The sequence below is a fragment of the Podarcis gaigeae genome (assembly GCF_964106915.1).
Source record: "Podarcis gaigeae genome assembly, chromosome: W".
Taxonomy (NCBI): Eukaryota; Metazoa; Chordata; class Lepidosauria; order Squamata; family Lacertidae; genus Podarcis; species Podarcis gaigeae.
This window is the reverse complement of record NC_139695.1, coordinates 1,073,148-1,142,626: the sequence shown is the minus strand read 5'-3', so window position 1 is coordinate 1,142,626 and position 69,479 is coordinate 1,073,148.

Here is a 69,479-nt window from a genome sequence, read left to right as displayed (position 1 = left end):
ACTCACTCAGGGGAGTCTCCCGGGCAGCAAGCAGCAAGCAGTCCTTGTGAGGTTTCAGGCCCCGCCCCAGGCCAGATGGTAAGTGGCAGGAAGGAGCAGGCCCCTCAGGCTCTCACTCACTCAGAGGAGTCCTCCCGGGCAGGAGGCAGCAAGCAGCAAGCAGTCCTTGTGAGGCTTCAGGCCCCGCCCCAGGCCAGATGGTAAGTGGCAGGAGCAGGGCCCTCAGGCACTCACTCAGAGGAGTCCTCCCGGGCAGGAGGCAGCAAGCAGCAAGCAGTCCTTGTGAGGCTTCAGGCCCCGCCCCAGGCCAGATGGTAAGTCGCAAGAGCAGGGCCCTAAGGCACTCACTCAGAGGTGTCCTCCCGGGCAGGAGGCAGCAAGCAGCAAGCAGTCCTTGTGAGGCTTCAGGCCCCGCCCCAGGCCAGATGGTAAGTGGCAGGAAGGAGCAGGGCCCTCAGGCACTCACTCAGAGGAATCCTCCCGGGCAGGAGGTAGCAAGCAGCAAGCAGTCCTTGTGAGGCTTCAGGCCCTGCCCCAGGACAGATGGTAAGTGGCAGGAAGGAGCAGGGCCCTCAGGCACTCACTCAGAGGAGTCCTCCCGGGCAGGAGGCAGCAAGCAGCAAGCAGTCCTTGTGAGGCTTCAGGCCCCGCCCCAGGCCAGATGGTAAGTGGCAGGAAGGAGCAGGGCTCTCAGGCACTCACTCACGGGAGTCCTTATGGGCAGGAGGCAGCAAGCTGCAAGCAGTCCTTGTGAGGCTTCAGACCCGGCCCCAGGCCAGATGGTAAGTGACAAGAGCAGGGCCCTCAGGCACTCACTCAGAGGAGTCCTCCCGGGCAGGAGGCAGCAAGCAGTCCTTGTGAGGCTTCAGGCCCTGCCCGAGGCCAGATGGTAAGTGGCAAGAGCAGGGCCCTCAGGCACTCACTCAGAGGAGTCCTCCCGGGCAGGAGGCAGCAAGCAGCAAGCAGTCCTTGTGAGGCTTCAGGCCCCGCCCCAGGCCAGATGGTAAGTGGCAAGAGCAGGGCCCTCAGGCACTCACTCAGAGGAGTCCTCTCGGGCAGGAGGCAGGAAGCAGCAAGCAGTCCTTGTGAGGCTTCAGGCCCCGCCCCAGGCCAGATGGTAAGTGGCAGGAAGGAGCAGGGCCCTCAGGCACTCACTCAGAGGAGTCCTCCCGGGCAGGAGGCAGCAAGCAGCAAGCAGTCCTTGTGAGGCTTCAGGCCCCGCCCCAGGCCAGATGGTAAGTGGCAAGAGCAGGGCCCTCAGGCACTCACTCAGAGGAGTCCTCCCGGGCAGGAGGCAGCAAGCAGCAAGCAGTCCTTGTGAGGCTTCAGGCCCCGCCCCAGGCCAAATGGTAAGTGGCAGGAAGGAGCAGGGCCCTCAGGCACTCACTCAGAGGAGTCCTCCCGGGCAGGAGGTAGCAAGCAGCAAGCAGTCCTTGTGAGGCTTCAGGCCCTGCCCCAGGCCAGATGGTAAGTGGCAGGAAGGAGCAGGGCTCTCAGGCACTCACTCACGGGAGTCCTTATGGGCAGGAGGCAGCAAGCTGCAAGCAGTCCTTGTGAGGCTTCAGGCCCTGCCCCAGGCCAGATGGTAAGCGGCAAGAGCAGGGCCCTCAGGCACTCACTCAGGGGAGTCCTCCTGGGCAGCAGGCAGCAAGCAGCAAGCAGTCCTTGTGAGGCTTCAGGCCCCTTCCCAGGCCAGATGGTAAGTGGCAAGAGCAGGGCCCTCAGGCACTCACTCAGGGGAGTCTCCCGGGCAGCAGTCAGCAAGCAGCAAGCAGTCCTTGTGAGGCTTCAGGCCCCGCCCCAGGCCAGATGGTAAGTGGCAAGAGCAGGGCCCTCAGGCACTCACTCAGAGGAGTCCTCCCGGGCAGGAGGCAGCAAGCAGCAAGCAGTCCTTGTGAGGCTTCAGGCCCCGCCCCAGGCCAGATGGTAAGTGGCAGGAAGGAGCAGGGCCCTCAGGCACTCACTCAGAGGAGTCCTCCCGGGCAGGAGGCAGCAAGCAGCAAGCAGTCCTTGTGAAGCTTCAGGCCCTGCCCCAGGCCAGATTGTAAGTGGCAGGAAGGAGCAGGGCCCTCAGGCACTCACTCAGGGGAGTCTCCCGGGCAGCAAGCAGCAAGCAGCAAGCAGTCCTTGTGAGGCTTCAGGCCCCGCCCCAGGCCAGATGGTAAGTGGCAGGAGCAGGGCCCTCAGGCACTCACTCAGAGGAGTCCTCCCGGGCAGGAGGCAGCAAGCAGCAAGCAGTCCTTGTGAGGCTTCAGGCCCCGCCCCAGGCCAGATGGTAAGTCGCAAGAGCAGGGCCCTAAGGCACTCACTCAGAGGTGTCCTCCCGGGCAGGAGGCAGCAAGCAGCAAGCAGTCCTTGTGAGGCTTCAGGCCCCGCCCCAGGCCAGATGGTAAGTGGCAGGAAGGAGCAGGGCCCTCAGGCACTCACTCAGAGGAATCCTCCCGGGCAGGAGGTAGCAAGCAGCAAGCAGTCCTTGTGAGGCTTCAGGCCCTGCCCCAGGACAGATGGTAAGTGGCAGGAAGGAGCAGGGCCCTCAGGCACTCACTCAGAGGAGTCCTCCCGGGCAGGAGGCAGCAAGCAGCAAGCAGTCCTTGTGAGGATTCAGGCCCTGCCCCAGGCCAGATGGTAAGTGCCAGGAAGGAGCAGGGCCCTCAGGCAATCACTCAGGGGAGTCTCCCGGGCAGCAAGCAGCAAGCAGCAAGCAGTCCTTGTGAGGCTTCAGGCCCCGCCCCAGGCCAGATGGTAAGTGCCAGGAAGGAGCAGGGCCCTCAGGCACTCACTCAGAGGAGTCCTCCCGGGCAGGAGGCAGCAAGCAGCAAGCAGTCCTTGTGAGGCTTAATGCCCCGCCCCAGGCCAAATGGTATGTGGCAGGAGCAGGGCCCTCAGGCACTCACTCAGAGGAGTCCTCCCGGGCAGGAGGCAGCAAGCAGCAAGCAGTCCTTGTGAGGCTTCAGGCCCTGCCCCAGGCCAGATGGTAAGTCGCAGGAAGGAGCAGGGCCCTCAGGCACTCACTCAGAGGAGTCCTCCCAGGCAGGAGGCAGCAAGCAGCAAGCAGTCCTTGTGAGGCTTCAGGCCCCGCCCCAGGCCAGATGGTAAGTGGCAGGAAGGAGCAGGGCCCTCAGGCACTCATTCAGGGGAGTCCTCCCGGGCAGGAGGCAGCAAGCAGCAAGCAGTCCTTGTGAGGCTTCAGGCCCCGTCCCAGGCCAGATGGTAAGTGGCAAGAGCAGGGCCCTCAGGCACTCACTCAGAGGAGTCCTCCCGGGCAGGGCGCAGCAAGCAGCAAGCAGTCCTTGTGAGGCTTCAGGCCCTGCCCCAGGCCAGATGGTAAGTGACAAGAGCAGGGCCCTCAGGCACTCACTCAGAGGAGTCCTCCCGGGCAGGAGGCAGCAAGCAGCAAGCAGTCTTTGTGAGGCTTCAGGCCCCGCCCCAGGCCAGATGGTAAGTGGCAAGAGCAGGGCCCTCAGGCACTCACTCAGAGGAGTCCTCCCGGGCAGGAGGCAGCAAGCAGCAAGCAGTCCTTGTGAGGCTTCAGGCCCTGCCCCAGGCCAGATGGTAAGTGGCAGGAAGGAGCAGGGCCCTCAGGCACTCACTCAGAGGAGTCCTCCCGGGCAGGAGGTAGCAAGCATCAAGCAGTCCTTGTGAGGCTTCAGGCCCTGCCCCAGGCCAGATGGTAAGTGGCAGGAAGGAGCAGGGCCCTCAGGCACTCACTCAGAGGAGTCCTCCCAGGCAGGACGCAGCAAGCAGCAAGCAGTCCTTGTGAGGCTTCAGGCCCCGCCCCAGGCCAGATGGTAAGTGGCAGGAAGGAGCAGGGCCCTCAGGCACTCATTCAGGGGAGTCCTCCTGGGCAGCAGGCAGCAAGCAGCAAGCAGTCCTTGTGAGGCTTCAGACCCGGCCCCAGGCCAGATGGTAAGTGACAAGAGCAGGGCCCTCAGGCACTCACTCAGAGGAGTCCTCCCGGGCAGGAGGCAGCAAGCAGCAAGCAGTCCTTGTGAGGCTTCAGGCCCTGCCCCAGGCCAGATGGTAAGCGGCAAGAGCAGGGCCCTCAGGCACTCACTCAGGGGAGTCCTCGTGGGCAGCAGGCAGCAAGCAGCAAGCAGTCCTTGTGAGGCTTCAGGCCCCGCCCCAGGCCAGATGGTAAGTGGCAAGAGCAGGGCCCTCAGGCACTCACTCAGGGGAGTCTCCCGGGCAGCAGGCAGCAGGCAGCAAGCAGTCCTTGTGAGGCTTCAGGCCCCGCCCCAGGCCAGATGGTAAGTGGCAAGAGCAGGGCCCTAAGGCACTCACTCAGAGGAGTCCTCCCGGGCAGGGGGCAGCAAGCAGCAAGCAGTCCTTGTGAGGCTTCAGGCCCCGTCCCAGGCCAGATGGTAAGTGGCAGGAAGGAGCAGGGCCCTCAGGCACTCACTCAGAGGAGTCCTCCCGGGCAGGAGGCAGCAAGCAGCAAGCAGCAAGCAGTCCTTGTGAGGCTTCAGGCCCTGCCCCAGGCCAGATGGTAAGCGGCAAGAGCAGGGACCTCAGGCACTCACTCAGGGGAGTCCTCCTGGGCAGTAGGCAGCAAGCAGCAAGCAGTCCTGTGAGGCTTCAGGCCCCGCCCCAGGCCAGATGGTAAGTGGCAAGAGCAGGGCCCTCAGGCACTCACTCAGGGGTGTCCTCCCGGGCAGGAGGCAGCAAGCAGCAAGCAGTCCTTGTGAGGATTCAGGCCCTGCCCCAGGCCAGATGGTAAGTGCCAGGAAGGAGCAGGGCCCTCAGGCAATCACTCAGGGGAGTCTCCCGGGCAGCAAGCAGCAAGCAGTCCTTGTGAGGCTTCAGGCCCCGCCCCAGGCCAGATGGTAAGTGGCAGGAAGGAGCAGGGCCCTCAGGCACTCACTCAGAGGAGTCCTCCCGGGCAGGAGGCAGCAAGCAGCAAGCAGTCCTTGTGAGGCTTCAGGCCCTGCCCCAGGCCAGATGGTAAGCGGCAAGAGCAGGGCCCTCAGGCACTCACTCAGGGGAGTCCTCCTGGGCAGCAGGCAGCAAGCAGCAAGCAATCCTTGTGAGGCTTCAGGCCCCGCCCCAGGCCAGATGGTAAGTGGCAAGATCAGGGCCCTCAGGCACTCACTCAGGGGAGTCCTCCCGGGCAGCAGGCAGCAAGCAGCAAGCAGTCCTTGTGAGGCTTCAGGCCCCGCCCCAGGCCAGATGGTAAGTGGCAAGAGCAGGGCCCTCAGGCACTTATTCAGGGGAGTCTCCCGGGCAGCAGGCAGCAAGCAGCAAGCAGTCCTTGTGAGGCTTCAGGCCCCGCCCCAGGCCAGATGGTAAGTGGCAAGAGCAGGGCCCTCAGGCACTCACTCAGAGGAGTCCTCCCGGGCAGGAGGCAGCAAGCAGCAAGCAGTCCTTGTGAGGCTTCAGGCCCCGCCCCAGGCCAGATGGTAAGTGGCAGGAAGGAGCAGGGCCCTCAGGCACTCACTCAGAGGAGTCCTCCCGGGCAGCAGGCAGCAAGCAGCAAGCAGTCCTTGTGAGGCTTTAGGCCACGCCCCAGGCCAGATGGTAAGTGGCAAGAGCAGGGCCCTCAGGCACTCACTCAGGGCCCTCCTGGGCAGCAGGCAGCAAGCAGCAAGCAGTCCTTGTGAGGCTTCAGGCCCCACCCCAGGCCAGATGGTAAGTGGCAAGAGCAGGGCCCTCAGGCACTCACTCAGGGGAGTCTCCCGGGCAGCAGGCAGCAGGCAGCAAGCAGTCCTTGTGAGGCTTCAGGCCCCGCCCCAGGCCAGATGGTAAGTGGCAAGAGCAGGGCCCTAAGGCACTCACTCAGAGGAGTCCTCCCGGGCAGGGGGCAGCAAGCAGCAAGCAGTCCTTGTGAGGCTTCAGGCCCCGTCCCAGGCCAGATGGTAAGTGGCAGGAAGGAGCAGGGCCCTCAGGCACTCACTCAGAGGAGTCCTCCCGGGCAGGAGGCAGCAAGCAGCAAGCAGCAAGCAGTCCTTGTGAGGCTTCCGGCCCTGCCCCAGGCCAGATGGTAAGTGGCAGGAAGGAGCAGGGCCCTCAGGCACTCACTCAGGGGAGTCTCCCGGGCAGCAAGCAGCAAGCAGCAAGCAGCAAGCAGTCCTTGTGAGGCTTCAGGCCCTGCCCCAGGCCAGATGGTAAGTGGCAGGAAGGAGCAGGGCCCTCAGGCACTCACTCAGAGGAGTCCTCCCAGGCAGGAGGCAGCAAGCAGCAAGCAGTCCTAGTGAGGCTTCAGGCCCTGCCCCAGGCCAGATGGTAAGTGGCAAGAGCAGGGCCCTCAGGCACTCACTCAGGGGAGTCCTCCCGGGCAGGAGGCAGCAAGCAGCAAGCAGTCCTTGTGAGGCTTCAGGCCCTGCCCCAGGCCAGATGGTAAGTGGCAGGAAGGAGCAGGGCCCTCAGGCACTCACTCACGGGAGTCTCCCGGGCAGCAAGCAGCAAGCAGCAAGCAGTCCTTGTGAGGCTTCAGGCCCCGCCCCAGGCCAGATGGTAAGTGGCAAGAGCAGGGCCCTCAGGCACTCACTCAGAGGAGTCCTCCCGGGCAGGAGGCAGCAAGCAGCAAGCAGTCCTTGTGAGGCTTCAGGCCCCGCCCCAGGTCAGATGGTAAGTGGCAGGAAGGAGCAGGGCCCTCAGGCACTCACTCAGGGGAGTCTCCCGGGCAGGAAGCAGCAAGCAGTCCTTGTGAGGCTTCAGGCCCCGCCCCCGGCCAGATGGTAAGTGGCAGGAAGGAGCAGGGCCCTCAGGCACTCACTCAGGGGAGTCCTCCCGGGCAGGAGGCAGCAAGCAGCAAGCAGTCCTTGTGAGGATTCAGGCCCTGCCCCAGGCCAGATGGTAAGTGGCAAGAGCAGGGCCCTCAGGCACTCACTCAGGGGAGTCTCCCGGGCAGCAAGCAGCAAGCAGTCCTTGTGAGGTTTCAGGCCCCGCCCCAGGCCAGATGGTAAGTGGCAGGAAGGAGCAGGCCCCTCAGGCTCTCACTCACTCAGAGGAGTCCTCCCGGGCAGGAGGCAGCAAGCAGCAAGCAGTCCTTGTGAGGCTTCAGGCCCCGCCCCAGGCCAGATGGTAAGTGGCAGGAGCAGGGCCCTCAGGCACTCACTCAGAGGAGTCCTCCCGGGCAGGAGGCAGCAAGCAGCAAGCAGTCCTTGTGAGGCTTCAGGCCCCGCCCCAGGCCAGATGGTAAGTCGCAAGAGCAGGGCCCTAAGGCACTCACTCAGAGGTGTCCTCCCGGGCAGGAGGCAGCAAGCAGCAAGCAGTCCTTGTGAGGCTTCAGGCCCCGCCCCAGGCCAGATGGTAAGTGGCAGGAAGGAGCAGGGCCCTCAGGCACTCACTCAGAGGAATCCTCCCGGGCAGGAGGTAGCAAGCAGCAAGCAGTCCTTGTGAGGCTTCAGGCCCTGCCCCAGGACAGATGGTAAGTGGCAGGAAGGAGCAGGGCCCTCAGGCACTCACTCAGAGGAGTCCTCCCGGGCAGGAGGCAGCAAGCAGCAAGCAGTCCTTGTGAGGCTTCAGGCCCCGCCCCAGGCCAGATGGTAAGTGGCAGGAAGGAGCAGGGCTCTCAGGCACTCACTCACGGGAGTCCTTATGGGCAGGAGGCAGCAAGCTGCAAGCAGTCCTTGTGAGGCTTCAGACCCGGCCCCAGGCCAGATGGTAAGTGACAAGAGCAGGGCCCTCAGGCACTCACTCAGAGGAGTCCTCCCGGGCAGGAGGCAGCAAGCAGTCCTTGTGAGGCTTCAGGCCCTGCCCGAGGCCAGATGGTAAGTGGCAAGAGCAGGGCCCTCAGGCACTCACTCAGAGGAGTCCTCCCGGGCAGGAGGCAGCAAGCAGCAAGCAGTCCTTGTGAGGCTTCAGGCCCCGCCCCAGGCCAGATGGTAAGTGGCAAGAGCAGGGCCCTCAGGCACTCACTCAGAGGAGTCCTCTCGGGCAGGAGGCAGGAAGCAGCAAGCAGTCCTTGTGAGGCTTCAGGCCCCGCCCCAGGCCAGATGGTAAGTGGCAGGAAGGAGCAGGGCCCTCAGGCACTCACTCAGAGGAGTCCTCCCGGGCAGGAGGCAGCAAGCAGCAAGCAGTCCTTGTGAGGCTTCAGGCCCCGCCCCAGGCCAGATGGTAAGTGGCAAGAGCAGGGCCCTCAGGCACTCACTCAGAGGAGTCCTCCCGGGCAGGAGGCAGCAAGCAGCAAGCAGTCCTTGTGAGGCTTCAGGCCCCGCCCCAGGCCAAATGGTAAGTGGCAGGAAGGAGCAGGGCCCTCAGGCACTCACTCAGAGGAGTCCTCCCGGGCAGGAGGTAGCAAGCAGCAAGCAGTCCTTGTGAGGCTTCAGGCCCTGCCCCAGGCCAGATGGTAAGTGGCAGGAAGGAGCAGGGCTCTCAGGCACTCACTCACGGGAGTCCTTATGGGCAGGAGGCAGCAAGCTGCAAGCAGTCCTTGTGAGGCTTCAGGCCCTGCCCCAGGCCAGATGGTAAGCGGCAAGAGCAGGGCCCTCAGGCACTCACTCAGGGGAGTCCTCCTGGGCAGCAGGCAGCAAGCAGCAAGCAGTCCTTGTGAGGCTTCAGGCCCCTTCCCAGGCCAGATGGTAAGTGGCAAGAGCAGGGCCCTCAGGCACTCACTCAGGGGAGTCTCCCGGGCAGCAGTCAGCAAGCAGCAAGCAGTCCTTGTGAGGCTTCAGGCCCCGCCCCAGGCCAGATGGTAAGTGGCAAGAGCAGGGCCCTCAGGCACTCACTCAGAGGAGTCCTCCCGGGCAGGAGGCAGCAAGCAGCAAGCAGTCCTTGTGAGGCTTCAGGCCCCGCCCCAGGCCAGATGGTAAGTGGCAGGAAGGAGCAGGGCCCTCAGGCACTCACTCAGAGGAGTCCTCCCGGGCAGGAGGCAGCAAGCAGCAAGCAGTCCTTGTGAAGCTTCAGGCCCTGCCCCAGGCCAGATTGTAAGTGGCAGGAAGGAGCAGGGCCCTCAGGCACTCACTCAGGGGAGTCTCCCGGGCAGCAAGCAGCAAGCAGCAAGCAGTCCTTGTGAGGCTTCAGGCCCCGCCCCAGGCCAGATGGTAAGTGGCAGGAGCAGGGCCCTCAGGCACTCACTCAGAGGAGTCCTCCCGGGCAGGAGGCAGCAAGCAGCAAGCAGTCCTTGTGAGGCTTCAGGCCCCGCCCCAGGCCAGATGGTAAGTCGCAAGAGCAGGGCCCTAAGGCACTCACTCAGAGGTGTCCTCCCGGGCAGGAGGCAGCAAGCAGCAAGCAGTCCTTGTGAGGCTTCAGGCCCCGCCCCAGGCCAGATGGTAAGTGGCAGGAAGGAGCAGGGCCCTCAGGCACTCACTCAGAGGAATCCTCCCGGGCAGGAGGTAGCAAGCAGCAAGCAGTCCTTGTGAGGCTTCAGGCCCTGCCCCAGGACAGATGGTAAGTGGCAGGAAGGAGCAGGGCCCTCAGGCACTCACTCAGAGGAGTCCTCCCGGGCAGGAGGCAGCAAGCAGCAAGCAGTCCTTGTGAGGCTTCAGGCCCCGCCCCAGGCCAGATGGTAAGTGGCAGGAAGGAGCAGGGCTCTCAGGCACTCACTCACGGGAGTCCTTATGGGCAGGAGGCAGCAAGCTGCAAGCAGTCCTTGTGAGGCTTCAGACCCGGCCCCAGGCCAGATGGTAAGTGACAAGAGCAGGGCCCTCAGGCACTCACTCAGAGGAGTCCTCCCGGGCAGGAGGCAGCAAGCAGTCCTTGTGAGGCTTCAGGCCCTGCCCGAGGCCAGATGGTAAGCGGCAAGAGCAGGGCCCTCAGGCACTCACTCAGAGGAGTCCTCCCGGGCAGGAGGCAGCAAGCAGCAAGCAGTCCTTGTGAGGCTTCAGGCCCCGCCCCAGGCCAGATGGTAAGTGGCAAGAGCAGGGCCCTCAGGCACTCACTCAGAGGAGTCCTCTCGGGCAGGAGGCAGGAAGCAGCAAGCAGTCCTTGTGAGGCTTCAGGCCCCGCCCCAGGCCAGATGGTAAGTGGCAGGAAGGAGCAGGGCCCTCAGGCACTCACTCAGAGGAGTCCTCCCGGGCAGGAGGCAGCAAGCAGCAAGCAGTCCTTGTGAGGCTTCAGGCCCCGCCCCAGGCCAGATGGTAAGTGGCAAGAGCAGGGCCCTCAGGCACTCACTCAGAGGAGTCCTCCCGGGCAGGAGGCAGCAAGCAGCAAGCAGTCCTTGTGAGGCTTCAGGCCCCGCCCCAGGCCAAATGGTAAGTGGCAGGAAGGAGCAGGGCCCTCAGGCACTCACTCAGAGGAGTCCTCCCGGGCAGGAGGTAGCAAGCAGCAAGCAGTCCTTGTGAGGCTTCAGGCCCTGCCCCAGGCCAGATGGTAAGTGGCAGGAAGGAGCAGGGCTCTCAGGCACTCACTCACGGGAGTCCTTATGGGCAGGAGGCAGCAAGCTGCAAGCAGTCCTTGTGAGGCTTCAGGCCCTGCCCCAGGCCAGATGGTAAGCGGCAAGAGCAGGGCCCTCAGGCACTCACTCAGGGGAGTCCTCCTGGGCAGCAGGCAGCAAGCAGCAAGCAGTCCTTGTGAGGCTTCAGGCCCCTTCCCAGGCCAGATGGTAAGTGGCAAGAGCAGGGCCCTCAGGCACTCACTCAGGGGAGTCTCCCGGGCAGCAGTCAGCAAGCAGCAAGCAGTCCTTGTGAGGCTTCAGGCCCCGCCCCAGGCCAGATGGTAAGTGGCAAGAGCAGGGCCCTCAGGCACTCACTCAGAGGAGTCCTCCCGGGCAGGAGGCAGCAAGCAGCAAGCAGTCCTTGTGAGGCTTCAGGCCCCGCCCCAGGCCAGATGGTAAGTGGCAGGAAGGAGCAGGGCCCTCAGGCACTCACTCAGAGGAGTCCTCCCGGGCAGGAGGCAGCAAGCAGCAAGCAGTCCTTGTGAAGCTTCAGGCCCTGCCCCAGGCCAGATTGTAAGTGGCAGGAAGGAGCAGGGCCCTCAGGCACTCACTCAGGGGAGTCTCCCGGGCAGCAAGCAGCAAGCAGCAAGCAGTCCTTGTGAGGCTTCAGGCCCCGCCCCAGGCCAGATGGTAAGTGGCAGGAAGGAGCAGGGCCCTCAGGCACTCACTCAGGGGAGTCCTCCCGGGCAGGAGGCAGCAAGCAGCAAGCAGTCCTTGTGAGGATTCAGGCCCTGCCCCAGGCCAGATGGTAAGTGGCAAGAGCAGGGCCCTCAGGCACTCACTCAGGGGAGTCTCCCGGGCAGCAGGCAGCAAGCAGCAAGCAGTCCTTGTGAGGCTTCAGGCCCCGCCCCAGGCCAGATGGTGAGTGGCAGGAAGGAGCAGGGCCCTCAGGCACTCACTCAGAGAAATCCTCCCGGGCAGGAGGTAGCAGGCAGCAAGCAGTCCTTGTGAGGCTTCAGGCCCTGCCCCAGGCCAGATGGTAAGTGGCAGGAAGGAGCAGGGCCCTCAGGCACTCACTCAGAGGAGTCCTCCCGGGCAGGAGGCAGCAAGCAGCAAGCAGTCCTTGTGAGGCTTCAGGCCCCGCCCCAGGCCAGATGGTAAGTGGCAGGAAGGAGCAGGGCTCTCAGGCACTCACTCACGGGAGTCCTTATGGGCAGGAGGCAGCAAGCTGCAAGCAGTCCTTGTGAGGCTTCAGACCCGGCCCCAGGCCAGATGGTAAGTGACAAGAGCAGGGCCCTCAGGCACTCACTCAGAGGAGTCCTCCCGGGCAGGAGGCAGCAAGCAGTCCTTGTGAGGCTTCAGGCCCTGCCCGAGGCCAGATGGTAAGCGGCAAGAGCAGGGCCCTCAGGCACTCACTCAGGGGAGTCTCCCGGGCAGCAAGCAGCAAGCAGCAAGCAGTCCTTGTGAGGCTTCAGGCCCCGCCCTAGGCCAGATGGTAAGTGGCAGGAAGGAGCAGGGCCCTCAGGCACTCACTCAGAGGAGTCCTCCCGGGCAGGAGGCAGCAAGCAGCAAGCAGTCCTTGTGAGGCTTCAGGCCCTGCCCCAGGCCAGATGGTAAGCGGCAAGAGCAGGGCCCTCAGGCACTCACTCAGGGGAGTCTCCCGGGCAGCAAGCAGCAAGCAGCAAGCAGCAAGCAGTCCTTGTGAGGCTTCAGGCCCTGCCCCAGGCCAGATGGTAAGTGGCAGGAAGGAGCAGGGCCCTCAGGCACTCACTCAGAGGAGTCCTCCCAGGCAGGAGGCAGCAAGCAGCAAGCAGTCCTAGTGAGGCTTCAGGCCCTGCCCCAGGCCAGATGGTAAGTGGCAAGAGCAGGGCCCTCAGGCACTCACTCAGGGGAGTCCTCCCGGGCAGGAGGCAGCAAGCAGCAAGCAGTCCTTGTGAGGCTTCAGGCCCTGCCCCAGGCCAGATGGTAAGTGGCAGGAAGGAGCAGGGCCCTCAGGCACTCACTCACGGGAGTCTCCCGGGCAGCAAGCAGCAAGCAGCAAGCAGTCCTTGTGAGGCTTCAGGCCCCGCCCCAGGCCAGATGGTAAGTGGCAAGAGCAGGGCCCTCAGGCACTCACTCAGAGGAGTCCTCCCGGGCAGGAGGCAGCAAGCAGCAAGCAGTCCTTGTGAGGCTTCAGGCCCCGCCCCAGGTCAGATGGTAAGTGGCAGGAAGGAGCAGGGCCCTCAGGCACTCACTCAGAGGAGTCCTCCCGGGCAGGAGGCAGCAAGCAGCAAGCAGTCCTTGTGAAGCTTCAGGCCCTGCCCCAGGCCAGATGGTAAGTGGCAGGAAGGAGCAGGCCCCTCAGGCACTCACTCAGGGGAGTCTCCCGGGCAGGAAGCAGCAAGCAGTCCTTGTGAGGCTTCAGGCCCCGCCCCCGGCCAGATGGTAAGTGGCAGGAAGGAGCAGGGCCCTCAGGCACTCACTCAGGGGAGTCCTCCCGGGCAGGAGGCAGCAAGCAGCAAGCAGTCCTTGTGAGGATTCAGGCCCTGCCCCAGGCCAGATGGTAAGTGGCAAGAGCAGGGCCCTCAGGCACTCACTCAGGGGAGTCTCCCGGGCAGCAAGCAGCAAGCAGTCCTTGTGAGGTTTCAGGCCCCGCCCCAGGCCAGATGGTAAGTGGCAGGAAGGAGCAGGCCCCTCAGGCTCTCACTCACTCAGAGGAGTCCTCCCGGGCAGGAGGCAGCAAGCAGCAAGCAGTCCTTGTGAGGCTTCAGGCCCCGCCCCAGGCCAGATGGTAAGTGGCAGGAGCAGGGCCCTCAGGCACTCACTCAGAGGAGTCCTCCCGGGCAGGAGGCAGCAAGCAGCAAGCAGTCCTTGTGAGGCTTCAGGCCCCGCCCCAGGCCAGATGGTAAGTCGCAAGAGCAGGGCCCTAAGGCACTCACTCAGAGGAGTCCTCCCGGGCAGGAGGCAGCAAGCAGCAAGCAGTCCTTGTGAGGCTTCAGGCCCCGCCCCAGGCCAGATGGTAAGTGGCAGGAAGGAGCAGGGCCCTCAGGCACTCACTCAGAGGAATCCTCCCGGGCAGGAGGTAGCAAGCAGCAAGCAGTCCTTGTGAGGCTTCAGGCCCTGCCCCAGGCCAGATGGTAAGTGGCAGGAAGGAGCAGGGCCCTCAGGCACTCACTCAGAGGAGTCCTCCCGGGCAGGAGGCAGCAAGCAGCAAGCAGTCCTTGTGAGGCTTCAGGCCCCGCCCCAGGCCAGATGGTAAGTGGCAGGAAGGAGCAGGGCTCTCAGGCACTCACTCACGGGAGTCCTTATGGGCAGGAGGCAGCAAGCTGCAAGCAGTCCTTGTGAGGCTTCAGACCCGGCCCCAGGCCAGATGGTAAGTGACAAGAGCAGGGCCCTCAGGCACTCACTCAGAGGAGTCCTCCCGGGCAGGAGGCAGCAAGCAGTCCTTGTGAGGCTTCAGGCCCTGCCCGAGGCCAGATGGTAAGCGGCAAGAGCAGGGCCCTCAGGCACTCACTCAGAGGAGTCCTCCCGGGCAGGAGGCAGCAAGCAGCAAGCAGTCCTTGTGAGGCTTCAGGCCCCGCCCCAGGCCAGATGGTAAGTGGCAAGAGCAGGGCCCTCAGGCACTCACTCAGAGGAGTCCTCCCGGGCAGGAGGCAGGAAGCAGCAAGCAGTCCTTGTGAGGCTTCAGGCCCCGCCCCAGGCCAGATGGTAAGTGGCAGGAAGGAGCAGGGCCCTCAGGCACTCACTCAGAGGAGTCCTCCCGGGCAGGAGGCAGCAAGCAGCAAGCAGTCCTTGTGAGGCTTCAGGCCCCGCCCCAGGCCAGATGGTAAGTGGCAGGAAGGAGCAGGGCCCTCAGGCACTCACTCAGAGGAGTCCTCCCGGGCAGGAGGCAGCAAGCAGCAAGCAGTCCTTGTGAGGCTTCAGGCCCCGCCCCAGGCCAAATGGTAAGTGGCAGGAAGGAGCAGGGCCCTCAGGCACTCACTCAGAGGAGTCCTCCCGGGCAGGAGGTAGCAAGCAGCAAGCAGTCCTTGTGAGGCTTCAGGCCCTGCCCCAGGCCAGATGGTAAGTGGCAGGAAGGAGCAGGGCTCTCAGGCACTCACTCACGGGAGTCCTTATGGGCAGGAGGCAGCAAGCTGCAAGCAGTCCTTGTGAGGCTTCAGGCCCTGCCCCAGGCCAGATGGTAAGCGGCAAGAGCAGGGCCCTCAGGCACTCACTCAGGGGAGTCCTCCTGGGCAGCAGGCAGCAAGCAGCAAGCAGTCCTTGTGAGGCTTCAGGCCCCTTCCCAGGCCAGATGGTAAGTGGCAAGAGCAGGGCCCTCAGGCACTCACTCAGGGGAGTCTCCCGGGCAGCAGGCAGCAAGCAGCAAGCAGTCCTTGTGAGGCTTCAGGCCCCGCCCCAGGCCAGATGGTAAGTGGCAAGAGCAGGGCCCTCAGGCACTCACTCAGAGGAGTCCTCCCGGGCAGGAGGCAGCAAGCAGCAAGCAGTCCTTGTGAGGCTTCAGGCCCCGCCCCAGGCCAGATGGTAAGTGGCAGGAAGGAGCAGGGCCCTCAGGCACTCACTCAGAGGAGTCCTCCCGGGCAGGAGGCAGCAAGCAGCAAGCAGTCCTTGTGAAGCTTCAGGCCCTGCCCCAGGCCAGATTGTAAGTGGCAGGAAGGAGCAGGGCCCTCAGGCACTCACTCAGGGGAGTCTCCCGGGCAGCAAGCAGCAGGCAGCAAGCAGCAAGCAGTCCTTGTGAGGCTTCAGGCCCCGCCCCAGGCCAGATGGTAAGTGGCAGGAAGGAGCAGGGCCCTCAGGCACTCACTCAGGGGAGTCCTCCCGGGCAGGAGGCAGCAAGCAGCAAGCAGTCCTTGTGAGGATTCAGGCCCTGCCCCAGGCCAGATGGTAAGTGGCAAGAGCAGGGCCCTCAGGCACTCACTCAGGGGAGTCTCCCGGGCAGCAGGCAGCAAGCAGCAAGCAGTCCTTGTGAGGCTTCAGGCCCCGCCCCAGGCCAGATGGTGAGTGGCAGGAAGGAGCAGGGCCCTCAGGCACTCACTCAGAGAAATCCTCCCGGGCAGGAGGTAGCAGGCAGCAAGCAGTCCTTGTGAGGCTTCAGGCCCTGCCCCAGGCCAGATGGTAAGTGGCAGGAAGGAGCAGGGCCCTCAGGCACTCACTCAGAGGAGTCCTCCCGGGCAGGAGGCAGCAAGCAGCAAGCAGTCCTTGTGAGGCTTCAGGCCCCGCCCCAGGCCAGATGGTAAGTGGCAGGAAGGAGCAGGGCTCTCAGGCACTCACTCACGGGAGTCCTTATGGGCAGGAGGCAGCAAGCTGCAAGCAGTCCTTGTGAGGCTTCAGACCCGGCCCCAGGCCAGATGGTAAGTGACAAGAGCAGGGCCCTCAGGCACTCACTCAGAGGAGTCCTCCCGGGCAGGAGGCAGCAAGCAGTCCTTGTGAGGCTTCAGGCCCTGCCCGAGGCCAGATGGTAAGCGGCAAGAGCAGGGCCCTCAGGCACTCACTCAGGGGAGTCTCCCGGGCAGCAAGCAGCAAGCAGCAAGCAGTCCTTGTGAGGCTTCAGGCCCCGCCCTAGGCCAGATGGTAAGTGGCAGGAAGGAGCAGGGCCCTCAGGCACTCACTCAGAGGAGTCCTCCCGGGCAGGAGGCAGCAAGCAGCAAGCAGTCCTTGTGAGGCTTCAGGCCCTGCCCCAGGCCAGATGGTAAGCGGCAAGAGCAGGGCCCTCAGGCACTCACTCAGGGGAGTCTCCCGGGCAGCAGGCAGCAAGCAGCAAGCAGTCCTTGTGAGGCTTCAGGCCCCGCCCCAGGCCAGATGGTAAGTGGCAAGAGCAGGGCCCTCAGGCACTCACTCAGGGGAGTCTCCCGGGCAGCAGGCAGCAAGCAGCAAGCAGTCCTTGTGAGGCTTCAGGCCCCGCCCCACGCCAGATGGTAAGTGGCAAGAGCAGGGCCCTCAGGCACTCACTCAGAGGAGTCCTCCCGGGCAGGAGGCAGCAAGCAGCAAGCAGTCCTTGTGAGGCTTCAGGCCCCGCCCCAGGCCAGATGGTAAGTGGCAGGAAGGAGCAGGGCCCTCAGGCACTCACTCAGAGGAGTCCTCCCGGGCAGGAGGCAGCAAGCAGCAAGCAGTCCTTGTGAAGCTTCAGGCCCTGCCCCAGGCCAGATTGTAAGTGGCAGGAAGGAGCAGGGCCCTCAGGCACTCACTCAGGGGAGTCTCCCGGGCAGCAAGCAGCAAGCAGCAAGCAGCAAGCAGTCCTTGTGAGGCTTCAGGCCCCGCCCCAGGCCAGATGGTAAGTGGCAGGAAGGAGCAGGGCCCTCAGGCACTCACTCAGGGGAGTCCTCCCGGGCAGCAGGCAGCAAGCAGCAAGCAGTCCTTGTGAGGCTTCAGGCCCCGCCCCAGGCCAGATGGTAAGTGGCAGGAAGGAGCAGGGCCCTCAGGCACTCACTCAGGGGAGTCCTCCCGGGCAGGAGGCAGCAAGCAGCAAGCAGTCCTTGTGAGGATTCAGGCCCTGCCCCAGGCCAGATGGTAAGTGGCAGGAGCAGGGCCCTCAGGCACTCACTCAGAAGAGTCCTCTCGGGCAGGAGGCAGCAAGCAGCAAGCAGTCCTTGTGAGGCTTCAGGCCCCGCCCCAGGCCAGATGGTAAGTGGCAAGAGCAGGGCCCTCAGGCACTCACTCAGGGGAGTCTCCCGGGCAGCAGGCAGCAAGCAGCAAGCAGTCCTTGTGAGGCTTCAGGCCCCGCCCCACGCCAGATGGTAAGTGGCAAGAGCAGGGCCCTCAGGCACTCACTCAGAGGAGTCCTCCCGGGCAGGAGGCAGCAAGCAGCAAGCAGTCCTTGTGAGGCTTCAGGCCCCGCCCCAGGCCAGATGGTAAGTGGCAGGAAGGAGCAGGGCCCTCAGGCACTCACTCAGAGGAGTCCTCCCGGGCAGGAGGCAGCAAGCAGCAAGCAGTCCTTGTGAAGCTTCAGGCCCTGCCCCAGGCCAGATTGTAAGTGGCAGGAAGGAGCAGGGCCCTCAGGCACTCACTCAGGGGAGTCTCCCGGGCAGCAAGCAGCAAGCAGCAAGCAGCAAGCAGTCCTTGTGAGGCTTCAGGCCCCGCCCCAGGCCAGATGGTAAGTGGCAGGAAGGAGCAGGGCCCTCAGGCACTCACTCAGGGGAGTCCTCCCGGGCAGCAGGCAGCAAGCAGCAAGCAGTCCTTGTGAGGCTTCAGGCCCCGCCCCAGGCCAGATGGTAAGTGGCAGGAAGGAGCAGGGCCCTCAGGCACTCACTCAGGGGAGTCCTCCCGGGCAGGAGGCAGCAAGCAGCAAGCAGTCCTTGTGAGGATTCAGGCCCTGCCCCAGGCCAGATGGTAAGTGGCAGGAGCAGGGCCCTCAGGCACTCACTCAGAAGAGTCCTCTCGGGCAGGAGGCAGCAAGCAGCAAGCAGTCCTTGTGAGGCTTCAGGGCCCCCCCCCAGGCCAGATGGTAAGTGGCAAGAGCAGGGCCCTCAGGAACTCACTCAGAGGAGTCCTCCCGGGCAGGAGGCAGCAAGCAGCAAGCAGTCCTTGTGAGGCTTCAGGCCCCGCCCCAGGCCAGATGGTAAGTGGCAGGAAGGAGCAGGGCCCTCAGGCACTCACTCAGAGGAGTCCTCCCGGGCAGGAGGTAGCAAGCAGCAAGCAGTCCTTGTGAGGCTTCAGGCCCTGCCCCAGGCCAGATGGTAAGTGGCAGGAAGGAGCAGGGCCCTCAGGCACTCACTCAGAGGAGTCCTCCCGGGCAGGAGGCAGCAAGCAGCAAGCAGTCCTTGTGAGGCTTCAGACCCGGCCCCAGGCCAGATGGTAAGTAACAAGAGCAGGGCCCTCAGGCACTCACTCAGAGGTGTCCTCCTGGGCAGCAGGCAGCAAGCAGCAAGCAGTCCTTGTGAGGCTTCAGGCCCCGCCCCAGGCCAGATGGTAAGTGGCAAGAGCAGGGCCCTCAGGCACTCACTCAGGGGAGTCTACCGGGCAGCAGGCAGCAAGCAGCAAGCAGTCCTTGTGAGGCTTCAGGCCCCGCCCCAGGCCAGCTGGTAAGTGGCAATAGCAGGGCCCTCAGGCACTCACTCAGAGGAGTCCTCCCGGGGAGGGGGCAGCAAGCAGCAAGCAGTCCTTGTGAGGCTTCAGGCCCCGTCCCAGGCCAGATGGTAAGTGGCAGGAAGGAGCAGGGCCCTCAGGCACTTACTCAGAGGAGTCCTCCCGGGCAGGAGGCAGCAAGCAGCAAGCAGTCCTTTGAGGCTTCAGGCCCTGCCCCAGGCCAGATGGTAAGTGGCAAGAGCAGGGCCCTCAGTCACTCACTCAGGGGAGTCCTCCCGGGCCGCGGCAGGAAGCAGTCCTTGTGAGGCTTCAGGCCCCGCCCCAGGCCAGATGGTAAGTGGCAGGTAGGAGCAGGGCCCTCAGGCACTCACTCAGGGGAGTCCTCCTGGGCAGGAGGCAGCAAGCAGCAAGCAGTCCTTTTGAGGCTTCAGGCCCCGCCCCAGGCCAGATGGTAAGTGGCAGGAAGGAGCAGGGCCCTCAGGCACTCACTCAAGGGAGTCCTCCCGGGCAGCGGCAGGAAGCAGTCCTTGTGAGGCTTCAGGCCCCGCCCCAGGCCAGATGGTAAGTGGCAGCAAGGAGCAGGGCCCTCAGGCACTCACTCAGAGGAGTCCTCCCGGGCAGGAGGCAGCAAGCAGCAAGCAGTCCTTGTGAGGCTTCAGACCCGGCCCCAGGCCAGATGGTAAGTGACAAGAGCAGGGCCCTCAGGCACTCACTCAGAGGAGTCCGCCCGGGCAGGAGGCAGTAAGCAGCAAGCAGTCCTTGTGAGGCTTCAGGCCCTGCCGCAGGCCAGATGGTAAGCGGAAAGAGCAGGGCCCTCAGGCACTCCCTCAGGGGAGTCCTCCTGGGCAGCAGGCAGCAAGCAGCAAGCAGTCCTTGTGAGGCTTCAGGCCCCGCCCCAGGCCAGATGGTAAGTGGCAAGAGCAGGGCCCTCAGGCACTCACTCAGGGGAGTCTCCCGGTCAGCAGGCAGCAGGCAGCAAGCAGTCCTTGTGAGGCTTCAGGCCCCGCCCCAGGCCAGATGGTAAGTGGCAAGAGCAGGGCCCTCAGGCACTCACTCAGAGGAGTCCTCCCGGGCAGGGGGCAGCAAGCAGCAAGCAGTCCTTGTGAGGCTTCAGGCCCCGCCCCAGGCCAGATGGTAAGTGGCAGCAAGGAGCAGGGCCCTCAGGCACTCACTCAGAGGAGTCCTCCCGGGCAGGAGGCAGCAAGCAGCAAGCAGTCCTTGTGAGGCTTCAGGCCCCGCCCCAGGCCAGATGGTAAGTGGCAGGAGCAGGGCCCTCAGGCACTCACTCAGAGGAGTCCTCCGGGGCAGGAGGCAGCAAGCAGCAAGCAGTCCTTGTGAGGCTTCAGGCCCCGCCCCAGGCCAGATGGTAAGTGGCAGGAAGGAGCAGGGCCCTCAGGCACTCACTCAGGGGAGTCCTCATGGGCAGAAGGCAGCAAGCAGCAAGCAGTCCTTGTGAGGCTTCAGGCCCCGCCCCAGGCCAGATGGTAAGTGGCAGAAAGGAGATGGGCCCTCAGGCACTCACTCAGAGGAGTCCTCCCGGGCAGGAGGCAGCAAGCAGTCCTTTTGAGGCTTCAGGCCCTGCCCCAGGCCAGATGGTAAGTGGCAGCAAGGAGCAGGGCCCTCAGGCACTCACTCAGAGGAGTCCTCCCGGGCAGGAGGCAGCAAGCAGCAAGCAGTCCTTGTGAGGCTTCAGGCCCCGCCCCAGGCCAGATGGTAAGTGGCAAGAGCAGGGCCCTCAGGCACTCACTCAGAGGAGTCCTACCGGGCAGGAGGCAGCAAACAGCAAGCAGTCCTTGTGAGGCTTCAGGCCCTGCCCCAGGCCAGATGGTAAGCGGCAAGAGCAGGGCCCTCAGGCACTCACTCAGGGGAGTCCTCCTGGGCAGCAGGCAGCAAGCAGCAAGCAGCAAGCAGTCCTTGTGAGGCCTCAGGCCTCGCTCCAGGCCAGATGGTAAGTGGCAAGAGCAGGGCCCTCAGGCACTCACTCAGGGGAGTCTACCGGGCAGCAGGCAGCAAGCAGCAAGCAGTCCTTGTGAGGCTTCAGGCCCCCCCCAGGCCAGATGGTAAGTGGCAAGAGCAGGGCCCTCAGGCACTCACTCAGAGGAGTCCTCCCGGGCAGGAGGCAGCAAGCAGCAAGCAGTCCTTGTGAGGCTTCAAGCCCCGCCCCAGGTCAGATGGTAAGTGGCAGGAACGAGCAGGGCCCTCAGGCACTCACTCAGAGGAATCTCCCGGGCAGGAGGCAGCAAGCAGCAAGCAGTCCTTGTGAAGCTTCAGGCCCTGCCCCAGGCCAGATGGTAAGTGGCAGGAAGGAGCAGGGCCCTCAGGCACTCACTCAGGGGAGTCTCCCGGGCAGCAAGCAGCAAGCAGCAAGCAGCAAGCAGTCCTTGTGAGGCTTCAGGCCCCGCCCCAGGCCAGATGGTAAGTGGCAGGAAGGAGCAGGGCCCTCAGGCACTCACTCAGGGGAGTCTCCCGGGCAGCAGGCAGCAAGCAGCAAGCAGTCCTTGTGAGGCTTCAGGCCCCGCCCCAGGCCAGATGGTAAGTGGCAAGAGCAGGGCCCTCAGGCACTCACTCAGAGGAGTCCTCCCGGGCAGGAGGCAGCAAGCAGCAAGCAGTCCTTGTGAGGCTTCAGGCCCCGCCCCAGGCCAGATGGTAAGTGGCAGGAAGGAGCAGGGCCCTCAGGCACTCACTCAGAGGAGTCCTCCCGGGCAGGAAGCAGCAAGCAGCAAGCAGTCCTTGTGAAGCTTCAGGCCCTGCCCCAGGCCAGATTGTAAGTGGCAGGAAGGAGCAGGGCCCTCAGGCACTCACTCAGGGGAGTCTCGCGGGCAGCAAGCAGCAAGCAGCAAGCAGCAAGCAGCAAGCAGCAAGCAGTCCTTGTGAGGCTTCAGGCCCCGCCCCAGGCCAGATGGTAAGTGGCAGGTAGGAGCAGGGCCCTCAGGCACTCACTCAGGGGAGTCCTCCTGGGCAGGAGGCAGCAAGCAGCAAGCAGTCCTTTTGAGGCTTCAGGCCCCGCCCCAGGCCAGATGGTAAGTGGCAGGAAGGAGCAGGGCCCTCAGGCACTCACTCAAGGGAGTCCTCCCGGGCAGCGGCAGGAAGCAGTCCTTGTGAGGCTTCAGGCCCCGCCCCAGGCCAGATGGTAAGTGGCAGCAAGGAGCAGGGCCCTCAGGCACTCACTCAGAGGAGTCCTCCCGGGCAGGAGGCAGCAAGCAGCAAGCAGTCCTTGTGAGGCTTCAGACCCGGCCCCAGGCCAGATGGTAAGTGACAAGAGCAGGGCCCTCAGGCACTCACTCAGAGGAGTCCGCCCGGGCAGGAGGCAGTAAGCAGCAAGCAGTCCTTTTGAGGCTTCAGGCCCTGCCGCAGGCCAGATGGTAAGCGGAAAGAGCAGGGCCCTCAGGCACTCCCTCAGGGGAGTCCTCCTGGGCAGCAGGCAGCAAGCAGCAAGCAGTCCTTGTGAGGCTTCAGGCCCCGCCCCAGGCCAGATGGTAAGTGGCAAGAGCAGGGCCCTCAGGCACTCACTCAGGGGAGTCTCCCGGTCAGCAGGCAGCAGGCAGCAAGCAGTCCTTGTGAGGCTTCAGGCCCCGCCCCAGGCCAGATGGTAAGTGGCAAGAGCAGGGCCCTCAGGCACTCACTCAGAGGAGTCCTCCCGGGCAGGGGGCAGCAAGCAGCAAGCAGTCCTTGTGAGGCTTCAGGCCCCGCCCCAGGCCAGATGGTAAGTGGCAGGAAGGAGCAGGGCCCTCAGGCACTCACTCAGAGGAGTCCTCCCGGGCAGGAGGCAGCAAGCAGCAAGCAGTCCTTGTGAGGCTTCAGGCCCCGCCCCAGGCCAGATGGTAAGTGGCAGGAGCAGGGCCCTCAGGCACTCACTCAGAGGAGTCCTCCGGGGCAGGAGGCAGCAAGCAGCAAGCAGTCCTTGTGAGGCTTCAGGCCCCGCCCCAGGCCAGATGGTAAGTGGCAGGAAGGAGCAGGGCCCTCAGGCACTCACTCAGGGGAGTCCTCATGGGCAGAAGGCAGCAAGCAGCAAGCAGTCCTTGTGAGGCTTCAGGCCCCGCCCCAGGCCAGATGGTAAGTGGCAGAAAGGAGATGGGCCCTCAGGCACTCACTCAGAGGAGTCCTCCCGGGCAGGAGGCAGCAAGCAGTCCTTTTGAGGCTTCAGGCCCTGCCCCAGGCCAGATGGTAAGTGGCAGCAAGGAGCAGGGCCCTCAGGCACTCACTCAGAGGAGTCCTACCGGGCAGGAGGCAGCAAACAGCAAGCAGTCCTTGTGAGGCTTCAGGCCCTGCCCCAGGCCAGATGGTAAGCGGCAAGAGCAGGGCCCTCAGGCACTCACTCAGGGGAGTCCTCCTGGGCAGGAGGCAGCAAGCAGCAAGCAGTCCTTGTGAAGCTTCAGGCCCTGCCCCAGGCCAGATTGTAAGTGGCAGGAAGGAGCAGGGCCCTCAGGCACTCACTCAGGGGAGTCTCCCGGGCAGCAAGCAGCAAGCAGCAAGCAGCAAGCAGTCCTTGTGAGGCTTCAGGCCCCGCCCCAGGCCAGATGGTAAGTGGCAGGAAGGAGCAGGGCCCTCAGGCACTCACTCAGGGGAGTCCTCCCGGGCAGCAGGCAGCAAGCAGCAAGCAGTCCTTGTGAGGCTTCAGGCCCCGCCCCAGGCCAGATGGTAAGTGGCAGGAAGGAGCAGGGCCCTCAGGCACTCACTCAGGGGAGTCCTCCCGGGCAGGAGGCAGCAAGCAGCAAGCAGTCCTTGTGAGGATTCAGGCCCTGCCCCAGGCCAGATGGTAAGTGGCAGGAGCAGGGCCCTCAGGCACTCACTCAGAAGAGTCCTCTCGGGCAGGAGGCAGCAAGCAGCAAGCAGTCCTTGTGAGGCTTCAGGGCCCCCCCCCAGGCCAGATGGTAAGTGGCAAGAGCAGGGCCCTCAGGAACTCACTCAGAGGAGTCCTCCCGGGCAGGAGGCAGCAAGCAGCAAGCAGTCCTTGTGAGGCTTCAGGCCCCGCCCCAGGCCAGATGGTAAGTGGCAGGAAGGAGCAGGGCCCTCAGGCACTCACTCAGAGGAGTCCTCCCGGGCAGGAGGTAGCAAGCAGCAAGCAGTCCTTGTGAGGCTTCAGGCCCTGCCCCAGGCCAGATGGTAAGTGGCAGGAAGGAGCAGGGCCCTCAGGCACTCACTCAGAGGAGTCCTCCCGGGCAGGAGGCAGCAAGCAGCAAGCAGTCCTTGTGAGGCTTCAGACCCGGCCCCAGGCCAGATGGTAAGTAACAAGAGCAGGGCCCTCAGGCACTCACTCAGAGGTGTCCTCCTGGGCAGCAGGCAGCAAGCAGCAAGCAGTCCTTGTGAGGCTTCAGGCCCCGCCCCAGGCCAGATGGTAAGTGGCAAGAGCAGGGCCCTCAGGCACTCACTCAGGGGAGTCTACCGGGCAGCAGGCAGCAAGCAGCAAGCAGTCCTTGTGAGGCTTCAGGCCCCGCCCCAGGCCAGCTGGTAAGTGGCAATAGCAGGGCCCTCAGGCACTCACTCAGAGGAGTCCTCCCGGGGAGGGGGCAGCAAGCAGCAAGCAGTCCTTGTGAGGCTTCAGGCCCCGTCCCAGGCCAGATGGTAAGTGGCAGGAAGGAGCAGGGCCCTCAGGCACTTACTCAGAGGAGTCCTCCCGGGCAGGAGGCAGCAAGCAGCAAGCAGTCCTTTGAGGCTTCAGGCCCTGCCCCAGGCCAGATGGTAAGTGGCAAGAGCAGGGCCCTCAGTCACTCACTCAGGGGAGTCCTCCCGGGCCGCGGCAGGAAGCAGTCCTTGTGAGGCTTCAGGCCCCGCCCCAGGCCAGATGGTAAGTGGCAGGTAGGAGCAGGGCCCTCAGGCACTCACTCAGGGGAGTCCTCCTGGGCAGGAGGCAGCAAGCAGCAAGCAGTCCTTTTGAGGCTTCAGGCCCCGCCCCAGGCCAGATGGTAAGTGGCAGGAAGGAGCAGGGCCCTCAGGCACTCACTCAAGGGAGTCCTCCCGGGCAGCGGCAGGAAGCAGTCCTTGTGAGGCTTCAGGCCCCGCCCCAGGCCAGATGGTAAGTGGCAGCAAGGAGCAGGGCCCTCAGGCACTCACTCAGAGGAGTCCTCCCGGGCAGGAGGCAGCAAGCAGCAAGCAGTCCTTGTGAGGCTTCAGACCCGGCCCCAGGCCAGATGGTAAGTGACAAGAGCAGGGCCCTCAGGCACTCACTCAGAGGAGTCCGCCCGGGCAGGAGGCAGTAAGCAGCAAGCAGTCCTTGTGAGGCTTCAGGCCCTGCCGCAGGCCAGATGGTAAGCGGAAAGAGCAGGGCCCTCAGGCACTCCCTCAGGGGAGTCCTCCTGGGCAGCAGGCAGCAAGCAGCAAGCAGTCCTTGTGAGGCTTCAGGCCCCGCCCCAGGCCAGATGGTAAGTGGCAAGAGCAGGGCCCTCAGGCACTCACTCAGGGGAGTCTCCCGGTCAGCAGGCAGCAGGCAGCAAGCAGTCCTTGTGAGGCTTCAGGCCCCGCCCCAGGCCAGATGGTAAGTGGCAAGAGCAGGGCCCTCAGGCACTCACTCAGAGGAGTCCTCCCGGGCAGGGGGCAGCAAGCAGCAAGCAGTCCTTGTGAGGCTTCAGGCCCCGCCCCAGGCCAGATGGTAAGTGGCAGCAAGGAGCAGGGCCCTCAGGCACTCACTCAGAGGAGTCCTCCCGGGCAGGAGGCAGCAAGCAGCAAGCAGTCCTTGTGAGGCTTCAGGCCCCGCCCCAGGCCAGATGGTAAGTGGCAGGAGCAGGGCCCTCAGGCACTCACTCAGAGGAGTCCTCCGGGGCAGGAGGCAGCAAGCAGCAAGCAGTCCTTGTGAGGCTTCAGGCCCCGCCCCAGGCCAGATGGTAAGTGGCAGGAAGGAGCAGGGCCCTCAGGCACTCACTCAGGGGAGTCCTCATGGGCAGAAGGCAGCAAGCAGCAAGCAGTCCTTGTGAGGCTTCAGGCCCCGCCCCAGGCCAGATGGTAAGTGGCAGAAAGGAGATGGGCCCTCAGGCACTCACTCAGAGGAGTCCTCCCGGGCAGGAGGCAGCAAGCAGTCCTTTTGAGGCTTCAGGCCCTGCCCCAGGCCAGATGGTAAGTGGCAGCAAGGAGCAGGGCCCTCAGGCACTCACTCAGAGGAGTCCTCCCGGGCAGGAGGCAGCAAGCAGCAAGCAGTCCTTGTGAGGCTTCAGGCCCCGCCCCAGGCCAGATGGTAAGTGGCAAGAGCAGGGCCCTCAGGCACTCACTCAGAGGAGTCCTACCGGGCAGGAGGCAGCAAACAGCAAGCAGTCCTTGTGAGGCTTCAGGCCCTGCCCCAGGCCAGATGGTAAGCGGCAAGAGCAGGGCCCTCAGGCACTCACTCAGGGGAGTCCTCCTGGGCAGCAGGCAGCAAGCAGCAAGCAGCAAGCAGTCCTTGTGAGGCCTCAGGCCTCGCTCCAGGCCAGATGGTAAGTGGCAAGAGCAGGGCCCTCAGGCACTCACTCAGGGGAGTCTACCGGGCAGCAGGCAGCAAGCAGCAAGCAGTCCTTGTGAGGCTTCAGGCCCCCCCCAGGCCAGATGGTAAGTGGCAAGAGCAGGGCCCTCAGGCACTCACTCAGAGGAGTCCTCCCGGGCAGGAGGCAGCAAGCAGCAAGCAGTCCTTGTGAGGCTTCAAGCCCCGCCCCAGGTCAGATGGTAAGTGGCAGGAACGAGCAGGGCCCTCAGGCACTCACTCAGAGGAATCTCCCGGGCAGGAGGCAGCAAGCAGCAAGCAGTCCTTGTGAAGCTTCAGGCCCTGCCCCAGGCCAGATGGTAAGTGGCAGGAAGGAGCAGGGCCCTCAGGCACTCACTCAGGGGAGTCTCCCGGGCAGCAAGCAGCAAGCAGCAAGCAGCAAGCAGTCCTTGTGAGGCTTCAGGCCCCGCCCCAGGCCAGATGGTAAGTGGCAGGAAGGAGCAGGGCCCTCAGGCACTCACTCAGGGGAGTCTCCCGGGCAGCAGGCAGCAAGCAGCAAGCAGTCCTTGTGAGGCTTCAGGCCCCGCCCCAGGCCAGATGGTAAGTGGCAAGAGCAGGGCCCTCAGGCACTCACTCAGAGGAGTCCTCCCGGGCAGGAGGCAGCAAGCAGCAAGCAGTCCTTGTGAGGCTTCAGGCCCCGCCCCAGGCCAGATGGTAAGTGGCAGGAAGGAGCAGGGCCCTCAGGCACTCACTCAGAGGAGTCCTCCCGGGCAGGAAGCAGCAAGCAGCAAGCAGTCCTTGTGAAGCTTCAGGCCCTGCCCCAGGCCAGATTGTAAGTGGCAGGAAGGAGCAGGGCCCTCAGGCACTCACTCAGGGGAGTCTCGCGGGCAGCAAGCAGCAAGCAGCAAGCAGCAAGCAGCAAGCAGCAAGCAGTCCTTGTGAGGCTTCAGGCCCCGCCCCAGGCCAGATGGTAAGTGGCAGGTAGGAGCAGGGCCCTCAGGCACTCACTCAGGGGAGTCCTCCTGGGCAGGAGGCAGCAAGCAGCAAGCAGTCCTTTTGAGGCTTCAGGCCCCGCCCCAGGCCAGATGGTAAGTGGCAGGAAGGAGCAGGGCCCTCAGGCACTCACTCAAGGGAGTCCTCCCGGGCAGCGGCAGGAAGCAGTCCTTGTGAGGCTTCAGGCCCCGCCCCAGGCCAGATGGTAAGTGGCAGCAAGGAGCAGGGCCCTCAGGCACTCACTCAGAGGAGTCCTCCCGGGCAGGAGGCAGCAAGCAGCAAGCAGTCCTTGTGAGGCTTCAGACCCGGCCCCAGGCCAGATGGTAAGTGACAAGAGCAGGGCCCTCAGGCACTCACTCAGAGGAGTCCGCCCGGGCAGGAGGCAGTAAGCAGCAAGCAGTCCTTTTGAGGCTTCAGGCCCTGCCGCAGGCCAGATGGTAAGCGGAAAGAGCAGGGCCCTCAGGCACTCCCTCAGGGGAGTCCTCCTGGGCAGCAGGCAGCAAGCAGCAAGCAGTCCTTGTGAGGCTTCAGGCCCCGCCCCAGGCCAGATGGTAAGTGGCAAGAGCAGGGCCCTCAGGCACTCACTCAGGGGAGTCTCCCGGTCAGCAGGCAGCAGGCAGCAAGCAGTCCTTGTGAGGCTTCAGGCCCCGCCCCAGGCCAGATGGTAAGTGGCAAGAGCAGGGCCCTCAGGCACTCACTCAGAGGAGTCCTCCCGGGCAGGGGGCAGCAAGCAGCAAGCAGTCCTTGTGAGGCTTCAGGCCCCGCCCCAGGCCAGATGGTAAGTGGCAGGAAGGAGCAGGGCCCTCAGGCACTCACTCAGAGGAGTCCTCCCGGGCAGGAGGCAGCAAGCAGCAAGCAGTCCTTGTGAGGCTTCAGGCCCTGCCCCAGGCCAGATGGTAAGTGGCAGGAGCAGGGCCCTCAGGCACTCACTCAGAGGAGTCCTCCGGGGCAGGAGGCAGCAAGCAGCAAGCAGTCCTTGTGAGGCTTCAGGCCCCGCCCCAGGCCAGATGGTAAGTGGCAGGAAGGAGCAGGGCCCTCAGGCACTCACTCAGGGGAGTCCTCATGGGCAGAAGGCAGCAAGCAGCAAGCAGTCCTTGTGAGGCTTCAGGCCCCGCCCCAGGCCAGATGGTAAGTGGCAGAAAGGAGATGGGCCCTCAGGCACTCACTCAGAGGAGTCCTCCCGGGCAGGAGGCAGCAAGCAGTCCTTTTGAGGCTTCAGGCCCTGCCCCAGGCCAGATGGTAAGTGGCAGCAAGGAGCAGGGCCCTCAGGCACTCACTCAGAGGAGTCCTACCGGGCAGGAGGCAGCAAACAGCAAGCAGTCCTTGTGAGGCTTCAGGCCCTGCCCCAGGCCAGATGGTAAGCGGCAAGAGCAGGGCCCTCAGGCACTCACTCAGGGGAGTCCTCCTGGGCAGCAGGCAGCAAGCAGCAAGCAGCAAGCAGTCCTTGTGAGGCTTCAGGCCCCGCTCCAGGCCAGATGGTAAGTGGCAAGAGCAGGGCCCTCAGGCACTCACTCAGGGGAGTCTACCGGGCAGCAGGCAGCAAGCAGCAAGCAGTCCTTGTGAGGCTTCAGGCCCCCCCCAGGCCAGATGGTAAGTGGCAAGAGCAGGGCCCTCAGGCACTCACTCAGAGGAGTCCTCCCGGGCAGGAGGCAGCAAGCAGCAAGCAGTCCTTGTGAGGCTTCAAGCCCCGCCCCAGGTCAGATGGTAAGTGGCAGGAACGAGCAGGGCCCTCAGGCACTCACTCAGAGGAATCTCCCGGGCAGGAGGCAGCAAGCAGCAAGCAGTCCTTGTGAAGCTTCAGGCCCTGCCCCAGGCCAGATGGTAAGTGGCAGGAAGGAGCAGGGCCCTCAGGCACTCACTCAGGGGAGTCTCCCGGGCAGCAAGCAGCAAGCAGCAAGCAGCAAGCAGTCCTTGTGAGGCTTCAGGCCCCGCCCCAGGCCAGATGGTAAGTGGCAGGAAGGAGCAGGGCCCTCAGGCACTCACTCAGGGGAGTCTCCCGGGCAGCAGGCAGCAAGCAGCAAGCAGTCCTTGTGAGGCTTCAGGCCCCGCCCCAGGCCAGATGGTAAGTGGCAAGAGCAGGGCCCTCAGGCACTCACTCAGAGGAGTCCTCCCGGGCAGGAGGCAGCAAGCAGCAAGCAGTCCTTGTGAGGCTTCAGGCCCCGCCCCAGGCCAGATGGTAAGTGGCAGGAAGGAGCAGGGCCCTCAGGCACTCACTCAGAGGAGTCCTCCCGGGCAGGAAGCAGCAAGCAGCAAGCAGTCCTTGTGAAGCTTCAGGCCCTGCCCCAGGCCAGATTGTAAGTGGCAGGAACGAGCAGGGCCCTCAGGCACTCACTCAGAGGAATCTCCCGGGCAGGAGGCAGCAAGCAGCAAGCAGTCCTTGTGAAGCTTCAGGCCCTGCCCCAGGCCAGATGGTAAGTGGCAGGAAGGAGCAGGGCCCTCAGGCACTCACTCAGGGGAGTCTCCCGGGCAGCAAGCAGCAAGCAGCAAGCAGCAAGCAGTCCTTGTGAGGCTTCAGGCCCCGCCCCAGGCCAGATGGTAAGTGGCAGGAAGGAGCAGGGCCCTCAGGCACTCACTCAGGGGAGTCTCCCGGGCAGCAGGCAGCAAGCAGCAAGCAGTCCTTGTGAGGCTTCAGGCCCCGCCCCAGGCCAGATGGTAAGTGGCAAGAGCAGGGCCCTCAGGCACTCACTCAGAGGAGTCCTCCCGGGCAGGAGGCAGCAAGCAGCAAGCAGTCCTTGTGAGGCTTCAGGCCCCGCCCCAGGCCAGATGGTAAGTGGCAGGAAGGAGCAGGGCCCTCAGGCACTCACTCAGAGGAGTCCTCCCGGGCAGGAAGCAGCAAGCAGCAAGCAGTCCTTGTGAAGCTTCAGGCCCTGCCCCAGGCCAGATTGTAAGTGGCAGGAAGGAGCAGGGCCCTCAGGCACTCACTCAGGGGAGTCTCGCGGGCAGCAAGCAGCAAGCAGCAAGCAGCAAGCAGCAAGCAGTCCTTGTGAGGCTTCAGGCCCCGCCCCAGGCCAGATGGTAAGTGGCAGGAAGGAGCAGGGCCCTCAGGCACTCACTCAGGGGAGTCCTCCCGGGCAGCAGGCAGCAAGCAGCAAGCAGTCCTTGTGAGGCTTCAGGCCACGCCCCAGGCCAGATGGTAAGTGGCAAGAGCAGGGCCCTCAGGCACTCACTCAGGGGAGTCTCCCGGGTAGCAGGCAGCAAGCAGCAAGCAGTCCTTGTGAGGCTTCAGGCCCCGCCTCAGGCCAGATGGTAAGTGGCAGGAAGGAGCAGGGCCCTCAGGCACTCACTCAGGGGAGTCCTCCCGGGCAGGAGGCAGCAAGCAGCAAGCAGTCCTTGTGAGGATTCAGGCCCTGCCCCAGGCCAGATGGTAAGTGGCAAGAGCAGGGCCCTTAGGCACTCACTCAGGGGAGTCTCCCGGGCAGCAGGCAGCAAGCAGCAAGCAGTCCTTGTGAGGCTTCAGGCCCCGCCCCAGGCCAGATGGTAAGTGGCAGGAAGGAGCACGGCCCTCAGGCACTCACTCAGGGGAGTCCTCCCGGGCAGCAAGCAGCAAGCAGTCCTTGTGAGGCTTCAGGCCCCGCCCCAGGCCAGATGGTAAGTGGCAAGAGCAGGGCCCTCAGGCACTCACTCAGGGGAGTCTCCCGGGTAGCAGGCAGCAAGCAGCAAGCAGTCCTTGTGAGGCTTCAGGCCCCGCCCCAGGCCAGATGGTAAGTGGCAGGAAGGAGCAGGGCCCTCAGGCACTCACTCAGGGGAGTCCTCCCGGGCAGGAGGCAGCAAGCAGCAAGCAGTCCTTGTGAGGATTCAGGCCCTGCCCCAGGCCAGATGGTAAGTGGCAAGAGCAGGGCCCTCAGGCACTCACTCAGGGGAGTCTCCCGGGCAGCAGGCAGCAAGCAGCAAGCAGTCCTTGTGAGGCTTCAGGCCCCGCCCCAGGCCAGATGGTAAGTGGCAAGAGCAGGGCCCTCAGGCACTCACTCAGAGGAGTCCTCCCGGGCAGGAGGCAGCAAGCAGCAAGCAGTCCTTGTGAGGCTTCAGGCCCCGCCCCAGGCCAGATGGTAAGTGGCAGGAAGGAGCAGGGCCCTCAGGCACTCACTCAGAGGAGTCCTCCCGGGCAGGAAGCAGCAAGCAGCAAGCAGTCCTTGTGAAGCTTCAGGCCCTGCCCCAGGCCAGATTGTAAGTGGCAGGAAGGAGCAGGGCCCTCAGGCACTCACTCAGGGGAGTCTCGCGGGCAGCAAGCAGCAAGCAGCAAGCAGCAAGCAGCAAGCAGCAAGCAGTCCTTGTGAGGCTTCAGGCCCCGCCCCAGGCCAGATGGTAAGTGGCAGGAAGGAGCAGGGCCCTCAGGCACTCACTCAGGGGAGTCCTCCCGGGCAGCAGGCAGCAAGCAGCAAGCAGTCCTTGTGAGGCTTCAGGCCACGCCCCAGGCCAGATGGTAAGTGGCAAGAGCAGGGCCCTCAGGCACTCACTCAGGGGAGTCTCCCGGGTAGCAGGCAGCAAGCAGCAAGCAGTCCTTGTGAGGCTTCAGGCCCCGCCTCAGGCCAGATGGTAAGTGGCAGGAAGGAGCAGGGCCCTCAGGCACTCACTCAGGGGAGTCCTCCCGGGCAGGAGGCAGCAAGCAGCAAGCAGTCCTTGTGAGGATTCAGGCCCTGCCCCAGGCCAGATGGTAAGTGGCAAGAGCAGGGCCCTCAGGCACTCACTCAGGGGAGTCTCCCGGGCAGCAGGCAGCAAGCAGCAAGCAGTCCTTGTGAGGCTTCAGGCCCCGCCCCAGGCCAGATGGTAAGTGGCAGGAAGGAGCAGGGCCCTCAGGCACTCACTCAGGGGAGTCCTCCCGGGCAGCAAGCAGCAAGCAGTCCTTGTGAGGCTTCAGGCCCCGCCCCAGGCCAGATGGTAAGTGGCAAGAGCAGGGCCCTCAGGCACTCACTCAGGGGAGTCTCCCGGGTAGCAGGCAGCAAGCAGCAAGCAGTCCTTGTGAGGCTTCAGGCCCCGCCCCAGGCCAGATGGTAAGTGGCAGGAAGGAGCAGGGCCCTCAGGCACTCACTCAGGGGAGTCCTCCCGGGCAGGAGGCAGCAAGCAGCAAGCAGTCCTTGTGAGGATTCAGGCCCTGCCCCAGGCCAGATGGTAAGTGGCAAGAGCAGGGCCCTCAGGCACTCACTCAGGGGAGTCTCCCGGGCAGCAGGCAGCAAGCAGCAAGCAGTCCTTGTGAGGCTTCAGGCCCCGCCCCAGGCCAGAGGGTAAGTGGCAGGAAGGAGCAGGGCCCTCAGGCACTCACTCAGAGGAGTCCTCCCGGGCAGGAGGCAGCAAGCAGCAAGCAGTCCTTGTGAGGCTTCAGGCCCCGCCCCAGGCCAGATGGTAAGTGGCAGGAGCAGGGCCCTCAGGCACTCACTCAGAGGAGTCCTCCCGGGCAGGAGGCAGCAAGCAGCAAGCCGCAAGCAGTCCTTGTGAGGCTTCAGACCCGGCCCCAGGCCAGATGGTAAGTGACAAGAGCAGGGCCCTCAGGAACTCACTCAGAGGAGTCCTCCTGGGCAGCAGGCAGCAAGCAGCAAGCAGTCCTTGTGAGGCTTCAGGCCCCGCCCCAGGCCAGATGTTAAGTGGCAAGAGCAGGGCCCTCAGGCACTCACTCAGGGGAGTCTACCGGGCAGCAGGCAGCAAGAAGCAAGCAGTCCTTGTGAGGCTTCAGGCCCCGCCCCAGGCCAGCTGGTAAGTGGCAATAGCAGGGCCCTCAGGCACTCACTCAGAGGAGTCCTCCCGGGCAGGGGGCAGCAAGCAGCAAGCAGTCCTTTGAGGCTTCAGGCCCTGCCCCAGGCCAGATGGTAAGTGGCAAGAGCAGGGCCCTCAGTCACTCACTCAGGGGAGTCCTCCCGGGCAGCGGCAGGAAGCAATCCTTGTGAGGCTTCAGGCCCCGCCCCAGGCCAGATGGTAAGTGGCAGGTAGGAGCAGGGCCCTCAGGCACTCACTCAGGGGAGTCCTCCTGGGCAGGAGGCAGCAAGCAGCAAGCAGTCCTTGTGAGGCTTCAGGCCCCGCCCCAGGCCAGATGGTAAGTGGCAGGAAGGAGCAGGGCCCTCAGGCACTCACTCAAGGGAGTCCTCCCGGGCAGCGGCAGGAAGCAGTCCTTGTGAGGCTTCAGGCCCCGCCCCAGGCCAGATGGTAAGTGGCAGGAAGGAGCAGGGCCCTCAGGCACTCACTCAGGGGAGTCCTCCCGGGCAGGAGACAGCAAGCAGCAAGCAGTCCTTGTGAGGCTTCAGGCCCCGCCCAAGGCCAGATGGTAAGTGGCAGGAAGGAGCAGGGCCCTCAGGCACTCACTCAGGGGAGTCCTCCCGGGCAGCGGCAGGAAGCAGTCCTTGTGAGGCTTCAGGCCCCGCCCCAGGCCAGATGGTAAGTGGCAGGAAGGAGCAGGGCCCTCAGGCACTCACTCAGGGGAGTCCTCCCGGGCAGGAGGCAGCAAGCAGCAAGCAGTCCTTGTGAGGCGTCAGGCCCCGCCCCAGGCCAGATGGTAAGTGGCAGGAAGGAGCAGGGCCCTCAGGCACGCACTCAGGGGAGTCCTCCCGGGCAGCGGTAGGAAGCAGTCCTTGTGAGGCTTCAGGCCCCGCCCCAGGCCAGATGGTAAGTGGCAGGAAGGAGCAGGGCCCTCAGGCACTCACTCAGGGGAGTCCTCCCAGGCAGGAGACAGCAAGCAGCAAGCAGTCCTTGTGAGGCTTCAGGCCCCGCCCCAGGCCAGATGGTAAGTGGCAAGAGCAGGGCCCTCAGGCACTCACTCAGGGAAGTCTCCCCGGCAGCAGGCAGCAAGCAGCAAGCAGTCCTTGTGAGGCTTCAGGCCCCGCCCCAAGCCAGATGGTCAGTGGCAAGAGCAGGGCCCTCAGGCACTCACTCAGAGGAGTCCTCCCGGGCAGGAGGCAGCAAGCAGCAAGCAGTCCTTGTGAGGCTTCAGGCCCCGCCCCAGGCCAGATGGTAAGTGGCAAGAGCAGGGCCCCCAGGCACTCACTCAGAGGAGTCCTCTCGGGCAGGAGGCAGCAAGCAGCAAGCAGTCCTTGTGAGGCTTCAGACCCGGCCCCAGGCCAGATGGTAAGTGACAAGAGCAGGGCCCTCAGGCACTCACTCAGAGGAGTCCTCCCGGGCAGGAGGCAGCAAGCAGCAAGCAGTCCTTGTGAGGCTTCAGGCCCCGCCCCAGGCCAGATGGTAAGTGGCAAGAGCAGGGCCCTCAGGCACTCACTCAGGGGAGTCCTCCTGGGCAGCGGCAGGAAGCAGTCCTTGTGAGGCTTCAGGCCCCGCCCCAGGCCAGATGGTAAGTGGCAGGAAGGAGCAGGGCCCTCAGGCACTCGCTCAGAGGAGTCCTCCCGGGCAGGAGGCAGCAAGCAGCAAGCAGTCCTTGTGAGGCTTCAGGCCCCGCCCCAGGCCAGATGGTAAGTGGCAGGAGCAGGGCCCTCAGGCACTCACTCAGAGGAGTCCTCCCGGGCAGGAGGCAGCAAGCAGCAAGCAGTCCTTGTGAGGCTTCAGGCCCCGCCCAAGGCCAGATGGTAAGTGGCAAGAGCAGGGCCCTCAGGCACTCACTCAGAGGAGTCCTCCCGGGCAGGAGGCAGCAAGCAGCAAGCAGTCCTTGTGAGGCTTCAGACCCAGCCCCAGGCCAGATGGTAAGTGACAAGAGCAGGGCCCTCAGGCACTCACTCAGAGGAGTCCTCCTGGGCAGCAGGCAGCAAGCAGCAAGCAGTCCTTGTGAGGCTTCAGGCCCCGCCCCAGGCCAGATGGTAAGTGGCAAGAGCAGGGCCCTCAGGCACTCACTCAGGGGAGTCTACCGGGCAGCAGGCAGCAAGAAGCAAGCAGTCCTTGTGAGGCTTCAGGCCCCGCCCCAGGCCAGCTGGTAAGTGGCAATAGCAGGGCCTTCAGGCACTCACTCAGAGGAGTCCTCCCGGGCAGGGGGCAGCAAGCAGCAAGCAGTCCTTGTGAGGCTTCAGGCCCCGTCCCAGGCCAGATGGTAAGTGGCAGGAAGGAGCAGGGCCCTCAGGCACTCACTCAGAGGAGTCCTCCCGGGCAGGAGGCAGCAAGCAGCAAGCAGTCCTTTGAGGCTTCAGGCCCTGCCCCAGGCCAGATGGTAAGTGGCAAGAGCAGGGCCCTCAGTCACTCACTCAAGGGAGTCCTCCCGGGCAGCGGCAGGAAGCAGTCCTTGTGAGGCTTGAGGCCCCGCCCCAGGCCAGATGGTAAGTGGCAAGAGCAGGGCCCTCAGGCACTCACTCAGAGGAGTCCTCCCGGGCAGGAGGCAGCAAGCAGCAAGCAGTCCTTGTGAGGCTTCAGACCCGGCCCCATTCCAGATGGTAAGTGACAAGAGCAGGGCCCTCAGGCACTCACTCAGAGGAGTCCTCCCGGGCAGGAGGCAGCAAGCAGCAAGCAGTCCTTGTGAGGCTTCAGGCCCCGCCCAAGGCCAGATGGTAAGTGGCAAGAGCAGGGCCCTCAGGCACTCACTCAGAGGAGTCCTCCCGGGCAGGAGGCAGCAAGCAGCAAGCAGTCCTTTGTGAGGCTTCAGACCCAGCCCCAGGCCAGATGGTAAGTGACAAGAGCAGGGCCCTCAGGCACTCACTCAGAGGAGTCCTCCTGGGCAGCAGGCAGCAAGCAGCAAGCAGTCCTTGTGAGGCTTCAGGCCCCGCCCCAGGCCAGATGGTAAGTGGCAAGAGCAGGGCCCTCAGGCACTCACTCAGGGGAGTCTACCGGGCAGCAGGCAGCAAGAAGCAAGCAGTCCTTGTGAGGCTTCAGGCCCCGCCCCAGGCCAGCTGGTAAGTGGCAATAGCAGGGCCTTCAGGCACTCACTCAGAGGAGTCCTCCCGGGCAGGGGGCAGCAAGCAGCAAGCAGTCCTTGTGAGGCTTCAGGCCCCGTCCCAGGCCAGATGGTAAGTGGCAGGAAGGAGCAGGGCCCTCAGGCACTCACTCAGAGGAGTCCTCCCGGGCAGGAGGCAGCAAGCAGCAAGCAGTCCTTGTGAGGCTTCAGACCCGGCCCCATTCCAGATGATAAGTGACAAGAGCAGGGCCCTCAGGCACTCACTCAGAGGAGTCCTCCCGGGCAGGAGGCAGCAAGCAGCAAGCAGTCCTTGTGAGGCTTCAGGCCCCGCCCCAGGCCAGATGGTAAGTGGCAAGAGCAGGGCCCACAGGCACTCACTCAGGGGAGTCCTCCTGGGCAGCGGCAGGAAGCAGTCCTTGTAAGGCTTCAGGACCCGCCCCAGGCCAGATGGTAAGTGGCAGGAAGGAGCAGGGCCCTCAGGCACTCACTCAGGGGAGTCCTCCCGGGCAGGAGGCAGCAAGCAGCAAGCAGTCCTTGTGAGGCTTCAGGCCCCGCCCCAGGCCAGATGGTAAGTGGCAGGAAGGAGCAGGGCCCTCAGGCACTCACTCAGGGGAGTTCTCCTGGGCAGCGGCAGCAAGCAGCAAGCAGTCCTTGTGAGGCTTCAGGCCCCGCCCCAGGCCAGATGGTAAGTGGCAGGATGGAGCAGGGCCCTCAGGCACTCACTCAGGGGAGTCTCCCGGGCAGCAGGCAGCAAGCAGAAAGCAGTCCTTGTGAGGCTTCAGGCCCCGCCCCAGGCCAGATGGTAAGTGGCAGGAAGGAGCAGGGTCCTCAGGCACTCACTCAGGCCAGTCCTCCCGGGCATCTTGATTTGTTTGGGCCTCTTACAAAAGCAGGGTTTGTGAAATGAAGCAACTGACTGGTCCATGGAGTGTCTATTTACCAGGAACTGGTAAGCCTGGCAGACCGGAATTCTAGGATAGCTAGGAAGCAGAAGCTCATTCCAGGCACAGCCCCTGGAGGGAACTTTTCAGGTCGCAGAATAGCAGTTCAATGCATTCTCCAGAGTGTTTCTGTCCAGTTTTATACAAATGAACGGTGAGGGATGGATGGGAATGGCAAGAAAAGCAGGTAAGGGCAGTGGTGAGTTTACGCTCTCGGGCAGGCCCTATTCATTCACCTTAATAAACCTGACTATGTCTGAAAATACAATGGATTTAAAAGCTGAATTAATATATCACATAGGTTATCTTTTTTCCTATTACAGTACTTTCCGCTTCTACTGAAAGAAATACAGAGATAGATAGATAGATAGATGGATAGATAGATAGATAGATAGATAGATAGATAGATAGATAGATAGATGGGAGAGAGAGAGAGAGACAGATTTTTTTTCTGGGGGGACGCGGGGGGATGCATGCCCCTAAACATTTTGTGAATCTAAGTTTGGCCTCATTGAGGGGCCGTGTTTAAATATGAGTAAGAAAATGAGAGTACCCCTTAAGATTTTTAAAGAAAAAAAGCACTGAATAGATAGATAGATAGATAGATAGATAGATAGATAGATAGATAGATAGATAGTCAGTCTCCAGAACCATACTCTGGGACAGACTACAGGGTACCAATATAGATAGAAAGCTTCTGCTCTTAATTCAGGCACTCCACGCAAACACGGCTCTTAGAGTCAGGTGTAGCCGCCTAGGACACCTAACGGACCCCATTAAAACCTTCAAAGGAGTCAGGCAAGGGTGCCTATTGGCCCCTCTACTATTCAATTTCTATCTAAATAATTTAGTATCTGCACTCAATGACTCAAAACTCCACCCTCCGAAGCTCGCAAATCAGCATATTTCGGTCCTGCTATATGCCGATGAGGCGGTAATTCTATCTAGAACCCCCATTGGACTCAAAAGAGCACTAAGGAAGCTCGCAGCATACTGTGAAACTGAATGTCTCAAAATCAACTATCAAAAGACCAAGATACTCGCTTTTGGGGAAAAACCAAAGCTTAGAAGCTGGGAACTCTAAGGCCATAAATTTGAACTCTGTACTGCTGCAAAAGACAGAAATAAAGGCATGTAAATACATTTCTGTCTGTCTCTTTTCCCTCCCTGGGGATAGCAGGGAGGAGAGTGAAGGAGTGGTGTGTTCTTCTCACCTTTGAGAAGGATCGCCGATAAGAGACCTCGCCTGTTTTCCTGCCGGGAGTCGCTGACGGGGAGGTCAACAAGGAAATCAGCCGGTGCCTGGAGAGTGGCACATTCCTCTGACAAGGCTTGATTCCAACATTCTGAGCCTGGGGTTGGGCCAGGCAAAAGCCACAGTCAGGCAAAGAATCTTAGACACCGAGAGACAACAGGACTGCGCAAGGTGCCCCGACTATAAAATTGGAGAAATCGAGAGATATATAGCTGCACCGGCAGCATATCTCTTCTTTCTCATATCTAAAAATGCAAGAAGAGCCTTTACACTCGCCAGCAGCTCGGCTCTGCCCTCGCCGGTCCTGGAAGGAGCCTTTAAAAAGTCCCATATGCTCAGAGTCTTTGCGCCTGTCCATTGGGAGAGATAGGAAGCCCAGAGCACTTGTTCTTTAGATGTCTCTTTTATGAAGATGCACGTAGTAAGACCATTGAGCCCCTGCTGGTGAGGCTCGCCAACCTCCCGGAAAAGCAAAAACTTGACCTTTTCCTGTTAGGCAAAGATCAGAAGACGACCTGGATGGTCGCCAGATTCTGTGTACAGATCTGTAGGCACAGACCATCTCCCAACTCAAACTAGTTTGTTATGAAAATCCCCAAACTTGGTTCCATGGGTGACTCTGGATCAACTCCCTGCGATAGTTTATTGTTGTACGTTGTTTTTAAATTTATTCTTGTACATTTTTAAATTCTCTGTTTTTCTTCTGTGACTGTACCCCCAAGTGCGTTTTATGAGCTGGTCTCCAACCGTAAAAAATTAGATAGATAGATAGATAGATAGATAGATAGATAGATAGATAGATAGATAGATAGATAGATATAGATAGATAGATAGATAGATAGATAGATAGATAGATAGATAGATAGATAACATGGACATGGGTACCTAAAGGAAGTCAGTGTGAGCAAGTGAAATGTTGAGGACTAGTAACTTGTGGCAGAGGCAGATCTAGGGCAGTGCAGCCAGTTCTGCCAAACTGGGCATCAAGCCAAGGGGGGCACTGCAGGGTGTCGCAACTATGATGTAGTGAATTGAGCAGAGCAGGTGGTGAGGCAGGGAGCTGCTGGATTTTGACCTTGCACAGAGCGCCACTGAAATTTGAAAGATCAAAGTTCCCCCCACCTCACTTGTGGGCTGATTTGCAAAGCTACAATAGGCCCCACTGCATTTTCAGGACAGTGGCCTTTTTTTTAACCTATAACCACAATAATCAAGAATTATTGTTCCAGTTGCTAGAACTGAGCTGAGGGGGTCTCCTTGTACCTCTTTCCTTAAGCAAAGACATGAAGGATCTCTCTCCATGAGAACCTACCCAGACCCTGAAATAAACATCAGAGGCCCTTCTTTGTGTGCCTCCCCCACGAGAGGGCCAAAGAGTGGCAACACAAGAACGGGCCTTATCTGCAGTGGCTCCCTGTTTGTGGAATGCTTGGCTGGCACCTTCATCATACACCTTTAGGCACCAGGCAAAAAAGGGAAATAGATTCAGGAGCAGTTGACACGAATAAGGAGTACCCAGTTCCCTTTTTCTCTCTAAGCCTGACATTGTTTAAAGAAAATGCATTTTTACAGGGTCAATCTTGCTGAACTCAGTGGGGCTACTCAGTGAGTAAAACTGCTCAGGGTTGCACAGCTGGTCAATTAAATGTATGTGTTTTAGCTGATTGACCACTTAATTTCTTAAATTTGGCAAAAACTTGCCCCTGGGTAAAAAGTATTCTGAAAGATGCTTAAGCTTTCCTTTTTCTTGGGTACACAGGTGTACACCTGTAAACAGGTGCCCTATTGTGTTAGAACATGTGCAAGACAGGAGCGTGGTCTTGTGTGACCCACATTGTTCCCCATTGGGACCTTCAATGTGAACAGAAGAAGTTGCCTCCTATCCGGAGAGGACACTTGAAGGCACAGTGGAACCTTGGTTCTCAAATGGCTCAGTTGACGAACAATCGGAACCCGAACGCTGCAAACCCAGAAGTTAAATGCTTTGGTTTGCAACCTTTTTTCGGAAGCCGAATGTCCGATGTGGCTGTCGGCTATTGTTTCCGGGGCGCCGGCGCCAATTGGAAGCCGCACCTTGGTTTTAGAACGTTTTGGAAGTCGAATGGACTTCTGGAACGGATTACATTCGAGAACCAATGTACCACTGTACTATCAAATTCCAAATCCACATGAAAAAAACCCTCAGCATTCTAGCAGATTCCTTACAGGACTATAATTTCACTCTGTATATATCACAATAAGAGACAGCATGCCTTCAACACATGGGCATCCAGTTCCTTAAACTGCATCAAGTCCATCAGTACCGATTTCCCATCAGATTGTTTCTGGAACAGAGTTGATCCTTGTTCTCCTTTCCTCTTGAAAGGCTACAAAATGGTTATCATCCAGCAGGCTCTTTTTATGTTCTTACGTTAGAGGTATGCTGCCTTTGTGCACGGCTGTTCCACTTGCCTCTCATGTTCAAGCCATAATAAACGAGTGAGTGCCTGAGCATGTGCAGAGTGCCACCCTCCCTCAGTGGTGAAATAAATAATCACTACTTTTACTTGAAGCCCTGATAGCCATCGCACCCAGCAGCTCTGGTATGTTTCGTGCACACAACAGAGCACCCTTGATGGATCAAGACCGATGACACAATGCCACGTTGTGTTTCTGTTCCACAGAAGTTGCTTCAACTTTCGTGCACGCAATTTCTGCTTTTGATGGAGACCTTGGCATTATGATAAGAGTAACAGGAACAGCACTTACGGCGCCAAAACAAAAGTGAAAGCAGAACAAGTTTGGACAAAACAGCACAGCAGTGTGTCAAAGTTCCCTGGAGTCCCAATTGCACATTTCCTCCCCTGCCAGGTAGATTTCGGCAATTCATAGTCTATGTTTTATGTGGATCTGCCCACATATAATTAATGGAAAGGTCCATCTCCTGTTCCCATTGCCGATTGATATAAGAGGTGTGCTCAGTTTGTTTTTAGGGCGTCCTTCTTTGCAGGGAATGGGGTGTAGTATTTTTTGGTATTAATTCCTATACTATTTTCATCATCATCATCATCATCATCATCTATTACTTATACCCCGTCCATCTGGCTGGGTTTCCCCAGCCACTCTGGGAGGCTTCCAACAAAATATTAAAAATACAATAAAACATCAAACATTAAAAACTTCCCTAAACAGGGCTGCCTTCAGGTATCTTCTAAAAGTATAAGTTATATATCATTCATAATTCCACTTCATATCATTTTCATATAATTTAATTTAATTGTGATATTATGTTTTCAATACAGTGGTACCTTGCTTCTTGAACTTAATCCGTTCTGGAAGTCCATTCGCCTCCCAAAACCATTTGAAAACCAAGGCGCAGCTTCTGATTGGCTGCAGGAGCTTCCTGCACTCAAGCGGAAGCCGCGTCGGACGTTTGGCTTCCGAAAAACTGGAACACTCACTTCTGGATTTGCGGCGTTTGGGAGCCGATTTGTTTGGGAGCCAAGCCGTTTGACTACCAAGGTACAACTGTAAGTCTGATTGAATTTGGTGGGGCTTACTCTCAGGCAAGTGGGTTTAGAATTGCAGCCTAAAGCAGCTTTGGAGGCTGGCTGTGTCCACACTATGAACTTAGGACTTGCCTGCACCAGAGCAGAATTTGCAGTCTAGACTAGATTTGCATCACCCTGTCTGAATATATGGGCCTTCAGATGAGATGCTTCCCACCCCATTGTTCTCCTGGACCTTTTGCGCTTTAAATTCAGGGTTTTTCAGTCCTCAGAAAGTCCAAAATGGGCATGATCGAGAAACCCCTTTGCACGTAGTACAAGAAACATGTATTAGTGCTGAGCCCCAGAATAAATTTCCCCCATCATATTTGGGAGACAGATAAAACTATAACAAAAGATTATTATTTCCTTTTCTTACAGAGGAACAGCACAATTCTATGTGTCTTTGCTTTAGGAAAGACCTCTAGGAATTTCTGGTTACAAATCAAAACTTAGCCACCATGCTGAAAATAATGCAGGGCCTACCGTAGCTTTGCAAATAAGCCCACAAGTTACTAGCCCTCAACATTTCACTTGTTCGCCTTGACCTCATTAAGTAGAGAAGTGTACTGTCATTTTGTGACAGAGAAGTTTCCTCCAAGGCAACTCTTCCTTGAATGCCAGTCTGCAAAATTTGCCAGTCACCATTAAGTAGATATCTCATTCGCAAAGTCAGTTGTTTCATTTCACAAATGCTGTTTTTGTAAGAGACCCAAACAAATCGGGATGCTCTGCTTACCTTTTGGCGTCGATGCTCAGTGAGGACGTCCAGGTGATGATTGTTCAACTTTGAAGATTGGGTATTGCTGCAGGAGTCTCTGTTTCTCTCGAGGTAAATGATTCCTTAAGCTATTACATTATTTCTAGAGGGTGGAGGAAATGCTTGTGCTTCCGGTTTAGAGAGCGAGGGGGAATTCTGGGGAATTCAAGCAAAGAACAAAGCGTCAAAACAGAGCTTTGTGGCTTGAGTATGACTTGATCTCAGTCCAGACAGATCAACCATATGTGGCCAGTTTGCAAGCCCCCCTACCCCTGGTACCCTTTCTCCCTGTATTGCTGCTCCAGAACTTTTCACTGCTTAGAAATGTAGGACACAATACTGGATTGTCGGAGGGGTTGGATTCCTATTGGATCGGTTAGTCTAGGCTTAGCAGAGTGAGCAGGGCAGGCAGCCCCTAGTGCTGTATTTACATGTAAGCTAAACAAGCTATAGTTTAGGGCCCCACTCTCTTGGTCCCCCCCCCCTCAAATTTAAAGGAAATAAAACCTGGATGTACATTTCCAAAATATAAGGTAAAAAAAATAAAAATAAAACCTGCACCACAGCAACAGTGTTTTGTGTTGTGTAGGGACGCGGGTGGTGCTGTGGTCTAAACCACTGAGCCTCTTGGGCTTGCCGATCAGAAGGTCGGCGGTTCAAATCCCCGCGACGGGGTGAGCTCCCGTTGCTCGGTCCCAGCTCCTGCCAACCTAGCAGTTCGAAAGCACGTCAAAGTACAAGTAGATAAATAGGTACCGCTCCGGTGGGAAGGTAAATGGCATTTCCGTGCGCTGCTCTGGTTCGCCAGAAGCGGCTTAGTCATGCTGGCCACATGACCCGGAAAAACTGTCTGCGGACAAATGCCGGCTCCCTCGGCCTATAGAGCGAGATGAGCGCGCAACCGCAGAGTCGTCCGCGACTGGACCTAACGGTCAGGGGTCCCTTTACCTTTTAGCCATCACAAATAATACTGCTTTCTCTCAAGCTTGACACCTTTCACGAAAACTGATAAGTTACCTGTTGTAGGGAATCATTTCTCCTCTTTTCCTAATCCAAACCCACACTTTTAAGCCACTTACTTAAGCAAACTTAGACAAATTCTTTTCGAAGAATAACAAGGGTTGAGAGGAGGGCTAGATGTTACCTGGTTTTCAAAATCGTGATAGAGCACCAGCTAAATTTTGCAATGTACCAATATATCACCATGTCTGCAATCAGGATGGATTGCAGACATGCAGGATGGATTGTAGAGGCACTAGCTGGCTTCACAGTTTTTCCCGCATGGTGATTTTTGCATAGAGCACACACACATACTTTAAGGCTGGGCAATGTATCAATACATTTGGGGGTGAGGAAATAAGTTTGAAGTCCACAGCGTGGTAACAGTGCCATAATATTAATCACAATGTGTGCGCGTGCCGTGTAAAAAACCATTATGTGGGGGAAACCGTGAAGCCAGTCATCGCTTCTCTCATGGTTCCTTCTGTCCCTGTTGCTCTGCACTATAAAATAACAGTTGTAACTGTGTTAAAGCTAAGTAAAAATGTATCTGTTTTAGACCCCTAAGTAGCAGCAGTTTTCAGGACCTTACCCCCTTCACCTCTACATAGAGAACCCCTAGATATGCCTCTGCACGTAAGATGTGATCATGCTGTAGGTACAGTCGTACCTCGGAAGTCAAACGGAATCCGTTCTGGAAGTCCGTTCGTCTTCCAAAATGTTTGGGAACCAAGGCGTGGCTTCCAATCGGAAGCCTCGTAGGCCGCGTTGGACGTTCGGGTTCCAAATAACGTTCGCAAACCGGAACACTCACTTCCGGGCTTGCAGCTTTTGGGAGCCAAAACGTTCGACTTGCAAGGCGTTCGGGATCCAAGGTACGACTGTAAATTTATTAGATTGCCACATATTAAACAGCTGAATCAAGCAAGAGGAACAAAAGACAAGGACACATTTGGCGTAGAACAGTGAAACTTTATTGCATTTACAAACACACTGGGAAATCAAAGGCAAGCCCCAAAAGTTTGCACCAATTTATGGATTGTACTCTTTTTATTTACTGTTTGCTATATATATAAAAAATCTGCTACTACTTTAAGTGAATGGATAGGACCACATTAGGGTGTCTCAAGAATATGGTGGATAAAATGCTAATGATTTGTTCCCAGGCGGAGGAAGCCTGGGAACGTGGGATTCGGCTGACACCAGGAGCGCCCCCCCTACTCGCAAGGAAACCCCTTTTTCGGGGATCCGAAGCGGCGTGGGGTGAGCGGCGCGGTGTTTTGAATCGACCGCTATTTTTACGGAGTGAAGTCGCACAGCCGTTGCCGGAGAGCGCTGACTTTTTCCTGTGGACAATTGGACTCTAAACAAGTACCTGTGAGTAGAACAGAAAATTGGATTAAGAAACAGGAAGTCCGCCTTCCGCTTTTGTAAATAGACTGAAGCAAAAATTGTGCAAGGTAAAGTCTGGAAAGTCGTATATAAAGGTTTAAAATTCCTCCAGTTTTAACCATCAAAACCCCTCTTGGAAGCAGGAGTAAAGAGGGGGAATTTTGATTGTTCAAGCCTGCAGGAGAGAGAGTAAAAAAAGATAAATTTCCACCGTCTCAAACCTGGGAACGGGGTGTCAGAGACAGAGATTTTGGGGGAAGTTCATTGACTGTGAATGGAACGGAACGCCTTTTGACAGATAGTTAAAGAAGAGAAACAAATTGATTCCAATGTTGGCTTTTGCATTTAAAAGAAACACAAAATTTGAAAAATGAAAGTAATTCTCTTTTCTTGGACCTGCTTTCAAAAGATGGATACAAATAGAAATTGTCTCTTCTAGAGGGAGCCTGTTAAATTGTTGCTGGAGTCGATCTGGGGATTTCACAGCTGTGGAGATTAGGATCGTGAGACCAGACTCTGACCTTGAATAAAAATGTGTTTGGAAGAAGTTTTGGTGCTTGCTTTTTGCAAGACAAGCGCTTTGTTGGAGCAGATGCATGAGAAGATGGATTTGATGACTGTTGCAGTCATAAATTTTGGACAAACAGTGAATATTTATACAGAAACCATTCAGGAGCCAACCCAGGAACCTGTTTTGACAGGGCAAGTGCAAATGCAGAAGATAATGGAGGAGGTTGCTGTTGGACCTCAAGTAACACAAATGGAGAGACCCGAGGCCCTGCAGGAGCATAAGCCGCTGTCCTTGAAGACTGAATTTGGAGTGGGCCAGGGGGGGTCTGGAGTTGTGGGGGCCCTTAATTTTGGAGGGACTTTGAAACATGCTTTTAAATATTCTCTGGACTACACTGCCGACTGTGGGGAATGGGACTGTGGGGAATGGGCTGATCTGCTGAGGAGAGACGGAGACATTTTTGAGTTGGAGTATCCCCGAGACCTACTCCTCAATGAGAAAGGAAAGAAATTAAGAAAGAGATCAACAAAAGACAAGGTAAAGTGCAGGTACAAACAAGAAGAAGATCTGCAGAAGGGACATGGAAAAGACTTAAGTGCCTCGGACATAAGATTACCAGGTTGATGGACTAGATGGAATGGACAGTAAGGACTGACATAACCCGAGACCAGGAAGAAGAGATGTTGGAGGAAGATTGGAAGAAAATTTTCTAAAAATTTATTTTGGGAATTAGTGTAAAATTAATGAGCATTAGGAAAAATGTTGGAATGAAAATACTTGGCTTTAATAGAAATGATATAAGGAATTATGTACAAATAAATATTAAGTTTTAAGCTTTAAGGTATTTTATGGTAAGATAAGGTTAAAATAAATTAAGGTAAATTGAATGATAGAATATAGTGAAAGATGGAAAGGATTTGCTGAGCTAATTAATAGGTTAGACTGTTAAGACAAATTACCCAATAAAAATTAAGAAAGATGGAAAGAATTTGCTGAATCAAATAACTAAACTAGAATACAAAAAGGGAGGTGTGAGGAGGTCGATGAAACAAGTAAATGAAAGATAAAGATATGGAATATTGGATGTGTGTGTTTTTTATTGTTATTGTTGTATTGGTTTTTATGTTTTCCCCCCTTTTTATGTATTGTTATGTATGTTTTGTTAATTTTTTTGTTGTTTTCTTCTTTTCTTTTTTCTGTAATTTTTGAAACTTCTAATAAATATTATTTTTTTAAAAAAGGTAAAATGCTAATGATTTGTGTTGCTGTACTGTAAAGGATGGGGGGCGGGATTCAACACATTTTCATATGAACAAGTTTATGCCTAAACATTAATTGTACCCTTTTGTTATCTGCTTTCCAAAATCAATCTAGGGTTTCCCACTTTACTCATTTTTTGATACGGCCTTTAAAAAGAAATCCTGGAACACCTCCCCGATTTCTTTGTTATACTGTAAATTTGTAAATAGCTACTGCAATCGATTTTAGCTCATTGAAACAAGTATCATGTTATATATATTATATAGGTTTTCCATTTTTAAAAACTTTGTGTCAAGCTAAAAACCCTGTGCATGAAAACCGTGGTCAGTTTAGCAGTGATGCCCGAGACAAGTGACTGTCCTTGAAGGATATCAAATTACACGGTAGGCGGATTCCATTCCATTCAAGCTCCTGCAGGTGCAGAAGTCTGCTTCAGAAGCTGCCATTTGGGATCATCTGGGAAGTGCTAATAATCAGAACAGGATGGTTGAGGAAGTAAATCACATGGTACCTGAAAAAGAGAGGTCAAAAGTGCAGTATTTAGCAACACTATCTAAATCAGCAATAGGGGCAAACAAAGGTATCAAAGGTAGAGCATGGAATACTTACAGACCCAGTTCAGATGTCAAGTGAAACCAGGGTTTAGTATGCTGGGAATGAGCCAAAGCAAGCCTTGGGCTCACACATTCCCCCCCCCCTCCTCCCTCTACACAAGCGGTAAAGAGTTTGGAAACTACATCCTCGTTAGGCTTAACCACAGCTTGTTGCCTCACCCTAATCTGATGAACTATGCTTATTGTTAACCATGGCTGATTGGTTTGATAAGCCATCTTTAAACCATGGCTCATCCAGCTAGCTTGTTTAAACTCTTAATCTCAGGGTCGTGGGTTTGAGCCTCACACGGGGCAAAAATAATAATCCTGCATTGCTGGGGGTTAGGCAAAATGACACTTGTGGTCCCTTCCAACTCTATAATAACTCTATAACTTTATAACGTTAACCACAGCTGAGAGTCTGGGGTGGTGTGCTAAACCAGCCTTTGCCAATCTGATTTCCTCCAGATGTTGCTGAATTCTTATGTCCCATCAACCACATGAAAGTCAGGGATGATGGGACATCACCACCACCACCACCATCATCATAATTTATTACTTATACCATGCCCGCCCGCCCAGCCAGGTCTCCCCAGCCACTCTGGACGGCTTCCAACAGGAGCTTAAAAATACATTAAAACATCAGTCATTAAAAAACTTCCCTAAACAGGGCTGCCTTCAGATGTCTTCTAAACATCAGATAGTTGTTTATTCCTTTGACATCTGATGGGAGGGCGTTCCACAGGACGGGAGCCACTACCGAGAAGGCCCTCTGCCTGGTTCCCTGTAACTTGGCATCTCGCAGTGAGGGAACCGCCAGAAGGCCCTCGGGGCTGGACCTCAGTGTCCGGGCAGAACGATGGGGGTGGAGACGCTCCTTCAGGTCTACTGGACCGAGGCCGTTTAGGCGGCTTTCAAGGTCAGCACCAACACTTTGAATTGTGCTCGGAAATGGACTGGGAGCCAATGTAGGTCTTTCAAGTTCTGTGGTCTGGGCGGCCGCTCCCAGTCACCAGTCTAGCTGCCGCATTCTGGATAAGTTGTAGTGCAGGACCTCTGAAAGGGCCTCTGGTTCTCCATCCCTGTTATATACACTGCAGTAACAGCTTGTACATGAGGCTGATTGTGGATGTAACTGTGATATCAAAGGGAACAAGACAGATGCTTCTAATTGACTTTACCCATTTTCAGTGGTTGATGTTCTTATGACTGTGACGGTCAGTCCTTCTGCATTTAAGTCAGATCATGCTGATGCTCCAGTGTCACCGTCTGTTTCAGAAGCTGCCACTTGGGGTCCTCAGGGAAGTGCTTCTTAATAAACAGAGCGGGGTGAGTAAGGAAGTAAAACTCATCGTACCTGCAAAAGGAGAAGGCGCAATAGTCTAGTATTTCATAATAATGCCTAAATCAGCACCAGGGCCAGACAGGCAAACAGAGTGGTGATCCAGAGCAGCTGGAGGGCATCTGGTTGAGGAAGCTGCTGTGTTGCAACAATCCAGCCTCCAGAATCCCCAGATTTTACACATGTAGCCCAGAATAAGCACAACACTCCAGAACTGTTCAAAGAGGATAAATAGATGGTATCTATCCCTGCCATCAGAACACTCCATGCCCATGGCTTAATAATAATAATAATAATAATAATAATAATAATAATAATGAAGAAATATTACTTATACCCCCGCCCATCTGCACGGAATAACACTTCAAACATTAAAAACTTCCCTAAACAGGGCTGCCTTCAGATGTCTTCTAAAAGTCAGATAGTTATTGTATTTCCTTGACATCTGATGGGAGGGCGTTCCACAGGGCGGGCGCCACTACTGAGAAGGCCTGGTTCCCTGTAACCTCACTTCTCACAGTGAGGGAACTGCCAGAAGGCCCTCAGAGCTGGACCTCAGGCTGAAGGAAGGGGGTGGAGACACTCCTTCAGGTATACTGGGCCGAGGCCATTTAGGGCTTTAGAGGTCAGCACCAACACTTTGAATTGTGCTTGGAAATGTACTGGGAGCCAATGTAGGTCTTTCAGGGCCGGTGTTATATGGTCTCGGTGGCCGCTCCCAGTCACCAACCTAGCTGCAGCATTCTTATTGCACTTGCTTACATTAATCAGCCTTGCGGCCATCAAATTGCAAACTCTGACAAGTGGTCCAAGCAAAACAAAACCACCTGAAAGCAAATGAAGTTAACTGTGAGAGCCAGTGTGGTGTAGTGGTTAAGAGCGGTGGACTCGTAATCTGGGGAACCGGGTTCGCTTCCCTGCTCCTCCACCTGCAGCTGCTGGGTGACCTTGGGCTAGTCACACTTCTCTGAAGTCTCTCAGCCCCACTCACCTCACAGAGTGTTTGTTGTGGGGGAGGAAGGGAAAGGAGATTGTTGGCCGCTTTGAGACTCCTTAGGGTAGTGAGAAAGCGGGATATCAAATCCAAACTCTTCTTCTTCTGCTATCCCCTCAGTGTGTCCCACGCTCTGCCTGGTCTGCCTAACAACGTACCTGAAAGTGAACTTGCTAAAAGCAGTATTCACAGAGCCACTTCCCCAGGTGCAGTCTAAGAGATGCCACCTTCCATCAATGCGGACAGCATTCCAGGCATGGTCGCTCTTCCCCTTTACGCTGCAGCTGCCTATCAAATACTGGCACTGTATTCCTGCAATACTGAGAGGGGAAGGAAGGTATTCAGGAACAGGACAAGTGGTTGCTTTCACCGCTTTGATAGGCTGGAGTGGCCGTCCTTCATTTTGTTGGATCAGAGAAAACAGCAATCAGGTTCTCCACAGATTCTCATTTGCTCCAATTTGGCAGGAAAACACAGGTTTTCCTGGGATGAAACAACAACAACAACATTTGGACACGGACCTGGAAAGCCAGGACCTGTGCCTATAAAGCACAGAGCAAAGGTAAGTATGGATGAGGAACTAAGTCACACAGGGAAGAGACCCATTAAATTCAAGTAATTTTTAAGTCTATGGATTCCAGTGGATCTACTCAATTCAATGCAGCCCTATATATGCAAGTTTGCTTCAGGATCATTCACAGTGTGGGCATTCCTCCACTTACATGGTGGGTCATGTTCCGGCACATAAGCAAAAATTGTGTAAGTAGGGTAAAGGTAAAGGTAAAGGACCCCTGAAAGTTAAGTCCACTCACAGACAACTCTGGGGTTGCGGCACTCATCTCACTTTAGAGGCCGAGGGAGCCGGCGTTTGTCCGCAGACAGTTTTTCCGGGTCATGTGGCCAGCCTGACAAAGCCGCCTCTGGCGCAACAGAACACCGAAACCAGAGCAGCGCACAGAAACGCCGTTTACCTTCCCGCCGGAGCGGTACCTATTTATCTACTTGCACTTTTTGGCATGTTTTCGAACTGCTAGGTTGGCAGGAGCTGGGACCGAGCAACGGGAGCTCACCCCGTCGTGGGGATTTGAACCGCTGACCTTCTGATCGGCAAGCCCAAGAGGCTCAGTGGTTTAGACCACAGCGCCACCCGTGTCCCTGTGTAAGTAGGGAGCACACACTAAAAAAAGCTCATTTTTTCCTGCTCTCCAGCTCTCTCCCCACAACACTCCTTTCAACTAGAGTTGAAGCTCTGGAGCTGGCTGGAGGACCTGTGGAAAAGCAGCAGCAGCTGCCATGCTGTGACGTGTGTCAGCTACTAGGTGGGGAGGCAGAGCAGCCTAAACAAAGCCCCACTGTGCCTCCGTTCTCTTTGGGGCTTCCTCCGCTCCCACTGAAGTCCTCTTTGGGTTCTGGCGAGGGTCTCCTCATGAGCCATGAGGACTCTCCAGCTCTCTCCCGCCATTTTCTGCTTAGAATCTATTGATTTACTTATTTCCGAGGGCTGTCACGTGCGAGTTGATCACGCCTAAGCATGGAGATAGCTGCCTAGGGCAAGGGGTGGGGAACCTGTGGCTCTCCAGATCTCCTATCGCTACAGCCAAGTAACAACCACTTGCCACGATGGCTGGAGGCAACAGAAGTTACCTGCACATTTCTTGAAAGAGTCGAGCATATCCACCGCAAATAGCCTTTCCTGACTGAAGGACATCAGCTGGTTTAAATGACACCTTGTCCAGGTTATAGCAGCCTTCCACATCATATTCTGTAGAAATAAAGACAATGAGCACCCATTCTGATTTGCTTGTGGGGTGGCAACACTTTCCATCGTGTTTCTCAATATCTTTCCTGGTTGCCAAAATCTGATTGGGGGGTGGGGTGGCTTGTCTTGCAAGAGCTCCAAATGAACTTTTGATTGCACAACATGAATTTGCCCATATGTGATTGAATCGCACCTCAAAAGAGAAAGTCTGGAAGCACTCGTAAATCTGCTTTGTGTAGACCCAGGGTCTTGTTGCCAAATAAAAATGCACACTGGTGCAAGGGTTAGGAGTCGGGAGACACCTCCTCTCCTCCCGTGCTGTGACCTTTACTTTATTTTGACAAAGTAATAAGAATAAATAAATAAGAATAAAAATGTGCACCCCACCAGCGAGACCATTCCATTGTAACTATCCAACCTCCCAAAATTTCAACACCTCTAGCGATGGTTTGACCCCTTTCCGTTGTAACAGTACAAATTCTACAAACACCCTCCATATCTCCTCAAAATCATTCCTCCTGCATATTCCCCGTCTTACCTTAATGGCACATGTTCATTTATCATTAATAGCTATATATCCCACACCTCTTCATACCATTTTTCCATTTTATATTCTGCTTGCCCCTTCCACTTGCTAGCTATCATAATTCGTGCAGTTTTCAATAAATTTGTGAGCGAGTCCTTCATAGCCTGCAAACCTTCCACCCCATCGTAAATTGATAATAATGCTACCGCGGCACTTTCAGTGAGCTTTAACCCAGTGATTTCTGTTATCAATGAGCACCTCCTGATCCCTTCTGAGATTCATGGCTGAACAGAGATCCCAGTCAAGCTCTGTGTGAGCCAAACACCAAATCACTGATCCACACAGGTTACAATCCAGAATCCTTTGTGCCAATGGAGCTGACATGACTGGCTATGAAATGGTGAAAATGCCCGAGGCAGCTGCAAAGAAGCCATGCTCGGAGTAGACCCACTAAATTTAATGTCCATGAGTTACTTACATCCATTGATTTCAGCCGGTCTACTCTGAATATAACTTGCTTTGATATGACCTTACGTATCCATCTTCCTTGGCTGGCAATCACTGGACTGGGTGTCTGCTAAAGAACTCTGCTACAGAGCTGGATTCATGGGCGCAGGGCAGTGACAAAGGCTGATCTTTTAATACCGGAAGTTGTCAGAGGCAAGGGGACTCAAGTATGCAGAAAGGTGGTACCCCCTAGAGGAGGCTTTGCCCTGCCAGACCTAAAGTTATATTTCGAGGCTGCATGTCTTTGCTGGGTGAAAGAATGGATAAAGTTGGAAAATTCAGAACTTTTGGATTTAGAAGGATATGATAATAGATTTGGCTGGCACGCATATTTATGGTATGAGGAAAAAAGAGTGCATAAAGGTTTTGAAAATCACATTTTCCGAGGTCCGCTGATTGAAGTATGGAATAGGTACAAAAAATTATTAGAGTTTAAAACTCCATTCTGGCTGTCGCCATTGGAGGTAATGAGTGTTAAGAAGATCAATATGATGGGGAGTTGGATTACATATGAGAATTTAATTATAAAAGAAGGAAATAAATGGAAATGGAAACCATATGATGAAGTTAAAGAATATGTGTTTGATTGGTTACATTACTTCCAAGTGAATGCGATGTTTAAAAAAGAGATGCTGGAAAGAGGTTTTCAAGATGAAAAATCTAGATTTGAAAAAGAAATTGTGAATAATGATGTCAAAATTTTATATAAAATGTATAAATTATTACTTGAGTGGCATACGAAGGATGAAGAGGTTAAAGTTGCAATGATTCAGTGGGCCAAAGACTTTGGTTATAATATTCAATTTGATGATTGGATAAGATTGTGGAAAGAAGGAATGAAATTTACTGCATGTACTACAATAAAAGAAAATGTTATGAAAATGTTATACAGATGGTATGTCACACCAGTAAAACTTGGAAAGATGTATAAAGTTAGTAATAAATGTTGGAAATGTCAGGAGAAAGAAGGAACATTCTATCATATGTGGTGGGAATGTAAAAAAATGAAAGGTTTCTGGGAAATGATTTATAATGAATTGAAAAAAATGTTGAAATATACCTTTGTTAAGAAACCAGAAACTTTTCTGTTAGGAATACTAAGAAATGACATAAAAAAGAAGGGTGAGAAGTTGTTTTTATATGCAGTAACAGCGGCAAGAATTTTGGTGGCACAAAAATGGAAACAGGAAGAAATCCCGACGAAAGAAGAATGGAGAATGAAGTTGATGGAATACGCAGAATTAGACAAGCTAACGGGGAGAATTCGGAACCGGCGAGACCAGAGATTTACCGAAGACTGGAAAAAATTTACAGAGTATATTAAAAATATGTGTGAAGGCCAATTAACGTTTGTAGGTTTTCAAGAAGCTCTGTGATAATAATGGAAAGAAATATTGTTTTATAATAATTGTTAAGATTAATTTGGTTAAAAAAACACACAATACAGATGGAAGAAATGTGAATAATTGTGATAACATGAAAAATTTCCAGATAGACTGAAGGAAGTCTGAAAGTGGAAAGATTAGAATTGGATGTATATTTCGAATGGAATGTTTTTCCTTTATTGTTATATTTGAAAATTTTATAAATAAAAACATTATTAAAAAAAGAAAGGTGGTACCCCCACCTACCTATATGGTGGCAGATCCACATCCAAATGGCTCGAACTTTCTCCAGGTCACTGTGGGCTTTTTGGAGCAAGACACTCACCAGGTTTTTCACGCTATTCCTGACATTCACCTGTTTCACAGAAGGTAAATAGACTTGTGTAATGGTTATATGGGGTTGCTCGTGCGTAAGTTGCCGCCACTCCTGGCTAGGTAGCCTAGTTAAACCTTTCCTGGCTGGACAGCCCTTCACTTCGTGGCTGTTCAGTCGCTAGCAGAATCCGTCAGTGGGCGTTTCTTGAATTTCTTCCAGCAAAGAAATTCTTTGACGCCAAGTCTACGCCTACTTTCCCTGCGCGGAAGTCTTCTGCGCAGGGTGGGTGTGGGTAGCGGAGGACCTGTGCTCTCCCCGCTGGTCTCCAGCGAAGAGTCCTGGAGCCCTCTCTCTGATTCCCCCATCCGCCCCCCTTTATCCCTGGTGTTACTCTGAATTCCTTCCCCAGCTGCTGAGTCCCCTCTCTCCCTGCTTGGCCCTTCTCCGGCATCGCTTGGGAGCCCTGCCTCCACTCCTGTCTCCGATGTCAGTTCCCTGACAACTTGGAAGCAGTTAATATGAACGAGGGGGTACCAGTTCCTTTCTTCTGCCTAAGTCCACTTGTTTAAAGAAATTTTAGGGTGCAATCCTGCATGCACTTACAAGAGTGTCTCTTGCTGAATTCACTGGGATTGCACAGTTAGTCGATTAAGTGTATGTGTTTTACTTGATTGATCAATCAAAGAATTTATTATACTTGCCAAAAATGTACCCTTGGGGGGGAAGTTGTTCTGAAGGGAGACGCATGATTAACCTTTCCTTTTTCCAGGGTTCACAGGCATGTTATTTCTACAATCTTCAGCTGAAACCCAAATCCTCTTTGCTACTGTCTCCCCACAAGTGCAGAGTTCCCCCATTGCTACTGGCAGAGGAACAGTGGGGAGCGCACTGCCCCCGGCACCATCGGGGAGGGGGTACCATTGCGGCCGCCCCCGACATGCGCCGCGCACCCCCCCCCACCGTGCTGGGCGCCACGCCCCCAGGATGCATGTCACGCCCCCGCAGGCGATGTGCCACGCCCCCGGGACACACGCCAGCCACGCCCCTGCCTGCTCTCCGCCCCTGGTGCCAGAGCATGCAGCTTCGCCACTGCCCATTGCACCTTTGGGTGGGTGGAAGTACAACTGGGAGGGGGGCATTCTGGGGGCAGGGAGGGACCAAGGCAACCCTGGATCCTGGGCTGGCCCTACTGTTGTCACTTGACAGCACTGGGGGAAACCCAGGGCTGATTACTGCACCAGTATATTAATTTTATGCCAGTTTAATTCTGGCGAGGCCCCCCAGAGATTCCTGGGAGTTGTGGTTTGGCAAGTGCACTGAGAATTTTCTGTTAATGACTGCTAGCCTTGTTCACAGAAGTATAGTACTCGGAGTTCCCCGAGGAGAGGAAATAACTACCAAATCAATTTCAGTCTGTAGTCTAAATACGATCGAAAGTGAATTGTGAAAGAGAGAGGAGTCGTTCAAACCCTTTCATATTGCCTATGATTGCTAGCTCTCCTCCGAATTGACTTTGGAGCTATCTCCTGAATTTTTAAAGCAAAGCAATGCTGCAAAATAACTAAATATGGGTGTATATACATGCATTTAATTCACACACGCACACAGAGAGAAAGAGAATCCTGTGGTTTGTTAAGGCTTCTAGGATTTGTAGCTCTGTGAGGGGGAAACTACAGCTCCCATAGTTCTTTTGGGGAGTTGGTGTTCTTTAAATGCATGGTGTGTGCAGCGCATGTGAATAGGTGCTCCACCGTGTTAGTTTTCTGGAAAACAGGAGCAGGGTCTTGTGACTCATGATGTTCCCAGTTCGGACCTTCCATCTGAACAGAAGTAATTGCCTCCTATCAGGAGAGGACACTTGAAAGCACTCTCAAATTCCAAATGCACATTAAAAACCTCAGCATCCTAGCAAATTCCTTGCTGCATATATCACAATAAGAGACAGCATACCTTCTGTGCATAGGCATCCAGTTCCTTAAACTTTGCCAAGTCTATTTGTATTGATTTCTGATTGGATTTATCCCATGGATAATCTAGGAACAAAAATGGAAAAGTCATTCTTGAAACCGTGGGGAAAGGGAGGGGGAGCAAAGGATGACCTATGATGTGATTTAAAGGGTTGGAATACAGGGAACCAATAGGGAATAGAGATAGGGAGCCTTTTCTGCTTCTCCCCAAGGGAAATACAGCAGCAGGGAGTAGACCAACGTTGCTCTGCTTAAAAGGACACAGACAGAAGGAAGGAGAGGGAGAATGCTGAACCAGGTAGGATTTTGATCTGATCTTGCAAGACCATTTTGAGTACAGTACACAAGGCGTATGGCATGGTTTGCACTTCCCGCTGGAAGAGCTGGTACCTCCTTAGAGAAGCCCTCTTCGCACCAAACATCTGGCTTTGATTAACCCCGGCTGCAAATTTCACTGCATCCGTCTGCAATATGCATTCAACAGAACGCCAACTGCAAGCTCATTTCAGGAACTATAATGGTAGCATAACGAGAACACAAACAGGGCTGCTTGAGGTGAGGGAGAAAATGTACCCAGCCACCCACCCACATGCCACATATTGAAGCTCCAGCCTTAGAGGAAAAAAATATAGTGCAGCTTTTCCCCCCAGCCAGAACTCACTGGAACTGAGTTCTGGCACCTCTCAGGTTGGTGCCATTGCCATTGTAAAAGAACAAGGGAAGCGTTCGTGGTGAGTTCTGGCACCTCTTTTTCTAGAAAAATAACACTGAGCACAGTTAATTTTTACCATTCAAGCCTTGTTCCCAGGATATCCCAAGAGGTGGGTGCAGAGATGTAGCTGGGGGGGGAGGGGGCACTGGGCGCCACACCACAGGGGGCAGCACTTCCCGCGGGGCCAGAAGCGCGCCCGAGCCACGCATCTCTCCTGGGAGTGACGTGGTGGCTTGGGCCCCTGAGCGGCTAGCTACGCCACTGGGTGGTTGAGTGACGGGCTCATAAAATGATTTCCTAAGATACGCAGCACTACTAAGTAGTACTAATATATACAGCAGGTGTAGGGGATCTTTGGCCCTCCAGATGCTGGGGAACTACAGCTCCCATAATCCCTGGCCATGCTTGCTGGGACTAACAGGTGTTGTCACCCAACAACATCTGGAGGGCCAAAGGTTCCCTGCAGCTGACACAGAGGATCCAGATCAATAGCCATACATAAGCTTCTATTTACCATACAGATCTTCTTCCTGAGGCAGCATTGATGCTTGTACTCCTCCCATCCTGAAAGCCTACTTGAAAGGCGCTCCTTGGAGGAACAGTTAAGTGCTTCGAGCCAGGAATGAAATGCCCAACTGGAGGGATGAGGGAAGAGCATGGCTTGATCTGGGTTTATCAAACCCTTGCTTGGAGACCTTGGCATTAGGAGACGAGTAGCAGGAAGAGCATCCATGAAGTCAAAACAAAGGGGGAAAGCATAACATGTTTGAGCAAACCAGCGCTGGAGTGTGTCAAAGTTCCCTGCGTGGGGAAGCGCAGATACAGAAGGTGTCCCCATTGCTCATTTCCTCTCCCCTCCTGCGGTTTCCAGCAACTGGTATTCAGAAGCATTTCTGCCTCCAACTGTGAAGGCAGAGCATAGCCATCAATGCTAGTAGCCATTGATAGCCCTCTCCTCCAAGGACGTGTCTAATGCTCTTTTAAAGCCATCGATGTTTCGAGGCCTTCACTGTCTCTTGTGGGAACAAGTTCCATAGTTTAACTATGTGCTCCATGAAAAAGAATATATATTTAGTAATTAGATGCTTCTTTTAGGTTAGCTATCAGACGCATCAGCCTTGTTAGAATTTCTATTTTGCTGCCAGGCCCCCACCCTATTTCTTGAAGCATCTAGAGAGAAGCTTGTGCCAGCTTCCTCAGGTTGGCTCTCTCCAGCTAGGCTGAATAGGTGGGAAACTTTTGGACTTCGTGTGCCAGATCCTTATTGGGATCTGTATCTTGGGTCAAAATCCCTTTCACTACCAACAAAGAGACATCAGGCCTAAAAGGGAGGGGGGAAAGAGCCTAATATCACTACAGTCTTGGAGAGTCTCCCCCTTTTAGGACTGCAGTGAGATCAGGCTTAAAGGAAGGAGGGGAAGCCTGCGGGAGCCCCCACCTCTCTCTTGAAGAGCTCAGCAAGCTTGGGCTTCACAGGGAAGGGAAGAAACCTCTCCCTCCTTTTTTAGTGCTCAGAAGGAACTGAAGGGATGGGCAATTCTACTTAGTACTGAGTATTGGCTCGCCAAAGAGCTCTCTGCTAGGAGTGCTCAGCCCAACTGAATGGGATGTTCTGCGTTGATATGAAGGGGGAGCCATCCTGCTTAGCAATGGGTCCCTGGTTTCTGCATTTCTTCAGAGGATCCTGACAACTAGTCCCATGCTTTGAGGGCTGTGCAAAGAAAGCAGCTTTGGAAAGCCATGTCCTATCAGTCAAGCCTCACCCCTTACCTGTGTCGCCGGAAATCACACCCCCCCCCTCATTTACACGTGTACTGCACAAGCACCACACACATACACGCATCCCCCTCCTGACCCTAGAGATGCCCTTTTAGAGGGTCATCTCTTAAAAGCCTTCCGTAGATAAGGAAGCGCTCGACTGACAGTCTTTCGCCATAGCGCTCCGCTTCGCTCTATTTTTACTGTGAGTAGACCGGGCGCCTGAACTTTAGGTCAAACAGCGGCAGCCTCAGCCAATCACCATTATCAAACAGCGCCCCTTGCGGCGGCCACGCTGGTACTGCAAGCCGCAAGCGTCTGTTCCCTCTCCTTTTGACAGCTCTCAATACAATGTTTCCGAGTTCAATTGACCGTGACTGATCTAATCAAAATGTAGCAAGTTGCTTCCGAAAAGTGAAAGTACTTTGAACTTCAAGGACCACACTCTTTATAAATTCACCAAAAATCAGCCGTACATCGGATTTTCATCGGACCACTTTTATTTGACTACATATTACAAGGACTATCAAAGGGGGGTAACCTGACACATGGCAACCATAATCCTTCGACCGAGCGGTCACGTACTCTGCGGCGGACGTGACAACCTTGATTACCATCGTGATGGGCTCAGACAGAAGGCTATCAGTGACACAATAACTTGCATCTTTTAGTGTATTCCGCACGGACTTTCACAAAGGACTCTGACCGGATTCCCCTCAGGGGGCAGGAAACTTCGCCCTTCTCTTTTGTCTTTAAAATGACTCATGTGGGGAGGGGAGAGGAGACTCCGGCCAGGTGTCAGGGCACTCAGATTACCTGTGAAGCCCCTCCTCGACTCCTCCTAACTTTAATGTAATCATGATGTAAATATGATGTAATTCTGGGGGTGTAGCTTTGGGGATTAGCAACTAATAAAAGTTAGGGTCTTCCTTTGTTCGGGGCTTCCATCTTGCTTCACTTCGTGGGCGGTGGGAGTCCTGTCGCGACAGTCTTTTCTTAAATAAAGACCGAGCCTACTGGCTGCTGTTTTGCTCTGAATTGCTCTGGTCGGTGTCTTCATTTGTCCAAGAGAGAGCCCTCGGACTTTCCTGTAACAGTTTTGGCGACCGTGCTCAGGGACACTTGGTTCTCCTGCAAAGGTGAGAGGGGAGATAGAGGGGATCGGGCGCCACTGGGCAACATTTGCCCGGGGATCCTTTTTCCTCTCCCTGCATCCTCTTTGTGGGCGGTAATCAACCGTCACCAGAAGCCCAACCAGAGAGAGCAAAGGCGAGGTAAAGCCGGCCAAGGAAAAGGATCCCGGGATCTACGAGGGACATCAACGGACGTGAGTATGGTTCTGAATAAGATACATTGGGAGGAGGGTGGAAGGTAACATCTCCACAACAGCCAAATCTTTCTCTTTATTTCCAACGTCACACCTAAATCTTGAATCTCTCTTTCTCTTTCTCTCTCCGTTTTCCCTTTCGGAGTGTGGCCAGGGAAAACGTGGTGCTTATTGTTTTCTGATGCCCTCTTTCGGAGTCGGCCAGAGGCGTCCCCTACGAATCTCTCTATCCTTTTCTCCCCCGTTTTTCCCCTCGGAGCGTGGCCGGGAAAAAACGTGGTACTTATTGTTTCCCTGACGTCCTCTCTCGGAGTCGTCTAGAGGCGTCCGTACAAACCCTTTCTTACTGTCCCTATTTATGCAAATGAAGCCGCCCCTCCTGCACGGCGACCTTTGTTAGGGATGACCCGTGTACGTGAGAACGCAAGGTCATTTGCTTCCTTTCAAAACTTTGTTTTCTCGGGTCCTGATCTGGCACTGCACTGCGCAGGCGTTCAGTAAGGAATCCGAACTTAATCCAAAGGCTAGGCAGGAGGCTGTTGTGGAGGGTAGAGGGGAGGTTCACAATTGGGGCCCCACACTAGGATTAGTCTTGTAAACAGTGCTGTGGTTTAGGTTTTCCGGGCAGAGAGACCCGTGGTTTAGGTTTTCCGGGCAGAGAGACCCGTGGTTTAGGTTTTCCGGGCAGAGAGACCCGTGGTTTAGGTTTTCCGGGCAGAGAGACCCGTGGTTTAGGTTTTCCGGGCAGAGAGACCCGTGGTTTAGGTTTTCCGTTCAAGTTTGAGATCTTCAGGGATTAGTTCGTGATTTATGAATGAGAGAAATTTGTGTTGGTTCAGGATACTTTGGTTACTGAAGGAATCTTCTCTTCCGTTTTCTCTTTCTTTTCCCCCATTGTCCGTCCTCCTTGTGTGTGTGTGTGTGTTCAACCCCACTGTCTTTAACGAACTCTGTTAACAGAAATAGATAAATAAGAAGGAGAGATGGGAGCTCAGGCTACCAAGCATTCAGACCTGACTCCTCCCAGTGACAAGGCTTCCGCGGAGCCTTTCCACTCCAGGGAGGACTCTGATACCCCTCTTCAATTCGTCCTCCAAAACTGGAAAGGATTGAGGGGAAGGAAGGGACTCTCAAAGTCCAAGCTAAAGGACCTTTGCAACATCTTCTGGGTCGCTTTTACCCACCACCTAGAACCAACCTCCAGGTGGCCACCCCACGGCTCTTTTAATCTCGTAAAGATACAAGCTCTTAAATCCTATCTAGCTGACGAGAGGCCCCAACAACTATACTATTTAAACATTTTCATAGAAGCCCGCGTAGTGTTTCAACGGCTGCAAGCTCAAGTTGCCCATCAAATGCCTGTTCTAAAACCAACCGGACCTCCCCCATATGATGAGATTAGAGCCCAGGAGGAGCAATTGGATAGGACCCTTGTTCCTTTCTACTACCCGGAACCACGAGCCCCCCGACCGCCAGGACCCGGGGCAGGGGACAGAACAGGAACTAGCGGGGGAGGCGCAGGACTGAGAGAAGGTGTAGCAAACCAGCCCGCCACCGCTGCTGCCCTTTCCCAAAGTATATCCAATACATCGCCGCCCCACCCTTCTTCAAGCACATCAAACCTAGAAGGAGACCAAGTAAGCTTGGATCTTGGACCCTTACTCAATGGGCAACTTCTAAACGAAGGAAGAGAGGGACCCGTCTCCAGTAGAACTAGAAACAGGGATAACTTGCAAATCGGAGAAATAGAAGGTGCCTTCCCTCTGCGAGCATTACCTATACCCCCGGCCAGAGTAGGAGACCCACCCCGCATGGTATTTACTCATCAACCCTTCCTTACTTCGGACTTAATGAATTGGTCCGACAAGATGCCCTCCCTACGTGACGACCCTGACAAATGCCACCGCCAGGTGGCCACCATTTTCTCCACTCACAACCCCACCTGGGCAGATGTGCATATGTTGCTTGGGGCCCTATTCAATGAGGCAGAAAAGAGAGAAATACTAGCAAAGGCGGGGGAAGCTTTAACCCGAGAAGATTACCAACCAAATCGTCCCGCCTCGATGTCCCCACTGACCGCTCAGACGTTAATTAATGATCCTGACTGGGACTATAACACAGACAATGGCATATGGGGTCTAAAAATTTTTAAGAAGGCCATCCTAGATGGTATTAAAGCTGCGGGACAGCGAACCGTAAATTGGACCAAAGTCCAAGCCGTCCTTCAAGGACCTGATGAACATCCCTCCGACTATTACTCAAGACTAGTTTCTGCTATTAAGACCTGGGGTGGAATAGACCCAGAAAGCCCACAGCATGAGGTAATAGTCAAAGGATTCTTCAAGGATCAGGCCAATGCCGACATCCGAAAGGCATTAAACTCTCATCTTGGGTATGATGGAAAAACCATAAACGAAATCCTTTCCATCGCGAAGTCTGTATTCAACTCAAGAGATGAACGGAAGAAGAAGGATCTAAAATCCGACTCTCCCCGGGTGTTAGCCTATGCAGCCGGGATCCCTACACCCAAAGAGAAATTTAAGCTAGGAAAATCAGATTTACCTGACGACCGTGTCTGCTTCCACTGTGATGAAGTAGGGCACATAAAAAGATACTGTCCTCTTCTGATAGGAGCCAGGAGGGCAGAGTTTAGAAATCCGAAGCCATACAGGTCAGAGTACAGGGAAACCACCTATCCCAGACCTAGGGAACCTTCCTCTCCACACGAACCAAACCGACCCCAAGCGCAAACACAACCCTACTCAGCACCCTCACAGCCACGGCCTCGGAACCCACCTCACGACGTCACAAATCCCTTCAAACACGGTAACCGTCCCACGAACCCAACTCATGAAATGGTGATGGAGGAATACCAAGAACATTGACAATTAGATGCAGATCCCGCCTCTTTCTCTTTTCTTTGTCCCGTTCTACAACTATCCTCTTCCGACCCAATCTGCACAATGCAAATCGACGGACAGTCCTACGATTGCCTTTTGGACACGGGTGCCACCTACTCCACCCTCACCAATAGCCATTTAACCCCCGGGGAAGAAACCAGAACCGTAATGGGACTGGATGGAATCCCTCGGAACTGCCCTCTCTCCAGACCTGCAAAAGTTTCTGTCGGACCGCTATCTGTTAAACATACCTTCTTATTGACATCTAGCCCCGTCAATCTCTTGGGGAGGGATCTGCTCTGTAAATTAAACGCCACCATACAATGTGGCCAAGAAGGCATTTTCTTACATATGCCAAATGAATCCATCTTCAATTTCCAAGGAGTCCTACAGGAAGCCCATACCACCACAATTGATCTTCCGCCCGAATTGTTAGAAGGTGTCTCCCCCTCCTTATGGGGAACCGAATCAACCTCTGTCGGACTCTTAAAGTCCGCGGTGCCAGTCAAGATTAACTACAGAAAGGATCTACCCTTCCCATGTACTAAGCAATACCCCCTTCCTCCAGACGCAATAGACGGACTGGCCCCGATGATCGATGAATTCCTGAGGATGGGAGTTTTAGTCCCATGCGCCTCTCCCTGCAACACCCCTCTACTTCCCGTCAAAAAGCCCAATACAAATCCTGTCAAATGGCGCCTCGTCCAGGATCTCAGGCTCGTCAATTCTTTTGTTATACCCCGACACGCGGTAGTCGCCAACCCACACCACCTCCTAAGCACCATCCCAGAAGGAACTGTGGTCTACTCTGTCATAGATCTATGTTCTGCCTTCTTCAGCATCCCCGTAGACCCAGAAAGCCAATTCCTCTTTGCTTTCACCTGGCAAACAGGGCAGTTAACCTGGACTCGACTGCCCCAAGGATATGTAGAGTCTCCAGCAATTTTCTCATCTATATTACACCAAGATCTATCAGACGTGACTCTGCCAGGAGGCTCAGCCCTGAGACTCTACGTTGATGACATTTTACTCTGTGGTAAGAATCTAGAATCCTGCAAAAAGGACACTATAACTCTCCTAAACCTACTAGCACAGAAGGGACACAAGGTATCCCCGAAAAAGATACAATATTGTAAGAAAGAGGTGAAATATCTTGGCCACATGCTAGGAGAGGGCACCCGTGCGCTGACCACAGACAGAATTGAGGCAATAACCAAATTACCCCTACCAAAAACTAAAAGGCAACTCCGGGGTTTCATCGGAATGAGTGGATTCTGCCGAGCATGGATTCCGCGCTACGGGGAATTCACCCGCCCCCTTACAGCAATGACACACGACAATGCCCCAGACCAGCTGCAGTGGTCAGCAGAGGCACTTGAAGCCTTCGAATCTATTAAGAAAGAACTGCGGTCCTCCCCTGCACTCGGACTCCCAGATTATAGACTACCTTTTTCTCTATTTGTGCATGAGAATAAGGGAGTAGCTTCAGACGTCCTAACACAACCCTTCCAAGGGAAGAATAGGCCTGTCGCTTATTACAGCCTTCAACTAGACACCACTGTACTAGGAAATGTAGGATGCCTTAGAGCCGTGGCAGCCGCAGCCCTGCTCCTAGAGAAGGCACAAGAAACTGTCCTGGGACACGACCTAACTGTCAACGTCCCCCATGCTGTTGCTACTCTCCTTAGCCTACAAGGATGCCAACGTTTTACGATACAACGATTAAACAGATACGAGGCCATCCTTCTCAGTCCTTCAAACGTCACCATAAAAAGAGTAAATTCGCTCAACCCCGCAACCCTTCTGCCCCTCCCTGACGATGGCACCCCACATCACGACTGCTCTCAAATAGTCCGCCATGTAGAGAAACCACGAGAGGATCTTGATTACCTCCCTTTACCTGAACCAGATCTCATCATGTATACTGACGGGAGCTCCAAGGTTATAGGAGGGGTACGGAAAAGTGGATATGCCATAGTCACCGATAGTGAGACCCTGGAGGCTCGACCGATCAATGCAAAATATAGTGCACAAGCGGCAGAACTTATCGCCCTGATCAGAGCTTGTGAATTAGGAGCAGGACGAAGGATCACTATCTACACCGATTCGAAATATTGTTTCGGGTTGGTGCATGCTACCGGGCAAATCTGGTTACAGAGAGGTTTTTTGACTACAGCAGGAACGCAAATTGCACACGCCTCCCTAGTACAGCGCCTCATGAACTCAATACACCTTCCGGCAGCTATTGCAGTGGTACATTGCAAAGCACATACGAAAGGCAGGGACCCAGTCTCTAGAGGGAACCAACGGGCTGACAGCGCAGCCCAGGAGGCAGCCCTCCAGCCCCCCCCCCGGCAGATAATGAGTTCCAAGGACCACAAGTCTTATCAGACGTGGATTTCGCAGAAATGTACAAAACTGCGACCCCAGAGGAGATTAAAGGATGGATAGAACAAGGAGCCCACTTGGAAAATGACGTTTGGTATTTCCCGGATAAAAGACTCATAATGCCCAGACTATGGGTACCCAAACACTTGAGAATCCTGCACCAACGTACCCACTGGGGCAGAGACAAACTTATAGACACCATACAACGCTGTTGGTACGCCCCAGGGCTTGCTCTAGCCGCTAAAGCTGCCGTAAAGAATTGCCATACTTGCCAGAGCTTTAATCCGAAACATACTGCCAGATGCCCACCAGGGGCAAGACCATGGGCTTTTGTCCCATTTGAAAGTCTTCAGGTAGATTTCATAGACTTACCCCCTTGTCTCGGCAACAAACATGCTCTCGTAATTATCGACCAGTTGACTGGGTGGGTAGAGTGCTTCCCTACTCGTAGAGCTACTGCCCACATTGTTGCAAAGATCCTATTACAAGAAATCATACCCCGCTTCGGAGTTCCCCGACACATAGACAGCGACAGGGGTTCCCACTTCACATCAGAAATAATCCAACAGGTTGCAAACGCCCTCGGAATTAAATGGAAGCTACATACTCCATACCATCCGCCCTCCTCCGGGCAAGTAGAAAGAATGAACCAACAGCTTAAATCTCAGCTAGGAAAACTTTGTAAGGACTCTGGTATCAAATGGGTTAATGCCATTCCACTAGTCCTCCACAATTTAAGAGCATGCCCTCGTGGAAACCTCAAATTATCTCCCTATGAATTACTATTCGGAAGACCATCCCCAGTATATAATACCCAATTTCCAACATCAGAACTAGAGGTTGGAGAGACAGAGTTAACTAGCTATGTAATACAACTCCAGAAACAACTCACTCTTTTACACCGATACGCTGCCTCCAGCCAAAATATTCCCCTTGATGAAAACATTCACTCGTATCAACCAGGGGATTGGATACTAGTGAAGACTTACCATAAGGTACCCTTGCAGCCCAATTGGGAGGGCCCCTACCAGGTACTTTTAACCACTCCAACTTCTGTTAAGGTAGCAGAAAAAACAGCCTGGTTGCACCACACCCGCTGCAAACCCGCATCACCACCCGAACCCACAGCAGACGACTCGCCCTACGACACACCAGCGCGCCCAACAGACGACGACACCGGCACCGAGGAGGACCAACAGACCGGACCAGATCGGGGCACGAATCGAGCCCAACAGACCGGACCAGATCGGGGCACGAATCGAGCCCAACAGACCGGACCAGATCGGGGCACGAATCGAGCCCAACAGACCGGACCAGATCGGGGTACGAACCGGGCCCAACAGACCGGACCTGACACATCAGCCCATTGGACCTCCGAACTAATCACATCAGCCGACCGGAACAACCGACCCCCTATTCGCCTCAAACTCCGTAGAACAGACGTCCGCATTTGACAGCTCTGCAGTTTGACAGCTCCATTTGACAGCTCCGCATTTGACAGCTCTGCAGTTTGACAGCTCCATTTGACAGCTCCGCATTTGACAGCTCTGCAGTCTGACAGCTCCGTTTGACAGCTCCACAGCCTAACGACACCCTCTATTCGCAATGGCAAATACCATACCCACTCTGCTCGTCCTTTCTCTTACTTCTACTCTCTCCCAACACCCCATAACCACACACGGCTCCTGCCCAGGATTACAAATGGAATACAAATATCTGGACTTCGGAATTGTTGACATGGTGAAAAGAGGGACACCGGACCGCCTGGGGGATTTTGAGTTCTGCCTACCCGAAACCCGCGTTCTCCTTCGACATGCCATATTACCGACCCTCGCTGCTCACCAAACTTGGGAACTTTTTATTCGCTCCCCCTCTTACATGCCACTGGGCAAACTCATCCTCACCAGAGATGGCCCTTGGAACCGAGCCCGCTGCCTCAATGGTTCTTACGTACTCTTTTCTGATGGTACACCCAAACAAACTCTGAACTGGACACTTCTAGACAACGGTGGTACTGAATCAGTTTATACTGACCGGAATCACCCCACAGACCGCCTAATTCATGGGTTTTACTGTCAAAGAGTGGATACCACCCCACGCCAAACCATCCTGCAAGGAGTTTGCCTCCGAAGGTACTGCTGCGTCTGGGACATCGGATTCGCTTCCGGTTGGGACGGGAAAGCGTACCTTGAAGGCTGGCATCACTCCGTTACACCTCCAGCAGAATGGGACACTACTGGACCCCAAAGATGTGGGGGTCTCACCACAAACCTCACATACCTGCTCCGCCAAGACCCCCTTCACCCCGCCGGTACCGCACCTCGACAAAGGGGGGAACTGTCAATATCTGAAAACCCCAACAATAATGACTTTTTGTCCACTTGGCATTCCAACACCTATGTGAAACTGATCTCTCAAATTGCTAAACAGACGACAACCAATGAGTGTTGGATTTGTGCCAATGCTCCTGCACACCTCCACAGCGGCATACCATTTCTTGGAGTACCCCTCACCCTGCAACAACATCTCTCCGCTGACGTACAATCCTGGAACCTGACTGCCGTGAACTTGACTTACCAATACATCTATCTAACTGGGCCCACAACAGGTGACCTTTGCCGGAAGTTCAGCGGGAATGACAAAGTTATCGGCGATAGTACTTGTAAGTACACCATTGACATTACTTTAAACGGAAGGATTACCCTATGGCACCAGAACAACCCCTCTATCCACCCCAGTTTAATGTCTGCATGGAAACGCGTAATGAGCTTACCTGACCCCTGGAGCCCTTCCCCGGTCTCCCAATGTTTCTTCCGTGCTTTCCTCACTGGCCGCATAGACTCGTGTTTACAAGGGCTGTTCTGGGTTTGTGGCCACCGCGGCTATGTATGGGCCAGTCCCCACTCCCGCGGCACTTGTTACCTTGGCCTCATCCTACCTGGGGTCCGGGTCACACAAAACCTACCCCCCGGGAGAAAACGCAATAAGAGGGCAAAGGACTTATCGCAACTCTCCGACGTAGCAGCCAATAGTGAAACTTATGGCCGGGCTCTCTTTCCTGCGTATGGAGCCGGCTCCAATCACGTCGATATCCTTAAATTAACGGACATCCTACTAACTTTCATGGAAGAGTCCAATGCGGCTACTCAATCTATCCTGACAGAATTGACGGAAGTCAGGCAGACCGCGATACAGAACCGCCTTGCTTTGGACTACGTTCTTGCCTCGACCGGAGGCGTTTGTGCCCTCGTCGGAACCGAGTGCTGCACACACGTGTCCGATCAAACCCTTAATATCACTGGACACCTTAACAACATCCATAAACTAACGGATGAGCTTAAAGACATCCAACATGAAGGACTGTCAGATACTCAGCTGTGGAGCTGGCTGCCTGGGTCAGGTTGGATAAAACAACTCCTAGGGAACGGACTCCTGATCCTCATCACTGTGACCATCTGCATTGCTGTCTTCTGCTGCGCAATCCACTGCTTCCCGATGTGCTGTCAGACCTGCGGCTCTTGCCTTCCGACTCTTCGCCCACTATCAGCTACTGCCCACAGACTGCCAGTACCAGGAACCCAGGCGACTCCCATCGAAATGGGACCCCTGAAGAACTTCCAAAATCTGGATTCTAGGTATGACATGTCAGACTTTTATTGATTGTACGGAGAGAAGGATTGCGCGGTTTTCCTACCTTCGCAATCTTATCTCCGAAGGGGGGAACTGTCGCCGGAAATCACACCCCCCCCCCCTCATTTACACGTGTACTGCACAAGCACCACACACATACACGCATCCCCCTCCTGACCCTAGAGATGCCCTTTTAGAGGGTCATCTCTTAAAAGCCTTCCGTAGATAAGGAAGCGCTCGACTGACAGTCTTTCGCCATAGCGCTCCGCTTCGCTCTATTTTTACTGTGAGTAGACCGGGCGCCTGAACTTTAGGTCAAACAGCGGCAGCCTCAGCCAATCACCATTATCAAACAGCGCCCCTTGCGGCGGCCACGCTGGTACTGCAAGCCGCAAGCGTCTGTTCCCTCTCCTTTTGACAGCTCTCAATACAATGTTTCCGAGTTCAATTGACCGTGACTGATCTAATCAAAATGTAGCAAGTTGCTTCCGAAAAGTGAAAGTACTTTGAACTTCAAGGACCATACTCTTTATAAATTCACCAAAAATCAGCCGTACATCGGATTTTCATCGGACCACTTTTATTTGACTACATATTACAAGGACTATCAAAGGGGGGTAACCTGACACATGGCAACCATAATCCTTCGACCGAGCGGTCACGTACTCTGCGGCGGACGTGACAACCTTGATTACCATCGTGATGGGCTCAGACAGAAGGCTATCAGTGACACAATAACTTGCATCTTTTAGTGTATTCCGCACGGACTTTCACAAAGGACTCTGACCGGATTCCCCTCAGGGGGCAGGAAACTTCGCCCTTCTCTTTTGTCTTTAAAATGACTCATGTGGGGAGGGGAGAGGAGACTCCGGCCAGGTGTCAGGGCACTCAGATTACCTGTGAAGCCCCTCCTCGACTCCTCCTAACTTTAATGTAATCATGATGTAAATATGATGTAATTCTGGGGGTGTAGCTTTGGGGATTAGCAACTAATAAAAGTTAGGGTCTTCCTTTGTTCGGGGCTTCCATCTTGCTTCACTTCGTGGGCGGTGGGAGTCCTGTCGCGACAGTCTTTTCTTAAATAAAGACCGAGCCTACTGGCTGCTGTTTTGCTCTGAATTGCTCTGGTCGGTGTCTTCATTTGTCCAAGAGAGAGCCCTCGGACTTTCCTGTAACACCTGCATGTGAGAATGGCCTCATGGACCAAATGGGGAAGACTTGGGGAGGGGGCAAGATGTGCTCAGAGGTCAGACGTTCCCCACCCCAAAATTTCACCTCAGGAACTGATGGACTCTCACTTTGCCTCACAATCGTTTTGAAATGTGCCGGGTTCTGAAGGCTGGTGGTGGGAAGA